The sequence below is a fragment of the Rutidosis leptorrhynchoides genome, chromosome 7 (assembly GCF_046630445.1).
Source record: "Rutidosis leptorrhynchoides isolate AG116_Rl617_1_P2 chromosome 7, CSIRO_AGI_Rlap_v1, whole genome shotgun sequence".
NCBI classification, from domain to species: domain Eukaryota; kingdom Viridiplantae; phylum Streptophyta; class Magnoliopsida; order Asterales; family Asteraceae; genus Rutidosis; species Rutidosis leptorrhynchoides.
This window is the reverse complement of record NC_092339.1, coordinates 100238165-100310253: the sequence shown is the minus strand read 5'-3', so window position 1 is coordinate 100310253 and position 72089 is coordinate 100238165. Positions and strand designations below refer to the sequence as shown.

General features: G+C 35.3%; 1 protein-coding gene across 1 annotated transcript; it reads right to left on the bottom strand.

The window, feature by feature from the left end:
- Positions 1–36505: 36505 nt before the first annotated feature.
- On the bottom strand, positions 36506–36958 carry LOC139859470 (brassinosteroid-responsive RING protein 1-like). The gene has a single exon (XM_071848256.1). The coding sequence runs from the start codon at positions 36956–36958 to the stop codon at positions 36506–36508; it is 453 nt and encodes a 150-aa protein (XP_071704357.1).
- Positions 36959–72089: the final 35131 nt, after the last annotated feature.

The window sequence follows — 72089 nt, the reverse complement described above, 5'->3', positions numbered from 1 at the left end:
GGCTGGCAGGCCGTTTGGCAGGCCGTTTGGCAGGCCGTTTGCAGGGGCCGTTTGCCAAGCCAAGCCGTTTGCAGGGGCCGTTTTTCTAACCCATTTGGCAGGCCGTTTTTGAGCCAGGAAAGCCGTTTGGCTTGACTGGTCAGCTGAATTTCCTGGATCGTAACTCGATTTCTTGTCTTTCACCGTTTTCGCTCTAGATTCTTCATTTTAGCTCCGTTTTACTTGATTTCTTTTTGCATCGCCTTCGTAATTACTTAATCTACAAAATCAACCGAAAAAGCAATAATTTTTCTGACAAATTTTAAATCTTTGTTGTTCTAGGGCTTAATACTGGGTGTAAAAATGTGACTTTTTGGCCGATATCAAATACCCCACATGTAGTGACCCGAACTTTTCCATGTTTATATATATTAATTGAGATTGATATTTACATGATTAAATGTTTCCAACATGTTAAGCAATCAAACTTGTTAAGACTTGATTAATTGAAATATGTTTCATATAGACAATTGACCACCCAAGTTGACCGGTGATTCAAGAACGTTAAAACTTGTAAAAACTATATGATGACATATATATGGATATATATATAGTTAACATGATACTATGATAAGTAAACATATCATTAAGTATATTAACAATGAACTACATATGTAAAAACAAGACTACTAACTTAATGATTTTTAAACGAGACATATATGTAACGATTATCGTTGTAAAGACATTTAATGTATATATATCATATTAAGAGATATTCATACATGATAATATCATGATAATATAATAATTTAAAATCTCATTTGATATTATAAACATTGGGTTAACAACATTTAACAAGATCGTTAACCTAAAGGTTTCAAAACAACACTTACATGTAACGACTAACGATGACTTAACGACTCAGTTAAAATGTATATACATGTAGTGTTTTAATATGTATTTATACACTTTTGAAAGACTTCAATACACTTATCAAAATACTTCTACTTAACAAAAATGCTTACAATTACATCCTCGTTCAGTTTCATCAACAATTCTACTCGTATGCACCCGTATTCGTACTCGTACAATACACAGCTTTTAGATGTATGTACTATTGGTATATACACTCCAATGATCAGCTCTTAGCAGCCCATGTGAGTCACCTAACACATGTGGGAACCATCATTTGGCAACTAGCATGAAATATCTCATAAAATTACAAAAATATGAGTAATCATTCATGACTTATTTGCATGAAAACAAAATTACATATCCTTTATATCTAATCCATACACCAACGACCAAAAACACCTATAAACACTTTCATTCTTCAATTTTCTTCATCTAATTGATCTCTCTCAAGTTCTATCTTCAAGTTCTAAGTGTTCTTCATAAATTCCAAAAGTTCTAGTTTCATAAAATCAAGAATACTTTCAAGTTTGCTAGCTCACTTCCAATCTTGTAAGGTGATCATCCAACCTCAAGAAATCTTTGTTTCTTACAGTAGGTTATCATTCTAATACAAGGTAATAATCATATTCAAACTTTGGTTCAATTTCTATAACTATAACAATCTTATTTCAAGTGATGATCTTACTTGAACTTGTTTTCGTGTCATGATTCTGCTTCAAGAACTTCGAGCCATCCAAGGATCCATTGAAGCTAGATCCATTTTTCTCTTTTCCAGTAGGTTTATCCAAGGAACTTAAGGTAGTAATGATGTTCATAACATCATTCGATTCATACATATAAAGCTATCTTATTCGAAGGTTTAAACTTGTAATCACTAGAACATAGTTTAGTTAATTCTAAACTTGTTCGCAAACAAAAGTTAATCCTTCTAACTTGACTTTTAAAATCAACTAAACACATGTTCTATATCTATATGATATGCTAACTTAATGATTTAAAACCTGGAAACACGAAAAACACCGTAAAACCGGATTTACGCCGTCGTAGTAACACCGCGGGCTGTTTTGGGTTAGTTAATTAAAAACTATGATAAACTTTGATTTAAAAGTTGTTATTCTGAGAAAATGATTTTTATTATGAACATGAAACTATATCCAAAAATTATGGTTAAACTCAAAGTGGAAGTATGTTTTCTAAAATGGTCATCTAGACGTCGTTCTTTCGACTGAAATGACTACCTTTACAAAAATGACTTGTAACTTATTTTTCCGACTAGAAACCTATATTTTTTTTGTTTAGATTCATAAAATAGAGTTCAATATGAAACCATAGCAATTTGATTCACTCAAAACGGATTTAAAATGAAGAAGTTATGGGTAAAACAAGATTGGATAATTTTTCTCATTTTAGCTACGTGAAAATTGGTAACAAATCTATTCCAACCATAACTTAATCAACTTGTATTATATATTATGTAATCTTGAGATACCATAGACACGTATACAATGTTTCGACCTATCATGTCGACACATCTATATATATTTCGGAACAACCATAGACACTCTATATGTGAATGTTGGAGTTAGCTATACAGGGTTGAGGTTGATTCCAAAATATATATAGTTTGAGTTGTGATCAATACTGAGATACGTATACACTGGGTCGTGGATTGATTCAAGATAATATTTATCGATTTATTTCTGTACATCTAACTGTGGACAACTAGTTGTAGGTTACTAACGAGGACAGCTGACTTAATAAACTTAAAACATCAAAATATATTAAAAGTGTTGTAAATATATTTTGAACATACTTTGATATATATGTATATATTGTTATAGGTTCGTGAATCAACCAGTGGCCAAGTCTTACTTCCCGACGAAGTAAAAATCTGTGAAAGTGAGTTATAGTCCCACTTTTAAAATCTAATATTTTTGGGATGAGAATACATGCAGGTTTTATAAATGAATTACAAAATAGACACAAGTACGTGAAACTACATTCTATGGTTGAATTATCGAAATCGAATATGCCCCTTTTTATTAAGTCTGGTAATCTATGAATTAGGGAATAGACACCCTAATTGACGCGAATCCTAAAGATAGATCTATTGGGCCTAACAAACCCCATCCAAAGTACCGGATGCTTTAGTACTTCGAAATTTATATCATATCCGAAGGGTGTCCCGGAATGATGGGGATATTCTTATATATGCATCTTGTTAATGTCGGTTACCAGGTGTTCACCATATGAATGATTTTTATCTCTATGTATGGGATGTGTATTGAAATATGAAATCTTGTGGTCTATTATTATGATTTGATATATATAGGTTAAACCTATAACTCACCAACATTTTTGTTGACGTTTTAAGCATGTTTATTCTCAGGTGATTATTAAGAGCTTCTGCTGTCACATACTTAAATAAGGACGAGATTTGGAGTCCATGCTTGTATGATATTGTGTAAAAACTGCATTCAAGAAACTTATTTTGTTGTAACATATTTGTATTGTAAACCATTATGTAATGGTCGTGTGTAAACAGGATATTTTAGATTATCATTATTTGATAATCTACGTAAAGCTTTTTAAACCTTTATTGATGAAATAAAGGTTATGGTTTGTTTTAAAATGAATGCAGTCTTTGAAAAACGTCTCATATAGAGGTCAAAACCTCGCAACGAAATCAATTAATATGGAACGTTTTTAATCAATAAGAACGGGACATTTCAGTTGGTATCCGAGCGTTGGTCTTAGAGAACCAGAAAATTTGCATTAGTGTGTCTTATCGAGTTTGTTAGGATGCATTAGTGAGTCTGGACTTCGACCGTGTTTTCTTTAAAAATGATTGCTTAACATTTTTGTTGGAAACTATATATTTTTAACATATGAATATTATGTGATATATTAATCTCTTATCGTGTTTGATATTATGTGATAGATGTCTACCTCTAGAACAAGTCCCATTGACTCACCTAATAATAATGAAGAGTTAAATGTAAATTGGAATGATTCGTGGACTGATTCACAAGTTCCCGAAGAGGAACCGAAAGAAGAGTCAGAACCGGAAGAAGAATCGGAACCGGAAGAAGAATCGGAACCGGAAGAAGAAATAGAATCGGTGGGGGAAATAATAAAACGGTTAAGTAAAAGAGAATCCTCAACCAACCGACCAAGGTTAATCATGGTCAATGGTGTTTCCGCCAAGGAAGCAAAATATTGGGAGGATTACCAATTCTCCGATGAATCGGATTCCGACGAGAATTTCGATGATGTTATAGAAATTACCCCAACTGAATTTAAAAAGGCAAAAGAAAATAATAAGGGAAAGGGCATAAAAATAGAGAAATCTAATTCCAACCCCGATGAACTTTATATGTATCGTCAACCCCCGAAGTCCTTAAGTTGTAACAATGACCCGGGAACCTCTAAACCACCAGGTTTTTCTAAACCAATGTGGACAACGACGGCTCGTATTAGGGGAACATCATATATCCCTAGAAACTTGGCAAAACGAACCAAAACCGAAGAAGAAGAAGAAACGAGCGAGTCGGAATAAGATAGTTGTATTCGTGTGGTGTAATATATGTAATATAGTGTTCTTATGCTTTATGATATATGTAAAAATTGCTTGTATTAATAAGTATTTTTTTTATGAAACTAACTCTTGTCTATTTTACAGTTTAAAAACACAAAATGGATAGACAACCCAATATTTTAAGAGACCTACCCGGAGACATGATTGATGAAATCTTGTCTAGAGTCGGCCAGAATTCTTCGGCACAACTATTTAAGGCGAGATCAGTTTGTAAGACATTCGAAGAACGTTCCAAGAATGTCTTGGTTTATAAGAGACTTTCGTTTGAAAGATGGGGGATATCACATTGGGAAACCCATAAGTTACGATGTGTTTACTTTGACGCATATATTGCGGGGAACCCAAATGCTATTTTACGCAACGGGTTAAGAAATTATTTTGACTCAATATATCCGAATATTGGACTTCGTGATTTAGAAAAAGCGGCTAACATGCAACATAAAGAAGCATGTTATGCTTACGGATTAGTAATGTTCGCTTCTCACCAAAGTGAGAACAAGAACATCGGGCTACAACTATTAAACAAAACGTTTCCACAAGTGACGGAGTCGGTAATTGGGGTAAGAAATGAGGTTTTTAGATTATTACGGGACTGTTGGACATTACGTAACCCTCGTCCCTTTGATGACGTTACAACACGCTGTCTTATCAACGGCCATAACGGTTATGTTGCACAAGACCAAGGATGGGAAGTAGTCCTAGTAAAACCAGAATGCATGACTTGTTTCTGGACGTATGAATTACGTGTCTTTATTGACTTTGCTGAACGACTTGTGTACTAGCTAGAATTATCTTCACAACTATCTTGTATCAAAGTTATTGTGTACTATATTTCATGCTTTATGTAAAATAAGCGGTATTGTAAGGTTGTAAAATATTGTATAAAAGTTTGAACGCGAAATATTATTATAATCAGTTTTTCATATAGAATTGTAGTAGTTGAATTGTATATTAGCTACTAAGTATGAACTTAACGGGTAGGTACTACCCGAATTTAAACTTATAAAACGCTAATATGAAGAAAAAGCTTTTATAAATGAGTTCATATTATGCTACGAAATACTATTAACTACTCTTAATATTCTATATGATTAACTTGTTCCATTTGACTATTTTGAAGGAAATGGCACCGACTACTCGACACACCGTGAATATGAATGAAGAGGAATTCCGTACTTTTCTAGCTTCAAACATAGCCGCAGTACAGGCTGCGCTACATACCAACAATAACCTTGGATCTAGCAGTACAGGAAATCGTGTAGGATGCACCTGCAAAGAATTCACTGCCTGCAAACCTTTGGAATTTGATGGAACCGAAGGACCGATCGGATTGAAACGGTGGACCGAGAAGGTCGAATCGGTGTTTGCCATAAGTAAGTGTACTGAAGAGGACAAAGTGAAGTACGCTACGCATACCTTCACAGGTTCTGCGTTAACATGGTGGAATACCTATCTAGAGCAAGTGGGACAAGATGATGCGTACGCACTACCGTGGTCAGCATTCAAGCACTTGATGAACGAGAAGTACCGTCCCAGAACCGAGGTCAATAAGCTCAAGACAGAACTTAGAGGGTTACGAACCCAAGGATTTGATATTACCACGTACGAAAGACGATTCACAGAATTGTGCCTATTGTGTCCGGGAGCATTCGAAGATGAGGAAGAGAAGATCGACGCGTTTGTGAAAGGATTACCGGAAAGAATCCAAGAAGATATAAGTTCACACGAGCCCGCCTCCATACAACAGGCATGTAGAATGGCTCACAAACTAGTGAACCAGATTGAAGAAAGAATTAAAGAACAGACTGCTGAAGAGGCCAATGTGAAGCAAGTCAAAAGAAAGTGGGAGGAAAACGGTGATAAGAATCACCAATACAACAACAACAGCAATTACAACAATAATCGCAACAATTATCCCAACAATCGCAACATCAATCGCAACTACAACAAACGGCCCAACAACAACAACAACAACAACAACAACAACAGCAACTACAACAATCATCCCAACAACAATAATAACCGCAACAACAACAACAATCAGAAGCAGCTATGCCAAAGGTGTGAAAAGAATCACTCGGGGTTCTGCACCAAATTTTGCAACAAGTGTAAAAGAAATGGTCATAGCGCGGCGAAGTGTGAGGTCTACGGACCAGGGGTTAATAGAACGAAAGGAACAAATGGTGTCGGAACGAGTAATGGCGGAGCAAGTAGTGTCGGAGCAAGTTATGCCAATGTAGTTTGTTATAAATGTGGAAAACCAGGCCACATTATTAGAAATTGCCCGAACCAGGAGAACACGAATGGACAAGGCCGTGGAAGAGTTTTCAATATTAATGCGGTAGAGGCACAGGAAGACCCGGAGCTTGTTACGGGTACGTTTCTTACTGACAATAAATCTGCTTACGTTTTATTTGATTCGGGTGCAGATAGAAGCTATATGAGTAGAGATTTTTGTGCTAAATTAAGTTGTCCATTGACGCCTTTGGATAGTAAATTTTTACTCGAATTAGCAAATGGTAAATTAATTTCAGCAGATAATATATGTCGGAATCGAGAAATTAAACTGGTTAGCGAAACATTTAAGATTGATTTGATACCAGTAGAGTTAGGGAGTTTTGATGTGATAATCGGTATGGACTGGTTGAAAGAAGTGAAAGCAGAGATCGTCTGTTACAAAAATGCAATTCGCATTATACGAGAAAAAGGAAAACCCTTAATGGTGTACGGAGAAAAGGGCAACACGAAGCTACATCTTATTAGTAATCTGAAGGCACAAAAACTAATAAGAAAAGGTTGCTATGCTGTTCTAGCACACGTCGAGAAAGTACAAACTGAAGAAAAGAGCATCAATGATGTTCCCATTACAAAAGAATTTCCCGATGTATTTCCGAAAGAATTACCGGGATTACCCCCACATCGATCCGTTGAATTTCAAATAGATCTTGTACCAGGAGCTGCACCAATAGCTCGTGCTCCTTACAGACTCGCACCCAGCGAGATGAAAGAACTGCAAAGCCAATTACAAGAACTTTTAGAGCGTGGTTTCATTCGACCAAGCACATCACCGTGGGGAGCTCCTGTTTTGTTTGTCAAGAAGAAAGATGGTACATTCAGGTTGTGTATCGACTACCTAGAGTTGAACAAACTTACCATCAAGAACCGCTACCCACTACCGAGAATCGATGACTTATTTGATCAACTACAAGGCTCGTCTGTTTATTCAAAGATTGACTTACGTTCCGGGTATCATCAAATGCGGGTGAAAGAAGATGATATTCCAAAGACTGCTTTCAGAACACGTTACGGTCATTACGAGTTTATGGTCATGCCGTTTGGTTTAACTAATGCACCAGCTGTGTTCATGGACCTTATGAACCGAGTGTGTGGACCATACCTTGACAAGTTTGTCATTGTTTTCATTGATGACATACTTATTTACTCAAAGAATGACCAAGAACACGGTGAACATTTGAGAAAGGTGTTAGAAGTATTGAGGAAGAATTGTACGCTAAGTTTTCAAAGTGTGCATTTTGGTTGGAAGAAGTTCAATTCCTCGGTCACATAGTGAACAAAGAAGGTATTAAGGTGGATCCGGCAAAGATAGAAACTGTTGAAAAGTGGGAAACCCCGAAAACTCCGAAACACATACGCCAGTTTTTAGGACTAGCTGGTTACTACAGAAGGTTCATCCAAGACTTTTCCAGAATAGCAAAACCCTTGACTGCATTAACGCATAAAGGGAAGAAATTTGAATGGAATGATGAACAAGAGAAAGCGTTTCAGTTATTGAAGAAAAAGCTAACTACGGCACCTATATTGTCATTGCCTGAAGGGAATGATGATTTTGTGATTTATTGTGATGCATCAAAGCAAGGTCTCGGTTGTGTATTAATGCAACGAACGAAGGTGATTGCTTATGCGTCTAGACAATTGAAGATTCACGAACAAAATTATACGACGCATGATTTGGAATTAGGCGCGGTTGTTTTTGCATTAAAGACTTGGAGGCACTACTTATATGGGGTCAAAAGTATTATATATACCGACCACAAAAGTCTTCAACACATATTTAATCAGAAACAACTGAATATGAGGCAGCGTAGGTGGATTGAATTATTGAATGATTACGACTTTGAGATTCGTTACCACCCGGGAAAGGCAAATGTGGTAGCCGATGCCTTGAGCAGGAAGGACAGAGAACCCATTCGAGTAAAATCTATGAATATAATGATTCATAATAACATTACTACTCAAATAAAGGAGGCGCAACAAGGAGTTTTAAAAGAGGGAAATTTAAAGGATGAAATACCCAAAGGATCGGAGAAGCATCTTAATATTCGGGAAGACGGAACCCGGTATAGGGCTGAAAGGATTTGGGTACCAAAATTTGGAGATATGAGAGAAATGGTACTTAGAGAAGCTCATAAAACCAGATACTCAATACATCCTGGAACGGGGAAGATGTACAAGGATCTCAAGAAACATTTTTGGTGGCCGGGTATGAAAGCCGATGTTGCTAAATACGTAGGAGAATGTTTGACGTGTTCTAAGGTCAAAGCTGAGCATCAGAAACCATCAGGTCTACTTCAACAACCCGAAATCCCGGAATGGAAATGGGAAAACATTACCATGGATTTCATCACTAAATTGCCAAGGACTGCAAGTGGTTTTGATACTATTTGGGTAATAGTTGATCGTCTCACCAAATCGGCACACTTCCTACCAATAAGAGAAGATGACAAGATGGAGAAGTTAGCACGACTGTATTTGAAGGAAGTTGTCTCCAGACATGGAATACCAATCTCTATTATCTCTGATAGGGATGGCAGATTTATTTCAAGATTCTGGCAGACATTACAGCAAGTATTAGGAACTCGTCTAGACATGAGTACTGCCTATCATCCACAAACTGATGGGCAGAGCGAAAGGACGATACAAACGCTTGAAGACATGCTACGAGCATGTGTTATTGATTTCGGAAACAGTTGGGATCGACATCTACCGTTAGCAGAATTTTTCTACAACAACAGCTACCATTCAAGTTGGGATCGACATCTACCGTTAGCAGGTCTCCAATTTGTTGGAGTGAAGTGGGGGATAGACAGATTACGGGTCCGGAGATTATACAAGAAACTACCGAGAAGATCATCCAAATTCAACAACGGTTGAAAACCGCCCAAAGTCGACAAAAGAGCTACGCTGACATTAAAAGAAAAGATATAGAATTTGAAATTGGAGAGATGGTCATGCTTAAAGTTGCACCTTGGAAAGGCGTTGTTCGATTTGGTAAACGAGGGAAATTAAATCCAAGGTATATTGGACCATTCAAGATTATTGATCGTGTCGGACCAGTAGCTTACCGACTTGAGTTACCTCAACAACTCGCGGCTGTACATAACACTTTCCACGTCTCAAATTTGAAGAAATGTTTTGCTAAAGAAGATCTCACTATTCCGTTAGATGAAATCCAAATCAACGAAAAACTTCAATTCATCGAAGAATCCGTCGAAATAATGGATCGTGAGGTTAAAAGACTTAAGCAAAACAAGATACCAATTGTTAAGGTTCGATGGAATGCTCGTAGAGGACCCGAGTTCACCTGGGAGCGGGAAGATCAGATGAAGAAGAAATACCCGCATCTATTTCCAGAAGATTCGTCAACACCTTCAACAGCTTAAAATTTCGGGACGAAATTTATTTAACGGGTAGGTACTGTAGTGACCCGAACTTTTCCATGTTTATATATATTAATTGAGATTGATATTTACATGATTAAATGTTTCCAACATGTTAAGCAATCAAACTTGTTAAGACTTGATTAATTGAAATATGTTTCATATAGACAATTGACCACCCAAGTTGACCGGTGATTCAAGAACGTTAAAACTTGTAAAAACTATATGATGACATATATATGGATATATATATAGTTAACATGATACTATGATAAGTAAACATATCATTAAGTATATTAACAATGAACTACATATGTAAAAACAAGACTACTAACTTAATGATTTTTAAACGAGACATATATGTAACGATTATCGTTGTAAAGACATTTAATGTATATATATCATATTAAGAGATATTCATACATGATAATATCATGATAATATAATAATTTAAAATCTCATTTGATATTATAAACATTGGGTTAACAACATTTAACAAGATCGTTAACCTAAAGGTTTCAAAACAACACTTACATGTAACGACTAACGATGACTTAACGACTCAGTTAAAATGTATATACATGTAGTGTTTTAATATGTATTTATACACTTTTGAAAGACTTCAATACACTTATCAAAATACTTCTAATTAACAAAAATGCTTACAATTACATCCTCGTTCAGTTTCATCAACAATTCTACTCGTATGCACCCGTATTCGTACTCGTACAATACACAGCTTTTAGATGTATGTACTATTGGTATATACACTCCAATGATCAGCTCTTAGAAGCCCATGTGAGTCACCTAACACATGTGGGAACCATCATTTGGCAACTAGCATGAAATATCTCATAAAATTACAAAAATATGAGTAATCATTCATGACTTATTTACATGAAAACAAAATTACATATCCTTTATATCTAATCCATACACCAATGACCAAAAACACCTACAAACACTTTCATTCTTCAATTTTCTTCATCTAATTGATCTCTCTCAAGTTCTATCTTCAAGTTCTAAGTGTTCTTCATAAATTCCAAAAGTTCTAGTTTCATAAAATCAAGAATACTTTCAAGTTTGCTAGCTCACTTCCAATCTTGTAAGGTGATCATCCAACCTCAAGAAATCTTTGTTTCTTACAGTAGGTTATCATTCTAATACAAGGTAATAATCATATTCAAACTTTGGTTCAATTTCTATAACTATAACAATCTTATTTCAAGTGATGATCTTACTTGAACTTGTTTTCGTGTCATGATTCTGCTTCAAGAACTTCGAGCCATCCAAGGATCCATTGAAGCTAGATCCATTTTTCTCTTTTCCAGTAGGTTTATCCAAGGAACTTAAGGTAGTAATGATGTTCATAACATCATTCGATTCATACATATAAAGCTATCTTATTCGAAGGTTTAAACTTGTAATCACTAGAACATAGTTTAGTTAATTCTAAACTTGTTCGCAAACAAAAGTTAATCCTTCTAACTTGACTTTTAAAATCAACTAAACACATGTTCTATATCTATATGATATGCTAACTTAATGATTTAAAACCTGGAAACACGAAAAACACCGTAAAACCGGATTTACGCCGTCGTAGTAACACCGCGGGCTGTTTTGGGTTAGTTAATTAAAAACTATGATAAACTTTGATTTAAAAGTTGTTATTCTGAGAAAATGATTTTTATTATGAACATGAAACTATATCCAAAAATTATGGTTAAACTCAAAGTGGAAGTATGTTTTCTAAAATGGTCATCTAGACGTCGTTCTTTCGACTGAAATGACTACCTTTACAAAAATGACTTGTAACTTATTTTTCCGACTAGAAACCTATATTTTTTTTGTTTAGATTCATAAAATAGAGTTCAATATGAAACCATAGCAATTTGATTCACTCAAAACGGATTTAAAATGAAGAAGTTATGGGTAAAACAAGATTGGATAATTTTTCTCATTTTAGCTACGTGAAAATTGGTAACAAATCTATTCCAACCATAACTTAATCAACTTGTATTATATATTATGTAATCTTGAGATACCATAGACACGTATACAATGTTTCGACCTATCATGTCGACACATCTATATATATTTCGGAACAACCATAGACACTCTATATGTGAATGTTGGAGTTAGCTATACAGGGTTGAGGTTGATTCCAAAATATATATAGTTTGAGTTGTGATCAATACTGAGATACGTATACACTGGGTCGTGGATTGATTCAAGATAATATTTATCGATTTATTTCTGTACATCTAACTGTGGACAACTAGTTGTAGGTTACTAACGAGGACAGCTGACTTAATAAACTTAAAACATCAAAATATATTAAAAGTGTTGTAAATATATTTTGAACATACTTTGATATATATGTATATATTGTTATAGGTTCGTGAATCAACCAGTGGCCAAGTCTTACTTCCCGACGAAGTAAAAATCTGTGAAAGTGAGTTATAGTCCCACTTTTAAAATCTAATATTTTTGGGATGAGAATACATGCAGGTTTTATAAATGAATTACAAAATAGACACAAGTACGTGAAACTACATTCTATGGTTGAATTATCGAAATCGAATATGCCCCTTTTTATTAAGTCTGGTAATCTATGAATTAGGGAATAGACACCCTAATTGACGCGAATCCTAAAGATAGATCTATTGGGCCTAACAAACCCCATCCAAAGTACCGGATGCTTTAGTACTTCGAAATTTATATCATATCCGAAGGGTGTCCCGGAATGATGGGGATATTCTTATATATGCATCTTGTTAATGTCGGTTACCAGGTGTTCACCATATGAATGATTTTTATCTCTATGTATGGGATGTGTATTGAAATATGAAATCTTGTGGTCTATTATTATGATTTGATATATATAGGTTAAACCTATAACTCACCAACATTTTTGTTGACGTTTTAAGCATGTTTATTCTCAGGTGATTATTAAGAGCTTCCGCTGTCGCATACTTAAATAAGGACGAGATTTGGAGTCCATGCTTGTATGATATTGTGTAAAAACTGCATTCAAGAAACTTATTTTGTTGTAACATATTTGTATTGTAAACCATTATGTAATGGTCGTGTGTAAACAGGATATTTTAGATTATCATTATTTGATAATCTACGTAAAGCTTTTTAAACCTTTATTGATGAAATAAAGGTTATGGTTTGTTTTAAAATGAATGCAGTCTTTGAAAAACGTCTCATATAGAGGTCAAAACCTCGCAACGAAATCAATTAATATGGAACGTTTTTAATCAATAAGAACGGGACATTTCAGTTGGTATCCGAGCGTTGGTCTTAGAGAACCAGAAAATTTGCATTAGTGTGTCTTATCGAGTTTGTTAGGATGCATTAGTGAGTCTGGACTTCGACCGTGTTTTCTTTAAAAATGATTGCTTAACATTTTTGTTGGAAACTATATATTTTTAACATATGAATATTATGTGATATATTAATCTCTTATCGTGTTTGATATTATGTGATAGATGTCTACCTCTAGAACAAGTCCCATTGACTCACCTAATAATAATGAAGAGTTAAATGTAAATTGGAATGATTCGTGGACTGATTCACAAGTTCCCGAAGAGGAACCGAAAGAAGAGTCGGAACCGGAAGAAGAATCGGAACCGGAAGAAGAATCGGAACCGGAAGAAGAAATAGAATCGGTGGGGGAAATAATAAAACGGTTAAGTAAAAGAGAATCCTCAACCAACCGACCAAGGTTAATCATGGTCAATGGTGTTTCCGCCAAGGAAGCAAAATATTGGGAGGATTACCAATTCTCCGATGAATCGGATTCCGACGAGAATTTCGATGATGTTATAGAAATTACCCCAACTGAATTTAAAAAGGCAAAAGAAAATAATAAGGGAAAGGGCATAAAAATAGAGAAATCTAATTCCAATCCCGATGAACTTTATATGTATCGTCAACCCCCGAAGTCCTTAAGTTGTAACAATGACCCGGGAACCTCTAAACCACCAGGTTTTTCTAAACCAATGTGGACAACGACGGCTCGTATTAGGGGAACATCATATATCCCTAGAAACTTAGCAAAACGAACCAAAACCGAAGAAGAAGAAGAAACGAGCGAGTCGGAATAAGATAGTTGTATTCGTGTGGTGTAATATATGTAATATAGTGTTCTTATGCTTTATGATATATGTAAAAATTGCTTGTATTAATAAGTATTTTTTTTATGAAACTAACTCTTGTCTATTTTACAGTTTAAAAACACAAAATGGATAGACAACCCAATATTTTAAGAGACCTACCCGGAGACATGATTGATGAAATCTTGTCTAGAGTCGGCCAGAATTCTTCGGCACAACTATTTAAGGCGAGATCAGTTTGTAAGACATTCGAAGAACGTTCCAAGAATGTCTTGGTTTATAAGAGACTTTCGTTTGAAAGATGGGGGATATCACATTGGGAAACCCATAAGTTACGATGTGTTTACTTTGACGCATATATTGCGGGGAACCCAAATGCTATTTTACGCAACGGGTTAAGAAATTATTTTGACTCAATATATCCGAATATTGGACTTCGTGATTTAGAAAAAGCGGCTAACATGCAACATAAAGAAGCATGTTATGCTTACGGATTAGTAATGTTCGCTTCTCACCAAAGTGAGAACAAGAACATCGGGCTACAACTATTAAACAAAACGTTTCCACAAGTGACGGAGTCGGTAATTGGGGTAAGAAATGAGGTTTTTAGATTATTACGGGACTGTTGGACATTACGTAACCCTCGTCCCTTTGATGACGTTACAACACGCTGTCTTATCAACGGCCATAACGGTTATGTTGCACAAGACCAAGGATGGGAAGTAGTCCTAGTAAAACCAGAATGCATGACTTGTTTCTGGACGTATGAATTACGTGTCTTTATTGCCTTTGCTGAACGACTTGTGTACTAGCTAGAATTATCTTCACAACTATCTTGTATCAAAGTTATTGTGTACTATATTTCATGCTTTATGTAAAATAAGCGGTATTGTAAGGTTGTAAAATATTGTATAAAAGTTTGAACGCGAAATATTATTATAATCAGTTTTTCATATAGAATTGTAGTAGTTGAATTGTATATTAGCTACTAAGTATGAACTTAACGGGTAGGTACTACCCGAATTTAAACTTATAAAACGCTAATATGAAGAAAAAGCTTTTATAAATGAGTTCATATTATGCTACGAAATACTATTAACTACTCTTAATATTCTATATGATTAACTTGTTCCATTTGACTATTTTGAAGGAAATGGCACCGACTACTCGACACACCGTGAATATGAATGAAGAGGAATTCCGTACTTTTCTAGCTTCAAACATAGCCGCAGTACAGGCTGCGCTACATACCAACAATAACCTTGGATCTAGCAGTACAGGAAATCGTGTAGGATGCACCTACAAAGAATTCACTGCCTGCAAACCTTTGGAATTTGATGGAACCAAAGGACCGATCGGATTGAAACGGTGGACCGAGAAGGTCGAATCGGTGTTTGCCATAAGTAAGTGTACTGAAGAGGACAAAGTGAAGTACGCTACGCATACCTTCACAGGTTCTGCGTTAACATGGTGGAATACCTATCTAGAGCAAGTGGGACAAGATGATGCGTACGCACTACCGTGGTCAGCATTCAAGCACTTGATGAACGAGAAGTACCGTCCCAGAACCGAGGTCAATAAGCTCAAGACAGAACTTAGAGGGTTACGAACCCAAGGATTTGATATTACCACGTACGAAAGACGATTCACAGAATTGTGCCTATTGTGTCCGGGAGCATTCGAAAATGAGGAAGAGAAGATCGACGCGTTTGTGAAAGGATTACCGGAAAGAATCCAAGAAGATATAAGTTCACACGAGCCCGCCTCCATACAACAGGCATGTAGAATGGCTCACAAACTAGTGAACCAGATTGAAGAAAGAATTAAAGAACAGACTGCTGAAGAGGCCAATGTGAAGCAAGTCAAAAGAAAGTGGGAGGAAAACGGTGATAAGAATCACCAATACAACAACAACAGCAATTACAACAATAATCGCAACAATTATCCCAACAATCGCAACATCAATCGCAACTACAACAAACGGCCCAACAACAACAACAACAACAACAACAACAGCAACTACAACAATCATCCCAACAACAATAATAACCGCAACAACAACAACAATCAGAAGCAGCTATGCCAAAGGTGTGAAAAGAATCACTCGGGGTTCTGCACCAAATTTTGCAACAAGTGTAAAAGAAATGGTCATAGCGCGGCGAAGTGTGAGGTCTACGGACCAGGGGTTAATAGAACGAAAGGAACAAATGGTGTCGGAACGAGTAATGGCGGAGCAAGTAGTGTCGGAGCAAGTTATGCCAATGTAGTTTGTTATAAATGTGGAAAACCAGGCCACATTATTAGAAATTGCCCGAACCAGGAGAACACGAATGGACAAGGCCGTGGAAGAGTTTTCAATATTAATGCGGTAGAGGCACAGGAAGACCCGGAGCTTGTTACGGGTACGTTTCTTATTGACAATAAATCTGCTTACGTTTTATTTGATTCGGGTGCAGATAGAAGCTATATGAGTAGAGATTTTTGTGCTAAATTAAGTTGTCCATTGACGCCTTTGGATAGTAAATTTTTACTCGAATTAGCAAATGGTAAATTAATTTCAGCAGATAATATATGTCGGAATCGAGAAATTAAACTGGTTAGCGAAACATTTAAGATTGATTTGATACCAGTAGAGTTAGGGAGTTTTGATGTGATAATCGGTATGGACTGGTTGAAAGAAGTGAAAGCAGAGATCGTCTGTTACAAAAATGCAATTCGCATTATACGAGAAAAAGGAAAACCCTTAATGGTGTACGGAGAAAAGGGCAACACGAAGCTACATCTTATTAGTAATCTGAAGGCACAAAAACTAATAAGAAAAGGTTGCTATGCTGTTCTAGCACACATCAAGAAAGTACAAACTGAAGAAAAGAGCATCAATGATGTTCCCATTACAAAAGAATTTCCCGATGTATTTCCGAAAGAATTACCGGGATTACCCCCACATCGATCCGTTGAATTTCAAATAGATCTTGTACCAGGAGCTGCACCAATAGCTAGTGCTCCTTACAGACTCGCACCCAGCGAGATGAAAGAACTGCAAAGCCAATTACAAGAACTTTTAGAGCGTGGTTTCATTCGACCAAGCACATCACCGTGGGGAGCTCCTGTTTTGTTTGTCAAGAAGAAAGATGGTACATTCAGGTTGTGTATCGACTACCGAGAGTTGAACAAACTTACCATCAAGAACCGCTACCCACTACCGAGAATCGATGACTTATTTGATCAACTACAAGGCTCGTCTGTTTATTCAAAGATTGACTTACGTTCCGGGTATCATCAAATGCGGGTGAAAGAAGATGATATTCCAAAGACTGCTTTCAGAACACGTTACGGTCATTACGAGTTTATGGTCATGCCGTTTGGTTTAACTAATGCACCAGCTATGTTCATGGACCTTATGAACCGAGTGTGTGGACCATACCTTGACAAGTTTGTCATTGTTTTCATTGATGACATACTTATTTACTCAAAGAATGACCAAGAACACGGTGAACATTTGAGAAAGGTGTTAGAAGTATTGAGGAAGAATTGTACGCTAAGTTTTCAAAGTGTGCATTTTGGTTGGAAGAAGTTCAATTCCTCGGTCACATAGTGAACAAAGAAGGTATTAAGGTGGATCCGGCAAAGATAGAAACTGTTGAAAAGTGGGAAACCCCGAAAACTCCGAAACACATACGCCAGTTTTTAGGACTAGCTGGTTACTACAGAAGGTTCATCCAAGACTTTTCCAGAATAGCAAAACCCTTGACTGCATTAACGCATAAAGGGAAGAAATTTGAATGGAATGATGAACAAGAGAAAGCGTTTCAGTTATTGAAGAAAAAGCTAACTACGGCACCTATATTGTCATTGCCTGAAGGGAATGATGATTTTGTGATTTATTGTGATGCATCAAAGCAAGGTCTCGGTTGTGTATTAATGCAACGAACGAAGGTGATTGCTTATGCGTCTAGACAATTGAAGATTCACGAACAAAATTATACGACGCATGATTTGGAATTAGGCGCGTTGTTTTTGCATTAAAGACTTGGAGGCACTACTTATATGGGGTCAAAAGTATTATATATACCGACCACAAAAGTCTTCAACACATATTTAATCAGAAACAACTGAATATGAGGCAGCGTAGGTGGATTGAATTATTGAATGATTACGACTTTGAGATTCGTTACCACCCGGGAAAGGCAAATGTGGTAGCCGATGCCTTGAGCAGGAAGGACAGAGAACCCATTCGAGTAAAATCTATGAATATAATGATTCATAATAACATTACTACTCAAATAAAGGAGGCGCAACAAGGAGTTTTAAAAGAGGGAAATTTAAAGGATGAAATACCCAAAGGATCGGAGAAGCATCTTAATATTCGGGAAGACGGAACCCGGTATAGGGCTGAAAGGATTTGGGTACCAAAATTTGGAGATATGAGAGAAATGGTACTTAGAGAAGCTCATAAAACCAGATACTCAATACATCCTGGAACGGGGAAGATGTACAAGGATCTCAAGAAACATTTTTGGTGGCCGGGTATGAAAGCCGATGTTGCTAAATACGTAGGAGAATGTTTGACGTGTTCTAAGGTCAAAGCTGAGCATCAGAAACCATCAGGTCTACTTCAACAACCCGAAATCCCGGAATGGAAATGGGAAAACATTACCATGGATTTCATCACTAAATTGCCAAGGACTGCAAGTGGTTTTGATACTATTTGGGTAATAGTTGATCGTCTCACCAAATCGGCACACTTCCTACCAATAAGAGAAGATGACAAGATGGAGAAGTTAGCACGACTGTATTTGAAGGAAGTTGTCTCCAGACATGGAATACCAATCTCTATTATCTCTGATAGGGATGGCAGATTTATTTCAAGATTCTGGCAGACATTACAGCAAGTATTAGGAACTCGTCTAGACATGAGTACTGCCTATCATCCACAAACTGATGGGCAGAGCGAAAGGACGATACAAACGCTTGAAGACATGCTACGAGCATGTGTTATTGATTTCGGAAACAGTTGGGATCGACATCTACCGTTAGCAGAATTTTTCTACAACAACAGCTACCATTCAAGTTGGGATCGACATCTACCGTTAGCAGGTCTCCAATTTGTTGGAGTGAAGTGGGGGATAGACAGATTACGGGTCCGGAGATTATACAAGAAACTACCGAGAAGATCATCCAAATTCAACAACGGTTGAAAACCGCCCAAAGTCGACAAAAGAGCTACGCTGACATTAAAAGAAAAGATATAGAATTTGAAATTGGAGAGATGGTCATGCTTAAAGTTGCACCTTGGAAAGGCGTTGTTCGATTTGGTAAACGAGGGAAATTAAATCCAAGGTATATTGGACCATTCAAGATTATTGATCGTGTCGGACCAGTAGCTTACCGACTTGAGTTACCTCAACAACTCGCGGCTGTACATAACACTTTCCACGTCTCGAATTTGAAGAAATGTTTTGCTAAAGAAGATCTCACTATTCCGTTAGATGAAATCCAAATCAACGAAAAACTTCAATTCATCGAAGAATCCGTCGAAATAATGGATCGTGAGGTTAAAAGACTTAAGCAAAACAAGATACCAATTGTTAAGGTTCGATGGAATGCTCGTAGAGGACCCGAGTTCACCTGGGAGCGGGAAGATCAGATGAAGAAGAAATACCCGCATCTATTTCCAGAAGATTCGTCAACACCTTCAACAGCTTAAAATTTCGGGACGAAATTTATTTAACGGGTAGGTACTGTAGTGACCCGAACTTTTCCATGTTTATATATATTAATTGAGATTGATATTTACATGATTAAATGTTTCCAACATGTTAAGCAATCAAACTTGTTAAGACTTGATTAATTGAAATATGTTTCATATAGACAATTGACCACCCAAGTTGACCGGTGATTCAAGAACGTTAAAACTTGTAAAAACTATATGATGACATATATATGGATATATATATAGTTAACATGATACTATGATAAGTAAACATATCATTAAGTATATTAACAATGAACTACATATGTAAAAACAAGACTACTAACTTAATGATTTTTAAACGAGACATATATGTAACGATTATCGTTGTAAAGACATTTAATGTATATATATCATATTAAGAGATATTCATACATGATAATATCATGATAATATAATAATTTAAAATCTCATTTGATATTATAAACATTGGGTTAACAACATTTAACAAGATCGTTAACCTAAAGGTTTCAAAACAACACTTACATGTAACGACTAACGATGACTTAACGACTCAGTTAAAAGGTATATACATGTAGTGTTTTAATATGTATTTATACACTTTTGAAAGACTTCAATACACTTATCAAAATACTTCTACTTAACAAAAATGCTTACAATTACATCCTCGTTCAGTTTCATCAACAATTCTACTCGTATGCACCCGTATTCGTACTCGTACAATACACAGCTTTTAGATGTATGTACTATTGGTATATACACTCCAATGATCAGCTCTTAGCAGCCCATGTGAGTCACCTAACACATGTGGGAACCATCATTTGGCAACTAGCATGAAATATCTCATAAAATTACAAAAATATGAGTAATCATTCATGACTTATTTACATGAAAACAAAATTACATATCCTTTATATCTAATCCATACACCAACGACCAAAAACACCTACAAATACTTTCATTCTTCAATTTTCTTCATCTAATTGATCTCTCTCAAGTTCTATCTTCAAGTTCTAAGTGTTCTTCATAAATTCCAAAAGTTCTAGTTTCATAAAATCAAGAATACTTTCAAGTTTGCTAGCTCACTTCCAATCTTGTAAGGTGATCATCCAACCTCAAGAAATCTTTGTTTCTTACAGTAGGTTATCATTCTAATACAAGGTAATAATCATATTCAAACTTTGGTTCAATTTCTATAACTATAACAATCTTATTTCAAGTGATGATCTTACTTGAACTTGTTTTCGTGTCATGATTCTGCTTCAAGAACTTCGAGCCATCCAAGGATCCATTGAAGCTAGATCCATTTTTCTCTTTTCCAGTAGGTTTATCCAAGGAACTTAAGGTAGTAATGATGTTCATAACATCATTCGATTCATACATATAAAGCTATCTTATTCGAAGGTTTAAACTTGTAATCACTAGAACATAGTTTAGTTAATTCTAAACTTGTTCGCAAACAAAAGTTAATCCTTCTAACTTGACTTTTAAAATCAACTAAACACATGTTCTATATCTATATGATATGCTAACTTAATGATTTAAAACCTGGAAACACGAAAAACACCGTAAAACCGGATTTACGCCGTCGTAGTAACACCGCGGGCTGTTTTGGGTTAGTTAATTAAAAACTATGATAAACTTTGATTTAAAAGTTGTTATTCTGAGAAAATGATTTTTATTATGAACATGAAACTATATCCAAAAATTATGGTTAAACTCAAAGTGGAAGTATGTTTTCTAAAATGGTCATCTAGACGTCGTTCTTTCGACTGAAATGACTACCTTTACAAAAATGACTTGTAACTTATTTTTCCGACTAGAAACCTATATTTTTTTTGTTTAGATTCATAAAATAGAGTTCAATATGAAACCATAGCAATTTGATTCACTCAAAACGGATTTAAAATGAAGAAGTTATGGGTAAAACAAGATTGGATAATTTTTCTCATTTTAGCTACGTGAAAATTGGTAACAAATCTATTCCAACCATAACTTAATCAACTTGTATTATATATTATGTAATCTTGAGATACCATAGACACGTATACAATGTTTCGACCTATCATGTCGACACATCTATATATATTTCGGAACAACCATAGACACTCTATATGTGAATGTTGGAGTTAGCTATACAGGGTTGAGGTTGATTCCAAAATATATATAGTTTGAGTTGTGATCAATACTGAGATACGTATACACTGGGTCGTGGATTGATTCAAGATAATATTTATCGATTTATTTCTGTACATCTAACTGTGGACAACTAGTTGTAGGTTACTAACGAGGACAGCTGACTTAATAAACTTAAAACATCAAAATATATTAAAAGTGTTGTAAATATATTTTGAACATACTTTGATATATATGTATATATTGTTATAGGTTCGTGAATCAACCAGTGGCCAAGTCTTACTTCCCGACGAAGTAAAAATCTGTGAAAGTGAGTTATAGTCCCACTTTTAAAATCTAATATTTTTGGGATGAGAATACATGCAGGTTTTATAAATGAATTACAAAATAGACACAAGTACGTGAAACTACATTCTATGGTTGAATTATCGAAATCGAATATGCCCCTTTTTATTAAGTCTGGTAATCTATGAATTAGGGAATAGACACCCTAATTGACGCGAATCCTAAAGATAGATCTATTGGGCCTAACAAACCCCATCCAAAGTACCGGATGCTTTAGTACTTCGAAATTTATATCATATCCGAAGGGTGTCCCGGAATGATGGGGATATTCTTATATATGCATCTTGTTAATGTCGGTTACCAGGTGTTCACCATATGAATGATTTTTATCTCTATGTATGGGATGTGTATTGAAATATGAAATCTTGTGGTCTATTATTATGATTTGATATATATCGGTTAAACCTATAACTCACCAACATTTTTGTTGACGTTTTAAGCATGTTTATTCTCAGGTGATTATTAAGAGCTTCCGCTGTCGCATACTTAAATAAGGACGAGATTTGGAGTCCATGCTTGTATGATATTGTGTAAAAACTGCATTCAAGAAACTTATTTTGTTGTAACATATTTGTATTATAAACCATTATGTAATGGTCGTGTGTAAACAGGATATTTTAGATTATCATTATTTGATAATCTACGTAAAGCTTTTTAAACCTTTATTGATGAAATAAAGGTTATGGTTTGTTTTAAAATGAATGCAGTCTTTGAAAAACGTCTCATATAGAGGTCAAAACCTCGCAACGAAATCAATTAATATGGAACGTTTTTAATCAATAAGAACGGGACATTTCACCACACTTGGCTTTGCTTGTCCTCAAGCAAAAAGCAGGAATATATGATTTTTTCTAATAGACTCTCCCTTACCCCACCCGTGAATCTTTTTATTATGCCTTCATCAGAAGTCATCACATCTTTCGAAAGTATTAGAAAATATTTCGAGCTTCGATGATTTGGTCGCTAGATTTCAATTGCGTCCATAGTGAAAAAGGCGTACTTTCCAACTCTCAGATGTAGAGAATACATGATCAGGCTCCTCACTAGCGGATCACTCATATCACTCAAGTGTTTAGGGTGTTCTATTCTAATTATATTGTCGCTCAGAAGCCAGTCGTATAACAGTTCTCTTCATAGGCTTGGTAAAGCATCGATATCTCCACCGGTTAAGTAAGGACGACACTGATCTTCTTCCTAGGCATTCTTTCAAGAGGAAGACGGGTTGTAGGGTTTGGTTGGAAATTTTAATGGATTGGTGAAAGGTATCCAGATCTTTTGATTTTGAGAAAATTGATAGACTTTGATTCTTCAGAGTATCCATTTTTGGATATAGAACGGCTTGAAATCCATAAAAGTTTTCTTTGGAAGAGGCGAATTTTCCTAAGACTTTGTCTAGAATTTTCTTTGGATCCTCTGGTATCCTTCTTTCAGGGCAACTTCTCGGGTTTCTTTTTGCCTTTATCCATAGAGACTTTGCTCTTTCATCAAACATTTTTTTTTCGGCATACCCTTTCTTCATAAGTTTTGTCTTTTGTTCCTGGTGCCCAGAGAGGAAGTGATAATCCACTGAAAATAGGTCTTTGTACTATCAAAAACAATCAGGGGTTCGGAAGCTTTCAACAAGTGCTTTTGAAGTGAATTTGATCGATCTATCTCTTCGTTAATCTCTGGATCTTTTGATGAATGGAAAGGGGAGTGAAGGTGATTGGTGTATTTTGGAAGTGAATTTAGGGTGAATATTTCTGATTCATCAACTCTTTATGTGAGTTGGTCGGTTTAAATTGCGTGGAGTGGAAACGGAAACGGATGACTTTTTGTCTTTTCTATTCAGAATGATTTTGGAAGGAGTATCGCACCTGCACCACGTATGGCGCTTACTAACCATTGGTCTTGAAACGTATGTCAGAACCAAGTTCTAACTTGAACCGTACACAGGCACGCTCATCAATTAAAATGACAAAGTACTGTAGATTTGATGGGTCATACAGATACTTTGGTCCAAGATTCCTTACCTTTTTGGGAGTAGGGGTCGTGCTTGATCATGCGTAGCCTTTTACATATTTTATTAAAAGAAATCTTTTGACACAAAACATAAGTTTCAGCTTAATCATTCCGTTCTAATGAATGTTACGAAAGCCGATTTCTAGCAATTTTATTGGATCTTTTGGGCAAAAACAAGGTAAGAATTTTTCGAAATCACCCAATATCCATTGCTTAATCACTTTTTAGACAAAAGAATTTTTCAAAACTTGACATTTTACGGTTACTGGTCCTTTAAACCTTTACCCATTACCCCACGCTTTGAAGACCATTGTCCCTAATGTTCTCTTGAGAAGAATATTTTAATACTTTATAAAGTAAGGACATTGTCTTCTAAAATTTCCAAGTTAGTTGGGGGTGTTACCCCACACTTAGAGATTTTAGTGCGTAATAATCGAAATAGGTTTTATGAAGGATTACTTCCCTAAGGTCGTGTTACTTTCCTAGTGCTGGGCCTTCATACATCAGTCTCCTAATTGCTGGAAAGGACCAGTCTCTTTTGATAAGATTTCTGCTTGAAGAACAAAAAGAGAAAGACAACATTTCCACTATATATAACTTTTTTAGTATAATACTTCAAAAAGATTAAACTAAAATTAAAATAAAGTAAAGTAGTCTATGGAATACTATCCTGGTCAATGTGCTGAGTCGGTGCTGCGAAGTATCCAAAGAGATCATCATCATCCTCTAGTCCAGCAAATACTCAAGTGGTTGCCCTATATCCAACTCAGGGCCTAGTAGTGAATCCAGACAGAGGTCTGACAGCAACTCCAGGTGTGATAGGCTCGGGAAAGGCTCCTCATCAGGTATGTTCTCGGTGATCTCAGATGCCTGGGCCGTGGGTGGCTCAACTGATATAGGAATAGTGACTAGGTGACAACCCTCAGGTAGCTCAGTGACTAGGACTGGCTCGGTGACTGGAGCAGGCGGCGTGATGGGAATAGGAGTAGCATATGCTGGGATGGCAGCTGAAGCAACTGAGTGAACTGAGGCCAGTGTGGAACGCCTGAGGGTAGCTTGTTGTGTCGGTTGAACACGGCGCGCTAGCCTAAATGACGACGGTCCCAGAGTACTGCACGGCATCCCCTAGCACTGAAGGTATGCTTTAAGAGCTCGATAGAGCCTCTGATGGTCTCTGAGTAATGCCCATGTAACATCAGGGTCATTCAAGGTGGCTCCATAGTGTATCACCGTCTGTGGCTCATGTGTCTCTAGTAGCTGTGTATGCTCAGCAGGTCTCCTGGCTAAACTTCTAGATCATCGAACAGGAGGAGCTGGCGGTGCTGTGCCAATGTCCTCCTCAACACTCTCCAGTATCAATTGCCTTGGGCCTAATTGCCATGTTGATAGCCTGTTCTGATCAGCACTACTTCCGGATGAGTAAACTCTAGGAGTCCTCCTCCTACGAATTGGGATGTAAAGTGAAACTCTTGAACTTGACATTTTTGCCTGAACACATTCAACAAACTTATAAGTACTAAGCGCAAGTATGGCGCTTAGTTGTTAGCACACAGAGAGATAATATTTTTATAAACTAAAAATAATTGAAATAAAAATAAATAAAAATAAAAAGGATAAGCAAGGGGAGCCTCCCAAGAGTGCTTTGTTTATCAAGTCGTTACAGCTCGACTTTTCGTTGTCAGATCTTCAGAATGGATCAAAGGAGAAGAGGTGCTGCTCCTTATCGTGGTCTTCTAGATAAGCTTTTAGCCGGTGGCCGTTGACTTTGAAGTTGCCAGTAGGTCCCTCCAATTCCACGGCTCCGTGTGGAAAAGCATGTACAACTTTGTATGGGCCACTCCATCTTGATCTAAAATTTCCAGTGAACTTCTTGAACCGAGAATTAAAGAGCAGAACTTTATCTCCAGGAGCGAACTTTGTAGGAATCAATTTTGCATCATTTGTAAGCTTTGTTCGTTCCTTGTAGATGTATGACGTTTCGTATGCTTGGTCTCTTAACTTGGCGAGTTCGTTCATCTGCCTCTACAAATGCTTGGCGATAACTGAGGGATCAAGGTTGCAGGTCTTCAGCGCCTAGACAGCTTTATATTCAAGTTCAAGCAGAAGGTGACAAGATTTTCCATAGATCATGCATTAGGGTGTAGTCCCTAGAGGATTCTTGTAAGCAGTCCGGAATGCCCACAGAGCATCGTCTAGTTTCTGGGCCCATTTATTTCCATAATGGCCGACAGTGCATTTTAGGATTCTTTTGAGTGCTCTGTTCTTAACCTCTGCTTGTCCGTTAGTCAGCGGATGACAGGCAGTCGACATTTTGTGGGTAACTTCGTATTGTTGCATCACCTTCATAAATTGAGTATTGCAGAAGTGTGTGCCTCTATCACTTATTATAGCGCGGGGTGCTCCAAATCAGTAGAAAAGTCTCTTCAGGAAGTTGGTGATGACTTTTGCATCATTGGTTGGAAATGCTTGGGCTTCGACCCATCTGGAGACGTAATCTACTGCTACGAGGACATATTCATTCCCATTAGACTTTGGGAATGGCCCCATAAAGTCTAATCCCTATATATCGAAGATCTCACAAGCTTAGATATTAGTCCGAGGCATCTCATTCTTCATAGAGATAATACCTTGCCTTTGGTATGCATCGCAACGCTTTACAAGCTCTTGTGCATTTCGGAATATAGACGGCCAATAAAATCCTGATTCGTAGACTTTTCTTGTGGTTAAGTTTGCTCTATGATGACCTCCAGTTGGTCCGTGGTGACATTGGTGAAGAATTCCTGGTGCTTGTTTTTCATCTACGTACCTCCTAATTATTTGATCAGGGCAAATTCTAAACAGGCATGGATCTTCCCAGTAGTAGTAATTGACATCCCTGAAGAACTTCCTTCTTCGGGAGGTGCTCATTCCCTTCTGTACTACTCCGGTAACTAGGTAGTTGGCTATTTCGGCATACCAAGGAGTATCAATGAATTGTGATCCTATGTAAGTTTGTCCTAAACTCATAAGCTGTTCTTCCGAAAATTTATCTATGATATCTTGTTCAGCAAGTTGTTCCATCGATGGGTTCTCCAAACGACTAAGATGATCTGCTGCGACGTTCTCTGCTCCTTTCTTATATTTAATTTCAATATAGAATTCCTGAAGGATTAAGATCCATCGTAGGAGTCTTGGTTTCGAGTCTTGCTTGGTGAATAGATATTTAAGAGCCGAATGATCTGTATAAACCGTAGTTTTGGACATGATGAGATAGGAATGGAATTTGTCGAAGGCGAATACTACAGCTAGCAGCTCCTTTTCCGTGGTAGTGTAATTCTCTTGAGCTCCGGTTAAGGTTTTGCTGGCGTAATAGATTGGATGAAAGTGCTTATCTGTCTGTTGTCCGAGTACAGATCCAACTAAGAAGTCACTCGCGTCACACATGATTTCGAATGGTAAACTCCAATCAGGAGCTATCATGATGGGTGCATGTGTTAATTGTTCCTTCAGATAGTTGAATGCTTTTCTACATTCTTCATCGAAGACAAACGGAACTTCCTTTCCTAGGAGATGAGTGAGAGGTCATGTGACCTTTGAGAAATCCTTAATGAAGTGTCGGTAAAAACTGGCGTGTCCAAGGAAACTCCTTACCGCTTTTCTTGTGGTAGGTTCTTGAAGTTTAGTAATAGTCTCAATCTTAGCCTTATCAACTTCTATTCCTGCTTTTAAAATCTTATGTCCTAAAACTATCCCTTCTTTAACCATGAAGTGACATTTTTCCCAATTCAGATCTAAATTTGAATCTTCACACCGGGTGAGCATCTTGTCACGGTTTGATAGGCACAAATCAAAGGTACTACCAAAGACTGAGAAGTCGTCCATGAAGACTTCCATACAAAGTTCAATCATGTCGTGGGATATTGCTACCATGCATCGCTGGAATGTAGCTGGTGCATTGCATAACTCAAAGGGCATGCGTTTATAAGCAAATGTTCCATAAGGACAGGTGAAGGTTGTCTTTTCTTGGTCCTTTGGATCGAGGGGGATCTGAAAGTAGCCGAAAAAATCGTCAAGGAAACAATAGTATTTATTTTCCTATTAGACGTTCCAACATTTGATCGATGAAAGGTAATGGAAAATGATGTTTTTAGTTTGCATCGTTCAGTTTACGATAATCTATGCAAACCCTCCAACCGGTGACTTCCCGAGTTGGAATAAGCTCATTATTTTCATTTTGAATTACGATTGTCCCTCCCTTTTTTGGGTACCACTTAAACAGGACTAACCCATGGTGAATCAGAAATGGGATAGATCAGGCCGGCATCCAGAAGTTTGATTACTTCTTTCTTGACGACTTCTTGAATCATAGGGTTGACCCTTCTTTGCCTCTGAACTGAAGGTTTGAAATCATCTTTCATGAAAATCTTGTGGGTGCAATAGTTGGGGCTGATCCCTTTTATGTCGGAGATCTTCCAAGCAATTGCCTTCTTATGTGATTTCAAAACTTGAATCAATTTCGCCTTCTCTTGTGGCGTGAGGTCTTTCGAGATGATTACGGGGAGTTGCGATTCTCCTTCTAAGAATGCATACTCCAGATTGTCGGGTAACTTCTTTAATTTCAATTTCGGAGGTTCCTCGATAGATGGCTTCATCCTAGCTATCTCCTTTCGGTCTAACGAGTCATACTTCTCCTGGAATTCTGATTTTTCAGTAGCGGTCACTGATGCTATCTGTTCTTCATTTCTAAAAATTTTCCTTCTTAATGCTTCCTCCTCAGAAATGTCTTCTTTAGTTTCGAAGGTAGGTTCAGGAATCTCCTCACAGTCCTTCTTTGACTGGGGTTCCTGATACACCGGAATGAAATCTGTTTCTTCATTCGGTCTTCTCCTTAAGAGAGGTAGAGGAATGCATTGTCCTAGCGGTGCTATTTGGATAGTCTTGCCAAGAAAATTACTTTCAGAGAGGGGAGATTTCTTTTGACTAAGGTTTATGGCTGAATGGTTGTCGAGATTTCTTTCAGGAGGTGTAAAGAACAGATCCTTAGAAATTTGATCTTGACTACATATAGCCATGGTTTCTTCCAGGTATTCATTGACGAGTTCTTGAAAAGAATCAGAGAGATTCACATCTTCTTCTCGAGGATGGTTCATGAGACGATCAACATTGAATGTGATTTCTTATCCTCTAACCCGTAATCGTGCACATCAATTACGGCCTTGGCAGTATTCAGGAATGGTCTGCCAAGAATGAGTGGGACCTTTGTGTCTTCCTCAATATTCATAATGACGAAATCAACGAGAAATGTGAACTTATCCACTCTAACTAGGACATCTTCAGCTATTCCTCAAGGAATCTTAACTGATCTGTCCGCGAGTTGGATTGTTATTCTGGTAGGTCTTAAGTCATTTAATCCTAGCTTTTTGAATAACGAATAGGGCATTACGTTCACATTGGATCATAAGTCTGCTAACGCATTGCTAATTTGGACATCTTGCAGGTAGCAAGGTACCATAAATCTTCTTGTATCTCCTAACTTAGGGGGAATTCCATGTTGTAACACTAATGAGCATTCTTCACTTAAGGGAAAGCTAACTATCTCTCTTAATCTCTCTTTGTTTGAAAGCAGTTCTTTGAAAAATTTAGCGCAATTTGGCATTTCTACTAAAGCATATACTAGTCGTACATTCAAATGCAAATTCTTAATAATATCCCAATACTTAGCGAATTGCGCTTCTTGTTTTTCCTTCCTAAGCCTTCTTGGGAAAGGTATGCGGGCGCGTGAAATAATTTTCGGGGCCTTAGGAGAGATAGGTTCCGGTGGATTGACAACTGGGTCAATTGGCACAGGTTCCTTATCGAAAAAATCTTGTATGGGTATATTGACAGTTGTTTCTTTCCCTCCTCTAGTGATTACTAGGGCATCAAACTCACTACACTCTATATCAACTTTAGTGGTTAAACTTTTAAGCGTAAGCTGAAAATTTATGATTAATTCTTCAAAAGTCTTTATCAAAGTGTCGAACTTATTTTGACATTCTATAACTTGAAGGTTTATCATGTATTGCTTTTTCATAAATTCAACTAAAATTTCCTTAGAGTGGAGAGTATGTTTGTGTAACGGGAAGATTATATTATGATCTGAGCTATTTTGCTATTTATGTGCCCATCTAGGGTAAGGATACCTTAGATTGGTTCTAGTAGTATCGGAGTTTCTAGGAATTGGTAAACTTTGAAGAGTGAGGGTGAGATCTTGTAACCTGGTTTCCAGCATTTTTACCGTATGAGCGAAGACGTCATCCTTCTCAGCAGCTTCATTGCTCCAATCTTCCTGCTGTGCAGCTATTGTATCCAAAAGATTCCATGCGTCGTCTGCTGTTCGGGACATGAAATTGCCTTGCAAGGCCATGTCTAGGAGAGACTTATCATCCTTGGCCAAACCATTGTAAAGCGTACAGATTATGTCTGCCTGACTTAACGAATGATAATGACATATTTTAAGCATCATCTTTATTCTATTTCATACTAGACACAATGACTCATTTTCTTTTTGAGAAAAGTTTGTGATGTCATTTCTTAAACAGGTTTGTAGGGAGGGCTGATAAAATTTGTTTAGAAATTTGGTGGCTAGATCCTCCCATGAATGTATTGAATTCGGGTTAAGTTCGTCAAACCATGCCAAAGCGTGTGCAGAAAGTGAATATTGAAAAAGATGAAGTTTTAAAATGTTTTTCTCGTTTTCTTCCTTCTTAAATGAGTAAACCAGACTGATAAATTTGTTTAAATGAAAGTTTGGATCGTCAGTTGGTAATCCTTGAAATTTACAGATCATACTGACTAGTTTAATCATGTGTGAACTAATTTCAGGAATTCCTTCGGTTCTTAAGGTGATTGGTCCTCCTCTTTCCTCTAATCATGACTTATGCATAGAAGCAAGGGTATTTTGTTGTTCCATTTTTAGATTTTCTGTTTAAAAAGACTTAAAAGTAAGTTTAAAAAAATATTAATTTACTAAAAGGATCGATAATTTAATAAAAATAATTATTCTTGAAATTCGGTCGCTAACCAAATCAGATATCTTAACTGATAGGATTTCTTACAGATTACTTGTATCTAGGTGGCCAGGCCGACTACAGAGAGGCAAGATCCTTTTGGTTCCAATATAATTGGAGACTGTTCGGAAAATCTAACAACCAAGTCCGTGTATAATTGTCTTTCTTAGACACCACCAAACAATACTTTTGTCTGTTTAAAATCTTTCTCGACCAAAATATTCGATCCCCGACAGCGATGCCAGAAAAACTTCACTCTGATGTGACTACAACGGACGGTTTTATTCGTGCGGTGTTGTTGGGTCGCAGGACGTCCGGTTCGGTGGAACAAAGTAGCACACAGTGGTTTTGTTTATTTATATTGTGCGGGACCTAAATTTACTTTTACTTTCTAAGGTGCAGAAGGTGTAAGTTAACCTAGTGTCGTGTTTTTTATGGATTAACGAATTGAAGATCAAGTGGCTAATTGTCTTTTAGTTAAATTACCTAGATAAACGATAGTAGTTGGTTTAAGCTAAAAGTCCTAAATGCGGAAAAGTAAATAAGTGGAAGGATATCCGGAGTATGCAGATCAGGTAAATGTTGACCAAAATATCAGTGTTGGGTTGGGGAAAGGTAATTATGCTTATGTTAAGACTATGCTTGAAATGATGTAGATCTGGTTGGATGAGCCAATTACACAGACCTACTTATCTCTGAACTCTCGGAGTTCTCTTTAAGCAGTGAGAAGTATGTCACTTGGTTGTATAATTGAAAGGTAGCTATACCTCGGAGGTTATCCTCAGTAAAGTACTAGGTTTATTAGTGAGTTGAGCTCTAATCCTAACCCTCGTTATCAGTTTAGTCAACTGAATAACAACGTGCCGTGCTGATTGAACACTGATCATAAACGGAAGGAATCTGTCGGTTTAAGTTGGCAAAACTTTAAGTGAAAACTAACAACCATTCCATCATACTAATGAGATCATATCAATTCAAACATTATACAGCATTACAGTTGATATACTGGTAGTAAAGCAGATAGAAACCTAATGAATACCTAAACAGTTGATATGACTAAGTCCTAAGGCAACAATCAAACAAGAACATGCAATAGGCTTGGGTCACACAGTGAAGGTACAAATTAGATCTTAACAGCTCCTAAAAAGTCTCTTCAGAACAGTCAATAGGCATACTAGGTCATTCATGTCTCAATTCCTACGTCCCGTGTCCTAAAAGCGAATTAAATGCCTCTCGAGAACTCCGGCTATACCGAGTTCATAGAATCATCAGATACAGTATAACCAGGGGTCTTAATCCTATGAAGTAGCTAATTTCATATACGTGGACAAGTCCTTATCACAACCTAGGTTGGTCAATCCTTAAGATACTAGCATACAAATCTATCAGACTTCCTAGTTCAGTATTACAACAGTAATCGTACTAAATTAACATAATTACGCTAACCCAAACTTCTATCATGGCAACATACAGATTAATTAAGCTATCATGGTAATTTCGGAATGCATTATTAAACATAAAAAGTAAGAACACATGTTTAATACAAAAGACAAGCGTTTCGGATAAAAACCTGAAAAGGCCGAAGAAATCTGCCCGTGATCGCAGAGACTCGCCGGGATATCCTCCGAAAAATAAAAGCTAAGCTAACTACTACTAAAAACTAACTAAAAGCTTGAAAATATAAAGTGAATTACAAATTGGGTGTGTGTTGAAATGGATGAAGAAAGCCCTTTAAATAGACTTGAATTTTTGCCTGCAAACGGCTGGCAGGCCGTTTGGCAGGCCGTTTGAAGGGGCCATTTGCCAAGCCAAGCTGTTTGCAGGGGCCATTTGTCTAACCCGTTTGGCAGGCCGTTTTTGAGCCAGGCAGGCCGTTTGGCTTGCCTGGTCAGCTGAATTTCCTGGATCGTAACTTGATTTCTCGTCTTTCACCGTTTTCGCTTTAGATTCTTCGTTTTAGCTCCGTTTTACTTGATTCTTTTTGCATCCCCTTCGTAATTACTTAATCTACAAAATCAACCGAAAAAGCGATAATTTTGCCGACAAAGTTAAATGTTTATTGTTCTAGGGCTTAATATTGGGGGTAAAAATATGACTTTTTGGCCGATATCAGTAGTGTTGTTCATTCGATGACTAGCACTATTGGGTATGGTTAATCATATATTCGCGTGTTTGTAGTGTAGCGTGTTATATTATTGTTTCATGCGATTAACATGCTAGATTGTGTTTGGATTGTGTATATATGCGTTAGTGATGCTATCTTGTATGCGGTTATGTGTAAGTTGCGCAAGTAACTGGTTTATGTATGTATGCATATAAGTATTGCACTCACTAAGCATTGTTTCTTACTCCCTCGTTGTTATCTTTTTATAGTTTTCATATTGTTGGTCTTGGGAAGACGCTCTTGGTAATGGTCCCGACGGTCATGCTCACTTTTGGGTCACTTTGGCAAAATGGGTTATGTTAAACAATGGTCAAATTATGGGACTTGAGTTCCCGATGTTTTAAACTCATAACTTAATGTATTTTGAATTATGTTTAATGTATGGGCAGGTTTTGGGGATCAAAGACTTATATCGTTGAGAAATTTGTGTTGTATTTAAATGAAACAAAACAGAATCTGTATTAGTGTGGTGTCGCGACGCGACATACCCATGCCGTGATGCGACCAACATTGTGTTTTGAGTGTCGAGCATTTCAAGGGCTAGGAGCATCTGAATAAGTGTGGTGTCACGACGTGACAACCCTGGGTCGCGACGCGACCGTGTGCTGGTACAGGTGTTCTGGTCAGGCCAGAATGCTCGACATTTAATTTGCACTTGGTACCGCCCCGTGACCATTTTGGTCGGCGATGCGATGGTCGCCCCTATATAAAAAATTAAAAAAATTGCAAGTCTTTTCGATATCCGGATTGGGTTCATTTCACAAATAATCAAATCAACCATTCTCAATTCGCCGATGACACCATCTTCTTGCTCAACCAAACTTGAATGAACTCAACCATATAAAATCGATCTTGCATCTTTTTTCCCAACTCTCCAGGTTACAAATGAAGGCTACTAAAACAACTTTGTATGGTGTGCACGTGTCTAGGGAAGACGTGATAGATTTTCAGCTAATTTTGAATGCAAAGTTGGCATTTTTCCCTTAGAATATCTTAGTATCACAATTGGGTTAAATAGAGAGCGAATATCAATGTGGTCTCCGATTGTGAATAAGTTCAAATGTAAACTAGCCGGATGGAAAGGTAGATGCCTTTCCTTTGGAGGTCGACTTATCATGATTAACGCGGTCATTTTCAACTTGCATCTTTATTATATGTCCATTTACAAAGCTCCCTTGTCCATCATAAAACTACTTGAACGGTTTAGAAGAAATTTCCTTTGGGGTGGAGATTGTCTTAAAAAGAAAACTTGTTTGGTCAAATGGGAATCGGTTTGTTTTCCTAAAGAGTTTGGAGGTTTAGGTATTACTCCTCTTAGGTTAAAAAATTTGACTATGCTTGCAAAGTGGTGGGTCCGATTAAACTCTAACAAAGATAGTCTTTGGAAATCCATTGTTGTTTCTTCTTTCGGTCCATCCTTTCGCGATAAGATTATGAATAATGTCTCTTCATTGCGTACTTCTCAAATATCTCCGATTTTGGGAGATTTGATAAACCTTCAAAAGTGCGATTTTGGTACGATTCTTGGGTAGACGGGCTCATTTTGAAGGATGAATTTCCTTCTTTATTCTTCATTTGCGAACAAAAGTCCGAATGTGTCAAACTGTTTCGGTTCCCTTACCGTCTCAGTTTTCCACAGTTGGGGTGGAATTTTTATCTTGCACTACCTTTGTCACCTTTCAGCTTAATCAAAGTGCAAGAATTGTCCACTATGTTTTCTAGATTCAAATTAAAAGATTCTGTTAAGAATTGTGTTTCATGGGCCACAGGCCCAAATGGCTTCTCGGTGGCGGAAGCTATGAGAATATTGGTCCAATCAAACAATATTGCTCATCTTATTTGGCCCAAAGTAATATGGGGTAATAATGTTTCGTTTAAGATCATGGTTTTTCATTGACTTGCAATCAAAAAGAGCATCATCGTTAAATATGTTTTAGCTAGAAGGTGTATCTTACCTTCTTCTCAATCCACGTTATGTGTTTGGTGTATGGTTGACGTAGAAACTATCGATCATTTGTTACTCCATTGTAAATGGCCCTCGAGTATTTGGTCGGATTTATTTCGATGGTGGAATATCCGATGGGTCATCCTGAGATCTATTGTCGACTTTTCTTTCGATTGGTACTACGGTATGGGTATCAAGGCGTCACTTTTTTGGAAATTGATCGGGCCCGCTACAATTTGGGCCATTTGTACGGCAAGGAACGATATTGTTTTCAATGGAAAATTCACATGTCGATCTATTGTTATTAGGAACATCAAATTTAAGGCCTTCCTTTGAGCGACAAACCTCAAATTCGTGCACGGTCTTCAAGCATAAGTTTGAGAGCATAACCCTTTCTTACTTTCCCAATAGTTTGTTTTTTGCTTGCTATATGTATTTCTCTATGTTTCATTGCTTGTTTGTATTCATCGTTACTTTGTGCTTATTCCGATAAGTTCATTATTTTGATGAAGTTATCGTGTTATTAATATAATCATCTTCTCCGTCGAAAAAAAAAAAAACAAAAAACTATCATTGCATGAAAAATCAACCTTATATTTTATTTTATAATGTAGAGCTTTAAAAAACTAGTAACTACTCGTATTTGACTATCAGGATACTGAATACTGCCAGACAGGGGCGGAGCTTTATTAGGGCAGGAGGGGGCCTCGCCCCTCCGATAGTTCCAGTAAGTAATTTTATTTTGTAGCTCTTTGAGTTACGAATGTTTGGGCTTTTGAATCAACTAAATTGGAGTCCGTATTAAAAAGATATGACGAAAATTGTGAAGGCCCGCAGATTTTGTATGGATTTAGTGTAGTGAAAGATACGATGCAAAAATCAGCAATACACGAAACAGCCAGCCCACAACCTTTCATTAAACGAATCTTGCAACTCTTCCGGAATAAACGGAGTCCGACAAAGTGGGCATGTTATCCGATCATGTTCCATCCACGTGTCAATACAACTCCGATGAAACACGTGTCTACAATTACTCAACCCACGTATCTCATCACTAGCTTTAAACTTATACAAACAAACAACACAACTCTCCGGTTGGTCCACCACCACCAGTTCGGAGAATTTAAGGACAGGAAGTAGCTCTCGCAAAAGAACAGCTAAGAAGGATTGGAAGTTTGATAACGGGTCGGGTTGGGTTGGGTCAAACGGCGATTCAATATCGTTGAAATGGAGAACGGCTGAAATTAGTGTACGGATGAGATTATAAAGTGTTAAGATGTGGTTTATGAGTTTTGGTCGGAAAAAATCTGTGTTGCCAACTATGAAGCCCATAATGATATTTCTAAAAAATTGTGTGTTAATTTGTGATTGGAATTTGGTTGAGTTTAAGAGATAATTGTACATGAGAAAGTTGGTGAAATGGTGATAGTAGTGTTTTTGTTGATGTTAATGATTATGTATTAGAGAATATTCTGAAGAATATATTATTTATTAATTATATTTAATTGATATCTGTCTTTATTAATTTGATTTAGTTTCCTATTTAAGTTTAAATTATGGTGTGAAAGTATACAACATACACTCGACATATGTACCTTGTGGGGTATTTTTTGAGACGCCAACTTGTAAGAATGATGCTGATTCTGTTTCGGGTGTTAAAAGAAATAGTATTAAAAAGCTATTACTTCACAAAAAGGATAAGGGTGATGTGATGGATAACATGGTGGTCGAGAGTGCAAACGACATCCCTATTAGTTCGAGAGCGGCTCCATTGTCTGAGCAAAAACAAAAGAAGAAGGCTAAGGTCAAAAAGGTTCATGGGAAGAGTTGAGGAAGTTTAACGTTGATGGAATTTGACTTGTTTGCAAAGCCCGCTTGTTCTCATACGCTTTATTTCGTATCATGTTGTCTTATTTGGTTTTCAATTAGGGGTTGGTTTTTGTCTGGTGATGATTTTTCGAGTTTTATAAAAGTTCTAGTTTTTTTATATATAAAAAATACCGTGACATATGTCTATGTACACTTATTGTTACGAGAAGTTATTCTTTTGGAACTGATAGTATTAATTACTAGTGAAATGACCCGTGGAATTACGGGTATGTATAAACGAAACAATTTAATAACATGCTTTAGGTATTAAGTGAATTTAATACTAAATTTATTTATTTTAATGACCCGTTCGACAAAGAAACTTGTCGTTGTTTTTACAAATATATAGAAACATGTATTTTCGCATACATATGTAAGTAATTAATTTCGTAAAGAGAATTCATATTTGAATATTAATAATATAATAATAAAAATTATAACTATCATAATAAATTAAGATAAGTAAAAAAATATAAATTAAGATAATAATGAAATAAGATAATAAAAATTATTATTATAAACTATAATTATCGAACATTTGGTATGCATCCAATAAATTAAGATAAGTAAAAAACTATATAAAAAAAAATTTATGATGAAAAACATTTATCCAAATTCAAAAATATCATGAACTAATAAATGGTATGAGTCCTAAATGTAGTGACCCGAACTTTTCCATGTTTATATATATTAATTGAGATTAATATTTACATGATTAAATGTTTCCAACATGTTAAGCAATCAAACTTGTTAAGACTTGATTAATTGAAATATGTTTCATTTAGACAATTGACCACCCAAGTTGACCGGTGATTTACGAACGTTAAAACTTGTAAAAACTATACGATGACATATATATGGTTATATATATAGTTAACATGTTTTTATTATAAGTATGTATCTCATTAGGTATTTTAACAATGAGTTATATACATAAAAATGAGACTATTAATTTAAGAAACTCGAAAATGATATATATAACGATTATCGTTATAACAACGTCTTACTAGGTACATATGAATCATATTAAGATATTGATACACTTGGTTAATTATGTTAAATGATAAGTAAATATATTATTAAGTGTATTAACAATGAAATACATATGTAAAAATAAGACTACTAACTTAATGATTTCGAAACGAGACATATATGTAACGATTATCGTTGTAAACGAAATTTAACTGTATATACATCATACTGAGATATATTATATGAAGAAAAAGCTTTTATAAATGAGTTCATATTATGCTACGAAATACTATTAACTACTCTTAATATTCTGTATGATTAACTTGTTCCATTTAACTATTTTGAAGGAAATGGCACCGACTACTCGACACACCGTGAATATGAATGAAGAGGAATTCCGTACTTTTCTAGCTTCAAACATAGCCGCAGTACAGGCTGCGCTACATACCAACAATAACCTTGGATCTAGCAGTACAGGAAATCGTGTAGGATGCACCTACAAAGAATTCACTGCCTGCAAACCTTTGGAATTTGATGGAACCGAAGGACCGATCGGATTGAAACGGTGGACCGAGAAGGTCGAATCGGTGTTTGCCATAAGTAAGTGTACTGAAGAGGACAAAGTAAAGTACGCTACGCATACCTTCACAGGTTCTGCGTTAACATGGTGGAATACCTATCTAGAGCAAGTGGGACAAGACGATGCGTACGCACTACCGTGGTCAGCATTCAAGCACTTGATGAACGAGAAGTACCGTCCCAGAACCGAGGTCAATAAGCTCAAGACAGAACTTAGAGGGTTACGAACCCAAGGATTTGATATTACCACGTACGAAAGATGATTCACAGAATTGTGCCTATTGTGTCCGGGAGCATTCGAAGATGAGGAAGAGAAGATCGACGCATTTGTGAAAGGATTACCGGAAAGAATCCAAGAAGATATAAGTTCACACGAGCCCGCCTCTATACAACAGGCATGTAGAATGGCTCACAAACTAGTGAACCAGATTGAAGAAAGAATTAAAGAACAGACTGCTGAAGAGGCCAATGTGAAGCAAGTCAAAAGAAAGTGGGAGGAAAACGGTGATAAGAATCACCAATACAACAACAACAGCAATTACAACAATAATCGCAACAATTATCCCAACAATCGCAACATCAATCGCAACTACAACAAACGGCCCAACAACAACAACAACAACAGCAACTACAACAATCATCCCAACAACAATAATAACCGCAACAACAACAACAATCAGAAGCAGCTATGCCAAAGGTGTGAAAAGAATCACTCAGGGTTCTGCACCAAATTTTGCAACAAGTGTAAAAAAAATGGTCATAGCGCGGCGAAGTGTGAGGTCTACGGACCAGGGGTTAATAGAACGAAAGGAACAAATGGTGTCGGAACGAGTAATGGCGGAGCAAGTAGTGTCGGAGCAAGTTATGCCAATGTAGTTTGTTATAAATGTGGAAAACCGGGCCACATTATTAGAAATTGCCCGAACCAGGAGAACACGAATGGACAAGGCCGCGGAAGAGTTTTCAATATTAATGCGGGTACGTTTCTTATTGACAATAAATCTGCTTACGTTTTATTTGATTCGGGTGCGGATAGAAGCTATATGAGTAGAGATTTTTGTGCTAAATTAAGTTGTCCATTGACGCCTTTGGATAGTAAATTTTTACTCGAATTAGCAAATGGTAAATTAATTTCAGCAGATAATATATGTCGGAATCGAGAATTTAAACTGGTTAGCGAAACATTTAAGATTGATTTGATACCAGTAGAGTTAGGGAGTTTTGATGTGATAATCGGTATGGACTGGTTGAAAGAAGTGAAAGCAGAGATCGTCTGTTACAAAAATGCAATTCGCATTATACGAGAAAAAGGAAAACCCTTAATGGTGTACGGAGAAAAGGGCAACACGAAGCTACATCTTATTAGTAATTTGAAGGCACAAAAACTAATAAGAAAAGGTTGCTATGCTGTTCTAGCACACGTCGAGAAAGTACAAACTGAAGAAAAGAGCATCAATGATGTTCCCATTGCAAAAGAATTTCCCGATGTATTTCCGAAAGAATTACCGGGATTACCCCCACATCGATCCGTTGAATTTCAAATAGATCTTGTACCAGGAGCTGCACCAATAGCTCGTGCTCCTTACAGACTCGCACCCAGCGAGATGAAAGAACTGCAAAGCCAATTACAAGAACTTTTAGAGCGTGGTTTCATTCGACCAAGCACATCACCGTGGGGAGCTCCTGTTTTGTTTGTCAAGAAGAAAGATGGTACATTCAGGTTGTGTATCGACTACCGAGAGTTGAACAAACTTACCATCAAGAACCGCTACCCACTACCGAGAATCGACGACTTATTTGATCAACTACAAGGCTCGTCAGTTTATTCAAAGATTGACTTACGTTCCGGGTATCATCAAATGCGGGTGAAAGAAGATGATATTCTAAAGACTGCTTTCAGAACACGTTACGGTCATTACGAGTTTATGGTCATGCCATTTGGTTTAACTAATGCACCAGCTGTGTTCATGGACCTTATGAACCGAGTGTGTGGACCATACCTTGACAAGTTTGTCATTGTTTTCATTGATGACATACTTATTTACTCAAAGAATGACCAAGAACACGGTGAACATTTGAGAAAGGTGTTAGAAGTATTGAGGAAGGAAGAATTGTACGCTAAGTTTTCAAAGTGTGCATTTTGGTTGGAAGAAGTTCAATTCCTCGGTCACATAGTGAACAAAGAAGGTATTAAGGTGGATCCGGCAAAGATAGAAACCGTTGAAAAGTGGGAAACCCCGAAAACTCCGAAACACATACGCCAGTTTTTAGGACTAGCTGGTTACTACAGAAGGTTCATCCAAGACTTTTCCAGAATAGCAAAACCCTTGACTACATTAACGCATAAAGGGAAGAAATTTGAATGGAATGATGAACAAGAGAAAGCGTTTCAGTTATTGAAGAAAAAGCTAACTACGGCACCTATATTGTCATTGCCTGAAGGGAATGATGATTTTGTGATTTATTGTGACGCATCAAAGCAAGGTCTCGGTTGTGTATTAATGCAACGAACGAAGGTGATTGCTTATGCGTCTAGACAATTGAAGATTCACGAACAAAATTATACGACGCATGATTTGGAATTAGGCGCGGTTGTTTTTGCATTAAAGACTTGGAGGCACTACTTATATGGGGTCAAAAGTATTATATATACCGACCACAAAAGTCTTCAACACATATTTAATCAGAAACAACTGAATATGAGGCAGCGTAGGTGGATTGAATTGTTGAATGATTACGACTTTGAGATTCGTTACCACCCGGGGAAGGCAAATGTGGTAGCCGATGCCTTGAGCAGGAAGGACAGAGAACCCATTCGAGTAAAATCTATGAATATAATGATTCATAATAACCTTACTACTCAAATAAAAGAGGCACAACAAGGAGTTTTAAAAGAGGGAAATTTAAAGGATGAAATACCCAAAGGATCGGAGAAGCATCTTAATATTCGGGAAGACGGAACCCGGTATAGGGCTGAAAGGATTTGGGTACCAAAATTTGGAGATATGAGAGAAATGGTACTTAGAGAAGCTCATAAAACCAGATACTCAATACATCCTGGAACGGGGAAGATGTATAAGGATCTCAAGAAACATTTTTGGTGGCCGGGTATGAAAGCCGATGTTGCTAAATACGTAGGAGAATGTTTGACGTGTTCTAAGGTCAAAGCTGAGCATCAGAAACCATCAGGTCTACTTCAACAACCCGAAATCCCAGAATGGAAATGGGAAAACATTACCATGGATTTCATCACTAAATTGCCTAGGACTGCAAGTGGTTTTGATACTATTTGGGTAATAGTTGATCGTCTCACCAAATCAGCACACTTCCTGCCAATAAGAGAAGATGACAAGATGGAGAAGTTAGCACGACTGTATTTGAAGGAAGTCATCTCCAGACATGGAATACCAATCTCTATTATCTCTGATAGGGATGGCAGATTTATTTCAAGATTCTGGCAGACATTACAGCAAGCATTAGGAACTCGTCTAGACATGAGTACTGCCTATCATCCACAAACTGATGGGTAGAGCAAAAGGATGATACAAACGCTTGAAGACATGCTACGAGCATGTGTTATTGATTTCGGAAACAGTTGGGATTGACATCTACCGTTAGCAGAATTTTCCTACAACAACAGCTACCATTCAAGCATTGAGATGGCGCCGTTTGAAACACTTTATGGTAGAAAGTGCAGGTCTCCGATTTGTTGGAGTGAAGTGGGGGATAGACAGATTACGGGTCCGGAGATTATACAAGAAACTACTGAGAAGATCATCCAAATTCAACAACGGTTGAAAACCGCCCAAAGTCGACAAAAGAGCTACGCTGACATTAAAAGAAAAGATATAGAATTTGAAATTGGAGAGATGGTCATGCTTAAAGTTGCACCTTGGAAAGGCGTTGTTCGATTTGGTAAACGAGGGAAATTAAATCCAAGGTATATTGGACCATTCAAGATTATTGATCGTGTCGGACCAGTAGCTTACCGACTTGAGTTACCTCAACAACTTGCGGCTGTACATAACACTTTCCACGTCTCGAATTTGAAGAAATGTTTTGCTAAAGAAGATCTCACTATTCCGTTAGATGAAATCCAAATCAACGAAAAACTTCAATTCATCGAAGAACCCGTCGAAATAATGGATCGTGAGGTTAAAAGACTTAAGCAAAACAAGATACCAATTGTTAAGGTTCGATGAAATGCTCGTAGAGGACCCGAGTTCACCTGGGAGCGTGAAGATCAGATGAAGAAGAAATACCCGCATCTATTTCCAGAAGATTCGTCAATACCTTCAACAGCTTAAAATTTCGGGACGAAATTTATTTAACGGGTAGGTACTGTAGTGACCCGAACTTTTCCATGTTTATATATATTAATTGAGATTAATATTTACATGATTAAATGTTTCCAACATGTTAAGCAATCAAACTTGTTAAGACTTGATTAATTGAAATATGTTTCATATAGACAATTGACCACCCAAGTTGACCGGTGATTCACGAACGTTAAAACTTGTAAAAACTATACGATGACATATATATGGTTATATATATAGTTAACATGTTTTTATTATAAGTATGTATCTCATTAGGTATTTTAACAATGAGTTATATACATAAAAATGAGACTATTAATTTAAGAAACTCGAAAATGATATATATAACGATTATCGTTATAACAACGTCTTACTAGGTACATATGAATCATATTAAGATATTGATACACTTGGTTAATTATGTTAAATGATAAGTAAATATATTATTAAGTGTATTAACAATGAAATACATATGTAAAAATAAGACTACTAACTTAATGATTTCGAAACGAGACATATATGTAACGATTATCGTTGTAAACGAAATTTAACTGTATATACATCATACTGAGATAAATTATATATCATAATATCATGATAATATAACAATTTAACATCTCATTTGTTATAATAAACAATGGGTTAACAACATTCAACAAGATCATTAACCTAAAGGTTTCAAAACAACATTTACATGTAACGACTAACGATGACTTAATGACTCAGTTAAAATGTATATACATGTAGTGTTCTACTTAACAAAAATGTTTACAATTACATCCTCGTTCAGTTTCATCAACAATTCTACTCGTATGCACCCGTATTCGTACTCGTACAATACACAGCTTTATGATGTATGTACTATTGGTATATACACTCCAATGATCAGCTCTTAGCAGCCCATGTGAGTCACCTAACACATGTGGGAACCATCATTTGGCAACTAGCATGAAATATCTCATAAAATTACAAAAATATGAGTAATCATTCATGACTTATTTACATGAAAACAAAATTACATATCCTTTATATCTAATCCATACACCAACGACCAAAAACACCTACAAACACTTTCATTCTTTAATTGTCTTCATCTAATTGATCTCTCTCAAGTTCTATCTTCAAGTTCTAAGTGTTCTTCATAAATTCCAAAAGTTCTAGTTTCATAAAATCAAGAATACTTTCAAGTTTGCTAGCTCACTTCCAACCTTGTAAGGTGATCATCCAACCTCAAGAAATCTTTGTTTCTTACAGTAGGTTATCATTCTAATACAAGGTAATAATCATATTCAAACTTTGGTTCAATTTCTATAACTATAACAATCTTATTTCAAGTGATGATCTTACTTGAACTTGTTTTCGTGTCATGATTCTGCTTCAAGAACTTCGAGCCATCCAAGGATCCGTTGAAGCTAGATCCATTTTTCTCTTTTCCAGTAGGTTTATCCAAGGAACTTAAGGTAGTAATGATGTTCATAACATCATTCGATTCATACATATAAAGCTATCTTATTCGAAGGTTTAAACTTGTAATCACTTGAACATAGTTTAGTTAATTCTAAACTTGTTCGCAAATAAAAGTTAATCCTTCTAACTTGACTTTTAAAATCAACTAAACACATGTTCTATATCTATATGATATGCTAACTTAATGATTTAAAACCTGGAAACACGAAAAACAGCGTAAAACCGGATTTACGCCGTCGTAGTAACACCGCGGGCTGTTTTGGGTTAGTTAATTAAAAACTATGATAAACTTTGATTTAAAAGTTGTTATTCTGGGAAAATGATTTTTATTATGAACATGAAACTATATCCAAAAATTATGGTTAAACTCAAAGTGGAAGTATGTTTTCTAAAATGATCATCTAGACGTCGTTCTTTCGACTGAAATGACTACCTTTACAAAAATGAATTGTAACTTATTTTTCCGACTATAAACCTATACTTTTTCTGTTTAGATTCATAAAATAGAGTTCAATATGAAACCATAGCAATTTGATTCACTCAAAACGGATTTAAAATGAAGAAGTTATGGGTAAAACAAGATTGGATAATTTTTCTCATTTTAGCTACGTGAAAATTGGTAACAAATCTATTCCAACCATAACTTAATCAACTTGTATTGTATATTATGTAATCTTGAGATACCATAGACACGTATACAATGTTTCGACCTATCATGTCGACACATCTATATATATTTCGGAACAACCATAGACACTCTATATGTGAATGTTGGAGTTAGCTATACAGGGTTGAGGTTGATTCCAAAATATATATAGTTTGAGTTGTGATCAATACTGAGATACGTATACACTGGTCGTGGATTGATTCAAGATAATATTTATCGATTTATTTCTGTACATCTAATTGTGGACAACTAGTTGTAGGTTACTAACGAGGACAGCTGACTTAATAAACTTAAAACATCAAAATATATTAAAAGTGTTGTAAATATATTTTGAACATACTTTGATATATATGTATATATTGTTATAGGTTCGTGAATCAACCAGTGGCCAAGTCTTACTTCCCGACGAAGTAAAAAATCTGTGAAAGTGAGTTATAGTCCCACTTTTAAAATCTAATATTTTTGGGATGAGAATACATGCAGGTTTTATAAATGATTTACAAAATAGACACAAGTACGTGAAACTACATTCTATGGTTGAATTATCGAAATCGAATATGCCCCTTTTTATTAAGTCTGGTAATCTAAGAATTAGGGAACAGACACCCTAATTGACGCGAATCCTAAAGATAGATCTATCGGGCCCAACAAGCCCCATCCAAAGTACCGGATGCTTTAGTACTTCGAAATTTATATCATATCCGAAGGGTGTCCCGGAATGATGGGGATATTCTTATATATGCATCTTGTTAATGTCGGTTACCAGGTGTTCACCATATGAATGATTTTTATCTCTATGTATGGGATGTGTATTGAAATATGAAATCTTGTGGTCTATTATTATGATTTGATATATATAGGTTAAACCTATAACTCACCAACATTTTTTTGTTGACGTTTTAAGCATGTTTATTCTCAGGTGATTATTAAGAGCTTCTGCTGTCGCATACTTAAATAAGGACGAGATTTGGAGTCCATGCTTGTATGATATTGTGTAAAAACTGCATTCAAGAAACTTATTTTGTTGTAACATATTTGTATTGTAAACCATTATGTAATGGTCGTGTGTAAACAGGATATTTTAGATTATCATTATTTGATAATCTACGTAAAGCTTTTTAAAACCTTTATCTATGAAATAAAGGTTATGGTTTGTTTTAAAAATGAATGCAGTCTTTGAAAAATGTCTCATATAGAGGTCAAAACCTCGCAACGAAATCAATTAATATGGAACGTTTTTAATCAATAAGAACGGGACATTTCACTAAACTCATAACCAAGAATGAAACAAAGACAATCTAATTGATAAACTCTTTAATCAAAAGATTGATTAACCTGAAAAGACTTATGATGAAGCTTAGAGTAGATGAAAATACCCATTAAAAGATGGTGTAGAAGATGAATGAAACTATTTTTTGAGGAGATAGATTTGAATTCTTTGTAAAAGAGAGTAAGTAAAGGCTTGCAATTCGTTTGAGTTTTCTAGGGTTCTAATTTGATTTGGGAAAAAAGAGATATTTGATGACGGTGATTTGTATCCGTATATGTTTTTTGATTTAACGAATATATTGTGGAGCACATGGGTAATTTTATTTACCATATAAAAAAAATACTCCGTAAATTACAAAAGAAATAAAAGCTGCATCTTTTGTTAATTTATATCCTAATCATAATTAATTGTAAAGATTAAATTTTAATTGTAAATTAAATTGATTATTGATGTCATCTAAGTGAGTTAGATTTTTCTGTATTTTCTTTTTGATTTTTTTAAATAAAGGAAAATGAGTATTTATGATAACATCATTATAGCATTTTAATATTAACTATTAACTATAGATTAGATTATGATTATGATATGATTATGATTATTTATTTATGATTATATCAATTTTGCTATATAAGGTACGGAGTCATTAATAATGAGTATGACTTTATAACATTGTTTAACATACAGTGACTCAACACAATTCTTTTTAATTTATTTATTTTTTATTTATTTATTATTATTATTTTTTTTGGCAAAAAAACATAAATAAAATTAATGTTGTTATAATAATAATAATAATAATAATAATAATAATAATAATAATAATAATAATAATAATAATAATAATAATAATAATAATAATAATAATAATAATAATATAGATATGGATAGTCAATTTTAGTGTATACATATAGTCAATTTTGGTACATAAAGTATGTATTTTTATATTGAGATTTTAGGCTATAAATACTCATGAATGCAAGCATTAAACTTGCACCATTTCTCACACTTACAAAGTGTTTCTTTCTTTCTCTCCATTATCATCTACTTTCTTACACTTCATTATTAGTATTCTTAATCAAGAATCAAACCACTAAAGGTAGTTATAAGCCTACTGAATTATAACATAATCAAACCACTAAAGGTAGTTATAAGCCTACTGAATTATAACACGTTATCAGCATGAAGTGCTCCGTATAATCAAGATTTATCTAAGCAAGCACAAGTCACTAATCAAGGTAATAATAATAAAAAAAAATCTTTAACGATATCTTCTATTATTTATTATTAAGGTAAATATTATTATCATCATAACTAACATTTATATTTATGTTATTTAAGTTATATATGGTCGGTTATACCGTCTGAATTATATTTCTGTAATCTAACTTTTATTAACTTCACTAACATTTATATTTATGTTATATATGGTCGGTTATACCGCCTGAATTATATTTCTGTAATCTAACTATTATTAACTTCACTAACATTTATATTTATGTTATATATGGTCGGTTATACCGCCTGAATTATATTTATGTAATCTAACTTTTATTAACTTCACTAACATTTATATTTATGTTATCTAACATTTATGATTACTTATGCAATTAATCATTATTTATTTCATGCATACTAATATTTATTCTTGAATTTATTATTTATGCATAATATGTTTATTCTATTAACCTTCCTATTTATACTAAACGTATTTATACTAAATATATTTTATAGTAATCATATTTATACTAATAAAATTCTTTTATTAAAATTATTATTAATATAACGAGTACATAACAGTCGTTAACATCAACTAACGACGTTACAACGGTCATATATACATAACGGTTGTTAACATCAACTGACGACGTTACAATTACTATATTTTTTCAAATATAAAATAAACATCTCCGTTTTCACAAATCAATCTTCATTTTCTCAGATTACCACTCTCAAAAGTTTTTTTTTTTTTATAAAGATGATTCACACAAGGATGATTTTTCCTATTGTATTGGTCATACTAACTATCATCATTGTTGCTACTATACCACGGGGTGAACCTATAGTCTATCCTATTCTTGTGGTTTTATCATTTGTAATCATGTCATTATTATGTTGTTTGCTACTTATGAACTTAAAATGATTCTAATTTCATTTTATTATTTGTCTATGAATAGAAGTTGATTATGATTATGATTTATGTTGTTCATCTTTTTGATAATAGAAAATGTCGAATTTGAAAAGGCTTAAATTTGCTCCTTTAGAATCAAGTGGGAACAACTAATTAACATGAGTTATGAATGTAGAAAAACATCTCTAATCAATCGGTATTTTAGAAACCCTAAATGAAAATAACAATTGTTCGAACAAGAGAAAGCAATAGCAAGCATTTTTCTTAGCAAACATATTGATGAGTCCTTAGAATCTACATATTATATGATCGAAGATCCAAGTGTATTATGGAAAATACTCAAAGATAGATACGATATTAATTATCAAGAAATAACGGTGATCCATGAAAGAATAAAATTGAAGATGTTAGTAGACGCTCTTATAAGAATCCCGGAGATTCTTATTAATGATCTGGTAACGTGGATCATCAGTCTAGTATTTCTTGAATACATGAACATCCTGTTTAGCTCTACAAATAAGTCCTAAAAAGAAAAGAAAACGAGAGTGAATCTGTTAAAAAATCTTGATTAAATAAACCCTGAGCTACCTTGAGACTTGAATGGTTTGAATTTTCTAAGATGCCTAGCTTGTTATGTATCACTCATAAATAAATGATTTTAGACCATAACATATATATGTTTGTTAAGTGTTATCTTTTATGTGCTTCAGATTGTAACTTATTTGTAGGTAATATAATTTGATTATCTTGCATAAATATTATTCATTATTTGCTTATCCTATTTGAAGTTTTAGTATGAATTTTGCTGAAATACAACATCAATTAAATGGTAAAGACCTATGTATTGCAGATAGTGGTAACATACACACTATGATCAAATCTAAGAAATATTTCATTGATTTGAAATTAACTAATGGAAGTATAAATACGATATCAAGTATTTCAAACTTGATAAAATAAACGGGAAAGGCAAAATTCATGTTACCAGATGGTATGAAGTTTCTAATAAATAATGTCTTGTTTTCTCTCAAATCAAAAAGAATTTTGTTAAGTTTCTCTGATATATATCATAATGGATATGATTATCAGTCAATGACAACCAGAAATGAGAAATATCTATGTAGCACCGAAAAGCGCATATGATGAAAAGCGCAGCACATATGATTAAAAGCGCATATGATGAAAAGCGCAGCGCATATAATTAAAAGCGCATATGATGAAAAGTGCATATGATGAAAAGCACAACGCATATGATTAAAAGCGAATATGGTGAAAAGGATATATGATTAAAAGCGCATATGATAAAAGTGCATATGATTAAAAGCGCATATGATGAAAAGTTCATATGATGAAAAGCACAGCGCATATGATTAAAATCGCATATGGTGAAAATGATATATGATTAAAAGCGCATATAAAGAAAAGCGCACATGATGGAAAGCACAGCGCATATGATTAAAAGCGCATATGGTGAAAAGTGCATATGATTAAAAGCGCATATGATGAAAAGTGCATATGATGAAAAGCACAGCGCATATGATTAAAAGCGCATATGGTGAAAAGGATATATGATTAAAAACGCATATGATGAAAAGCGCAGCGCATATGATTAAAAGCGCATATGATGAAAAGTGCATATGATGAAAAGCACATCGCATATGATTAAAAGCGCATGTGGTGAAAAGGATATATGATGAAAAGCGCATATGATGGAAAGCGCAACGCATATGATGAAAAGTGCATATGATGAAAAGCATAGCGCATATGATTAAAAGCGCATATGGTGAAAAGGATATATGATGAAAAGCGCATATGGTGATTAATGAAAAGCACATATGGTGATTAATGAAAAGCAAATATGGTGATTAATGAAAAGAATATTGAGAAAGAATCACCAATGTTTCTTGAAAGAATTCAAGGTTATATATATGGACCAATTCATCCATCATGTGGACCATTTTGATATTTCATGGTTCTAATAGACGCATCTAGCGGATGGTCTCATGTTTGTGTGTTATCAAGCCGTAATATGGCATTTGCAAAGTTTCTTGCACAAATTATTAAATTGAGAACACATTATTCTGATTACACCATTAAAAGGATGAGACTTGATAATGCTGGTGAGTAAACATCTCAAACATTTAATGATTATTATATGTCTACAGGAATTGTTGTTGAACATCCAAGTTGCTCATGCGCATACACAAAATTGGTTTAGCTGAATCAATAGATAAACGCTTGCAGCTAATAACTAGACAATTGGTAATGAGTACAAAACTCTCAATATCTATATGGGGACATGTAAATTTACATGATGCGACACTAATTCGCATTAAACCAAGTGCAAGTCATAAATATTCTCCATTACCAACTTAATTTTGGTCGAGACCAAATATTTTCCATCTTAGAATATTTGGTTGTGCAATGTATTTTTAATTGCACCACCACAACAAATGGTTCCTCAAAGAAGGATTGAAATATATGTTGGATATGAAACATCTTCAATCATAAGAAATATTGAACCCATGACGGGTGATGTTTTTACAGCACGTTTTGCTGATTGTCACTTTAATGAAACATTGTTCCCTATATTAGGGGAAAAAATAAAATTTAAATAAAATGATGTTTCATGGTGTGAACATCAATTAAGGTATGTTGATCCTCGCACAAAAGAATGTGAAAAGAAAGTTAAAATATAATGCATATGCAAGAACTTGCAAATTAATTACTTTATGCATTTAAAGATACAAAAATAAGTGACTAAATCATATATACCAGCAGTAAATGCTTCAGCTAGAATTGAAATTACAAAAGCTGGCAATAATGTCACTCATGAGTCTTTGCTACGGCAGAAACATGGGAGACCAATTGGTCCCAATGATAAAAATCCTCGAAAAATAAAATCAGCTGATAATGAGGTAAAAGAAAGTGTTCAAGAAGAACCATAAATCAATATTCTTTCTGCAGAGGATATTGATAAATGTAAATACATAAATTGCGATAAATTATGCAATATTATGGAACCGAAATGAAATGAAAAATCTTGATGAGATATTTTCATATAATATTACAATGACATCATGAATAAAGATGATGATCTAGAACCAAAATCTGTCATTGAATATCAAAATAGACATGATTGAGCTCAATGGAAAGGAGTAATACGAGCTGAATTAGAATCGCTCAATAAAAGAAAAATTTTCGGATCAATCGTTATCACTTTTAAAGATGTGAAACATATGGGATACAAATGAATTTTTTATCCGAAAAAGAAATGTGCAAATGCAGTTACAAGGCAAAACTAGACTTGTAACTCAAGATTTCCCACAAAGACCAGAAATGAATTATGAGGAAAACTTATCCTCCTGTAATGAATACAATTACTTATTAGATACTTAATCAATCTGGTAGTTACTTAAATGCATCTCATGAATGTTGTTACTACTTATCTGTATGGATCACTTGATAGTGATATATATGAATATACCTGAAGGGTTTAAGGTATCATAAACATCTAATGCAAAAACACAAGGAAATGTATTCCATTGAATCACAAAGATTTTTATATGGGTTGAAACAATCGGATCGCATATGGTATACCCGATTAAGTGATTACTTGATAAGAAAAGGGGTATACAAATAATCTTATTTGCACATGTGTTCTTATTAAGAAAACAATGTCCGGATATGTGATTGTAAGTTGTTTATGTCAATGATCATAACATCATATGAACAAATAAAGAGATCAGTATTGAATTGGATTGCAAATTGAGCATATGCCTAATGGTTTACTTGTACATCAAACAACTTATACCGAAAAGATTTTAAAACATTTTTAAAGACAAAACCATTGGTTATTAGATCACTCAATATTGACACTGATTTATTTTATCACTGTGAAGATCATGAAGACCTTAACGGATCAGAAATTCCATATATTAGTGAAATTGAGACTCTTATATATCTTACAAATTATACAAGACCTGGCATTTCTTTTGCAGTTAATTTGTTAGCAAGGTTCAGCTCTGCTCCTACCAAAAGATACTTGAATAGGATCAAACACATATTTCGATACCTTCGAGGAACTACTGATTTAGGATTATTTGATTCTAACGAATCAAAACAAGATTTGATTGGTTATGTAGATGCAGGTTATTTATCTGATCTACATAAAGCTAAATCTCAAACTGGATATGTATTCCTAAATGGAGGTACTGCAATATCATGGCGTTCTAAAAACAAACACTTGTTACTACATCATCAAATCATGCCTAAGTGATTGCATTACATGAAGCTACTCGGGAATGTTTTTGGTTAAGATCAATGACACAACTCATTACTGATTCTTGTGGACTAGAACACGATAAAAATCCAACAACTATCTATGAAGATAATGCAGCTTGTATAGCACAGATGAAAGAAGGGTACATCAAAAGTGACCGAACAAAACACATACCTCCTAGATTCTTCTCATACACTCAAAATCTCATTAAGGAAAACCAAATTGAAATGAGATATGTGCAATCCAGCAAAAAACTCTGCTGATCTTTTCACGAAAGCACTTCCAACTGCTATTTTGAGAACACACGTTCATAACAATGGCATGAGACATGTTCAAAAGATGTAATAGCTGAAGCGATGTCTACTTGAGGGGGAGTCAACTTCATGCTGCACTCTTTTTCCCTTAGCTAAAGTTTTTTCCCACTGGGTTTTCTTTAGCAAGGTTTTTAACGAGGCAGTAATTTATAGTTGATCTCCAACAAAACAAAATTGCTATCCAAGGGGGAGTGTTATAATAATAATAATAATAATAATAATAATAATAATAATAATAATAATAATAATAATAATAATAATAATAATAATAATAATAATAATAATAATAATAATAATAATAATATAGATATGGATAGTCAATTTTGGTGTATACATATAGTCAATTTTAGTACATAAAGTATGTATTTTTATATTAAGATTTTAGGCTATAAATACTCATGAATGCAAGCATTAAACTTGCACCATTTCTCACACTTACAAAGTGTTTCTTTCTTTCTCTCCATTATCATCTACTTTCTTACACTTCATTATTAGTATTCTTAATCAAGAATCAAACCACTAAAGGTAGTTATAAGCCTACTGAATTATAACATAATCAAACCACTAAAGGTAGTTATAAGCCTACTGAATTATAACATAATCAAACCTACTGAATTATAACATAATCAAACCACTAAAGGTAGTTATAAGCCTACTGAATTATAACAAATGTAAATTTTTCACAAAGTAGTGAAAATTTTTCCAGATACAAACTGCATAAGTTGGACTTACATGACATTTTGTCCACTTGTTGAAGCCCACCAAATACAAAAACAAATAACAAATACTACCAATTACATCAACTTGTTCATGCCTAAGAAACACAAGTATACAGTCAACTTATGACAGACATTACACTTCTTGGAGCTTTTACAACAACAACAACCATGGCTATGTCTTCCAAACATAATATTAATGACTTATGCATACCTTTGAATTTACTAACTATTGGAATACTTTCAACTTCATCCGATCAACTATTACTGCCTAACACCTATAAGCCCCATTAAACACCACATCTATCTAGCAAGCCGAATCGACCAATAAATCGCCGGCTCAATTAAACACCAAAACTTTACCGCCATGGTTTCCATCTGTTAGGACACGAAAAATGTATTTAAAATGTATCGATTTGTTGCTAGGACTTTATTGTAAAGGGTGTGGGTATTGTGTCTATAAATACTCACCCACCCTCATTGTCTAGGGTTAATGCTCCTAGTTATTGTTCAAGAGAGCTAGTGGAATTAGTTCATTTAGCACATTCAATTTCTCTATCTAGGTTCATCTCCTCCACCTCACTTTCTCACTCTAGAATTAAACTTCAATTGTAATTGAATCATGTGAATTATGTAATAACACGTGGTATCAGAGCAAAAAGGATCTAATCCCATCGATCTAGCTTCAATTTTTGATTACAGATTCACAGATTCATCATTTTTCTAAGTTTCTAGGGTTCATGTCCTGTTTTGTCAAAATTATCATGATCTGATCATGTTAGTGAGTTTTCATAGAATCTGATCACTTAATTCTGTTCTAGTAATCTCGTTTAAGCTTCGTTCATCTTCATAACAACATCAAAAACAGAAAATCGATCGGAATTTACAAGTTAAAGTTTTTAGAAAAGTCAAACTGTTTAGGCGCGAATTTGATTTAGAGTTTTTCGATCGAAATTGAGGTTATAGATAGATTTATAATCATCACTAGATCGTTTCTGCAAAGTTTCAAGCATTAATTCATTCATTTGATATGATTTTTGTCAAATTTTTTGTTTCAAGCTTATTTTGTCAAAAACAAAATCAAAACACTTGAATCAGCTTGTTTTAGGTTCAAATCATAAACAATAAGTGTAAATCGCAGATGTAGGATCAGTTTACAATCAAAATCAAGCGTTTTACCTTTGTTTTGAGTGATTTTCGAGTTCCACCACCGTAGGACCACCGTAACAACTTTTTCCGGTCACCGGAATCTTCATCGTGTTCTTCATCTTGCTTAGAACACGCTCGACCAACTCTTACTTTCATAAAGCCATTTGTCAAATCCCATCGACCGATTGTCTTTTATCCAAGACAGTTAGTCTCTCATAATTTCCAACACCCACGACCATTTGTCAATTCCATCAACCGATTGTCCAGAACTCCGTCGGCCGATTGTATACTTTACCAAATGATCTAATTACCTCGTTATGCTGCCCAAATTTCATCAGATACTGTCTACCGATGAACACCCTCGACCGATTGTCAACTCCAACGACCGATTGTAATCACACTCGACCGAGTGTCAAGAACTCACACGACCGAAGGTGTATAATACCAAGATCTTCGAATTGAAACGTTATGCTGCCCAATTTTTGTCTGAAATTAGGGTTTTTTGTTTGGTGATTTTGATTTGGGGAAAAAGACAGTGTAAAGAAGATGAAGATATCAAGCATAAATCGATTTGATTGTTTAATCTTAGGGTTCGTTTAATTTAGGGTTCAGATGATTTAATTTAGGATGATTTGAAGGTGAAGATAATAAGGTTTACTGCTTGTTAGTTTTGTGCGAAGAAGAGATACGGTGTGTTTGGTTTTTATATTTTAGGAAGAACACAAAACAGAACAAAGGGTTGTAAAGGTTCAGTTACAATTTTTCTCAGAAAAACAAAAGTGCTCAGGTGGTTTGCACGCTGCTTGTCTTCAGTACTGGCTCAGGTTTGAATCCCAGCTCAAGCATTTATTTTTGAGATTTATTGGTAAACCTCTTACTGTAGCAGTCCATTAGTAGAAGCCCAATATCTAGCTTAATTGTGATCCATTAAGTGTTCTATGATTTAGTAGTAAGCACAAGGCCCATTTAAATTGTTTGATTAAGTACTTTAGGCCCTATAGTGTTTACTAGATTTATTAAGTTTCACAGTTAGTGTTAACATTTGTTAGTTGTCAAGTTATTATTTTAGTTTGAAACTTAACCAATTGTCAGTTTTTCTTGTTATTTTGAATTGAAGAGGACTTATTTGTTCACTTTGATCAAAGTTTGGAATTTAGTGTAACCGCTTGATTAGAAAAACTGAATTGTTATCTGTTTGAGAATAATTTGCGTGTGATATTTGTGAACTAATCCATGATAAGTAACGTATCTTAGTAAGCTTTAGCTAAAGATGACAACCAAGGATCAATTGGCATTGGGTTCCGATACCCGTCCACCTGTTTTGTTCCGAGGTAACTATTACCTATGGAAGGATCGCTTTGAGATGTTCTTGGATCGACAAAAACTTGGCATATACATTAAACAATCTTTAGAAGAAGGTCCTAAAACATACACAAATGCAACAACTGGTGCACCGATTCCTTATGAACAATTGAGTCAAGCACAAAGGGATCATCTTGAGAGTGATGTACTTTCAATATCCCTCATTCTTCAAGCACTTACGGATGATATCTATCTCGGGATCAGTAGCTATAGGTCTGGAAAGGATTTGTGGAATGAACTCGAACAACAAATGGCCGGAGCAAAATTGTCATCTCAAAACAGGATGGACAATGCCATGTCGGAATATGAGGAGTTCAAACAAAAACCAGGAGAGCTTTTGGAGGATACCTATTCTCGCTACAATGCCATCTTGAATGATATGAGGATTAATAACATGAAGAAAGGAAACATGGAAATCAACATGAAATTCCTTAAGAATTTAGAGAAAGATTGGTATCGTCACGCAATGAACATCAGGCAATTCAAGGATCTCGAAACACTCGATATACACAATGTCATGGATATTCTGAGAATGAATCAGTTTGAGGTTCTTGAAATTCAAAATGAACGAAAGAAAGCTGCTGTTGTACCAGTGATAAGTGATCCTCTCGCTTTGGTTGCTGAACGGCCATCACAAAGAGCTTCACGAACTGAGCGTTCAACTTCTCGTTCCTCAAAACGCGTTGTCGTAGTTGAGTCAGACTCTGATAGTCTTAGTGACTCTGAACTAGATGATATTGATCGGGAGTACATGCAAGCTCTGTCTTTGTATACAAAAGCTGCTCAATGGAAGTTTTACGGAAAACCCAAGACTAACAACCAACTTCGTACCTCATCAAGCTTTGCCAAAAACAAAACTCCACAACATACAAAGGAAACCATTGTGATTCAACCAAAAGAGCCTAAAGGTGCAACTAGGAATGATCCAAAACCCGCAAACAAAGTTGCAAGTACGTGCTACAACTGTGGGGAAGCGGGTCATTTTGTCAAAAATTGTACTTTTCCGAGAACCAGGAATTCTGATTATTATAGGAACAAGTCGATTCTGGCTAAGCAGATTGAATTAGGCATGGCTTTGATGGCTGAACAAGAGTCATGGTTTTACTACAAGGATGATGAGGAGGCTAAAGTGGAAGGTTGTTTCATGGCAAATCTCATTTCTCAACAACAAGGAGATGCACATTCTGATGGAGATTCCGAGGAAACTAGCTCATCTGAGGTACAACATTCTAATGAACTTGATGAACAATTGAAATACATGACGAAACATTCTCGACATTTAACAAAAGAGAAAACAATTTTAAAGAAAGAAATTAAATCTTTGAATGAAGAATTTTCATCGAAAATTTCTAATCTCGAATTAGAAAACAAAAATCTTTATGAAAAGAACAATTCTCTAGAAAACTTTTCAAATCAAGTTAAACTCGAGAATGAATCATTGAGAGAAGCATTATATGTCTTTAAGACAAAATCAAATGACGAGCTCGAACTCTTTCAGTCTAAGCTTCACATAAGTGAAAAGATAAGAAGTGAGCTTGAGGAACAATTGACTGAATGTCAAATGTCTATCCGTGCTTTAAATGAAGAGAAATCTGCGGATAAACGGATAGTAGAATGTCTGAAAGATGACTTGTCTGGGGTTCAAAGCAAATACGAAAAAGTGTTAGAGAATCATAGTCCCATTCTTCAAAAACTTGAAAGTCAAATAAATGATTTGAAACATACTGTGTTTTTGAAAGATTGTGAAAGTTTAGAGCTTAAAAAGGAAATTGAATATTTAAAAGAAAAAGCTCTTGACTATGAAAACATTATTTTTAAACAAAACCAATCTAGACAAACTGTTTTCATGTATAAACATAAATCAATTGACACAGTTGGTTCGTATGACAAACCAGGGTTGGGTTATGATAATCCCCAGATACTACAATCCATTACTTCCGAGATTTGTCAATTATATGATGAAGAGTTTATTAGACATGGTCTTCCTGGGCATATTCTTAAGTATAAGACTGGAGAATTTGAGGAAGAAGACAAGAAACGTTTAGAGTCAGCTGATAGAGCGATTGAATTTGAATACGTACGTCTTAACAATTCATAAGATTTGGATAATCGCAATGGAAAAAATATCTATCAAGATTATTTTCAATCAACTGAACATACAAAAGATCTTTCAAAAGAAAATTCGAGTCTTCTTCTGAATAATACTCCAGCTCTTACCGAAAATGTTTCACAACCTACGTTGCTTACCTCTAAGATTGAGACACCGACAACTAAGGATGAGACCAAATCTAAGATTCCTTTGAAGGCTTCCAGTGCTGCTTATATGTTAGTTAGGGTAAATGAGACTATGCCGAATGATAAACCTAAGACTCAAAATGTCAAAGTCAAATTTGAGTTAGGTTCATCAAAACAAAAATCTCATTTTTCTCCGACATCAGTGTATTTTAAACAGAGACATAAGAAGGAAAAATCTCAAAAAGTTTTGAACAAATCTCCAAAGAATAAAATTGTTTTTGTAAAACAAGAAGAATCTTCATCGCCAAAATGTGCTCAATTTACTAAACCAAAGTCCTTTCTAAAGAAAGAAGTTGTCAAAACTTCTTCAAGCAACAAGCGCACAAATGGTGAGTCAAAATTAATTTCGTTTGATGTCAAAAGTCCAATAAATGATAACATCAAAGACGTTTCTGATCCAGTATCGTTGAGGCATACACTACGTTATACAATCGAGGAATTGCTTAGCTAGTATATACCTCCACAGATAGAGACAGGGATTTCATTCAATTCTAAGAAAAAGAATAGGAAGACATCGCAAAAGAAGAAAAAGCACACTCCTAAGTCTTCAAGTACAACTCTCAAGTTTCCACAAGAAAATTCTAATAAAAACGTTTTTCACATGATAGGTATAAAATCGGGGGAGAAATTAAAACAAGTCTGGATTCGAAAGAATGATTTAGTCAAAGCAAATGTTAGTCTTTCTAAGTCTAGGTCTAAGAATTCAGAACTTTCTAAGAATGTTCAATTTGTGGATTTTAAACCTTGTCATTTGGATTGTAATAAATCGAGTGTGGAAACTCGAGATTGTACTGGTTATTCTATGAAGTTTGTTTCATATGCTTTGCATGTTAAATCTGCATTTTATGTGAAATGTATTCCTGCTGATTGGGGACCCACTTTTAAATGGGTTCCTAAATCAATGCATTAATTGTTTTATTTGCAGGGGGTTTCGGCCTGTGTTTGGATTTTAGATTCTGGATGTTCTAAACACATGACTGGAAACAAATCATTGTTGCACAACTACGTCGAACGATTTCTTGGAACAGTGTGTTTTGGTAATGATCATATTGCTGCTATTTTAGGATATGGTGATATCATTCACAATGGTATTACCATAAAACGCGTGTCTTATGTTGAGGGTCTAGGACAGAACTTGTTTAGTGTGGGTCAGTTTTGTGATGGCGATTTACAAGTCTTGTTTTATCGTTACTCGTGTAGATTGCAAACTGAAGAGGGCAAAGATCTCATTGAAGGTGGAAGAACTGATAATCTATACCACATAGATCTAAATGATGCCACTCCATCTCATGCTTATTGTCTTATCTCTAAAGCTTCAGCCCAAAACTCGTGGCTGTGGCACCGGAGATTCTCTAATCTAAACTTCAAAACCTTGAACAATCTTGTTTCTAAAGATTTAGTAGAAGGTCTTCCATTCTTTTGATATAACAAAGACCACGAATGTCCTTCATATGCGGTTGGCAAAATCAAAAGATCATCACACAAGTCGAAGACTACACCAAGCACAGAAGCACCTCTTCATTTAGTACACATGGATCTTTGTGGCCCGATGAGATGTCAATCGATAAATCAAAAGCGTTTCATTCTTGTCATTGTTGATGATTATTCACGTTACACCTGGGTCTTTTTCTTAAGAAGTAAGGATGAAACACCTCAGATTATCATCGACTTCATTAAACAAACCCAAGTTAATCTTCAACTTTCCTTTCGAGTATTACGTACTGACAACGGGACAGAGTTCAAAAACTCTATCTTAGATTCCTATCTTAAGTCAGTAGGTATAACTCATCAGTTCTCTACCGTTCGAACATCACAACAAAATGGTGTTGTAGAACGTCGAAATCGTACGTTAGTGGAAGCAGCGAGGACAATGTTGTCTTATGCTAAGCTACCTCCCTACCTTTGGGCAGAAGCTGTAAGCACCGATTGCTATACACAAAACCCTACTCTCATTAATAAACGTTTTGATAAAACTCCCTATGAAGTTATCAACAAACGTAAACCATCCGTAAATCATTTTCATATCTTTGGATGTACGTGCTACGTGTTGAACGATAGAGATACCCTGGGGAAGTTTGATCTTCATGGAGATGAAGGAATTTTCATTGGCTATGCAAAAGACAAAATGGCATTTCGTGTGTACAACTGACGGACAAAACGGATCATCGAGAGCACCAACGTGAAGTTTGATGAACTATCGGGTATGGTTCTTGAACAAAACGGTTCAAGACCCGCGTCTCAAAGTGATGGAGCTTCATCGTCAAATTCGGCTCAAAATTCTCAACCAATTCATCCTACTCCTGACGATCTCAATATCTTGTTTGAGAACGTCTTTAAAGAGTCATCTTCATCAAATTCATCAGACAATCCCGTGCAATCTATAACAATTGAGGAGCCAAGTGCTATGAATGGTGAATCTTCTTCAAATGTTTCAGGGGAAGTTCCAATAACCAATGATTCCCCATCTGCAAATTCAAACAATACTTCTCATATTCCTCTTGCTATTGAACATTATTTCGAGTTAGAAACTTCACCTCAAGTTTCTGCCACTACTCCACCAAACTCCGAGAATGTACAATCATCATTCGAATCTGTTGAGGATGTCACAACATCCTCGTATGTTGACAACTCTATGAATGATATTCACATTGTACATCCTCCTCATGAGCGTAAATGGACAATCATGAAAAGTCATCCATCATCACTTCTTATCGGTGAACCATCAGCCCCAATGAAGACGAGAAGAGCAACCGCAAACGAATGCTTATTTGCCAACTTCTTAAGTGTGGTGGAACCAAAGAAAGTATCCGATGCTCTTCAGGACCCCGACTGGGCAAATGCGATGCAAGAAGAGTTAAACCAGTTTGAGCGTCTAAAAGTGTGGGAACTAGGACCTGAACCTGAGAATAGAAATGTCATAGATACCAAATGGATTTTCAAGAATAAGCGTGATGAAAATGGAGTCATTGTACGTAATAAAGCTAGACTAGTTGCAAAAGGGTACTCACAACAGGAAGGAATAGATTATGACGAAACGTTTGCCCCCGTAGCTAGGATAGAAGCTATTAGGATGTTCTTAGCTAATGTTGCTTATAAGAATCTTGTTGTTCATCAAATGGACGTTCAGGCTGCTTTTCTTAACGGTCAGTTAAAAGAAGAAGTTTATGTCTATCAACCCAAAGGGTTTGTAGATTACCAACGTCCGAATGATGTTTACTTGTTAAAGAAAGCATTATATGGTCTTAAGCAAGCTCCTAGAGCATGGTATGATGCCCTTACCTCATTTTTGATCAAGTCTGGTTTCCACAAAGGTACGATTGATACTACCTTGTTTATTAAAAGGCATGGTGATGATATAATGTTGATTCAAATTTATGTTGATGACATAATTTTGGCCTCAACAAATCAAAAACATTGCGATCGATTTGCTGCGTTAATGTCAAAACATTTCAAAATGAGTACGATGGGTACATTGAAATTCTTTTTGGGTTTACAAGTTCGACAACTTCCAAGTGGAATTTTCATAAATCAGTCGAAGTACATTTTAGATATTTTAAAGAAATTCGAACTTGAGTCATGTCAATCCATTGGTACTCCAATGGAAACTCATACAAAGTTGAACGCCGATTTAAATGGAAAATCTGTCAATTCAACTAAATATCGCAGCATGATCGGATCGCTAATGTATTTGACTTTAAGTCGTCCTGATATCATGTTTGCCACTTGCTTGTGTGCACGTTATCAGTCCAACCCAAAAGAATCACATTATCAGGCTGTTAAAAGAATTTTCAGATACCTTAAAGGTACTGTGAACTTAGGTCTATGGTACCCAAAAAACACAGGGTTTGACTTAGTTGCCTATTCCGACGCAGACCATGGGGGTTGTAAACTAGACCAAAAAAGTACCTCTGGGAGTGTACAATTGTTGGGAAATAGACTTGTTAGTTGGTCATCCAAGAAGCAACTCTGTGTTTCATTGTCTACAGCTGAAGCTGAATATATAACGGCTGCTAGTTGTTCTCACATTATCAGGCTGTTAAACGAATTTTCAGATACCTTAAAGGTACTGTGAACTTAGGTCTATGGTACCTAAAAGACACAGGGTTTGACTTAGTTGCCTATTCCAACGCAGACCATGGGGGTTGTAAACTAGACCAAAAAAGTACCTCTGGGAGTGTACAATTGTTGGGAAATAGACTTGTTAGTTGGTCATCCAAGAAGCAACTCTGTGTTTCATTGTCTACAGCTGAAGCTGAATATGTAGCGGCTGCTAGTTGTTGCTCTCAAGTTCTTTGGATGAAAACACAACTAACTAATTAAGGGTTTAATTTTGATAAAATCCCAATATATTGTGACTCTAAGAGTGTCATTGCCATTTCATGCAATCCTGTTAAGCACACGAAAACAAAACACATAGATGTTCGCTACCACTTTATAAAGGACCACGTAGAAAAAGGAAACATAGAATTGTATTTCGTTCCTACAGAATATCAACTTGCTGATATATTTACTAAAGCGTTAGATGAGAAACGTCTTGATTTCTTAAAATCAAAAATCGGCATGTTGGACTTACCAGAACAAGAGGAACCATAATGCATAGTATGTCTTTTCTACATGTTGTTTTTCATCTTAGCAGGCGATCATGGTTTGAGGGGGAGCTAATATTCTCAATGTCCGGAAGGTTTTTGCTCAGAATGCATACTTTGAGGAATTGGTGAGAAGTTTCTTAATGATGGCTTCTGTATAATTTTGTACAGAACCCGTTCTTAAAATGTTTTCTAGAATGGAAAAGTTTGTGAATATTTTGGTTTATTTTCGAAAATCAAAACCTAAAAATATGTTTTGTTATTCTTAAATGTTGAAGAGTTGTATTTCTTTGAAACCAAAAATTTGCTTGAAATTCAATGGACCAATCAGAGCGCGACATGTGGCGCGACAATCACATGTGATTGGAAAAAATAAAAAAAAAAATTAAAAAATATTTTTTTTTTAAATTTTTAAAAAAAAAATTTTTTTGAAATTTTTTATTTTTATTTTTTTTTTTAAATTTAGCATGTCAAATTCAATCACATGTGATTGTAAAACCCAATCACATGTGATTGTGGAACTCAATCACATGTGATTCTGCGTATCAAATCCAATCAAATGTGATTAAAAAAAATTACAATTTTTTAAAAAAAAATTCAACTGGAAACATACTTTAATTCGGTGATTTGATCAAGTTTGTTAGCGTTTCGTGATCATATCTTCAAAATTTTAGACGTTAATTCGGTGATTTGATCAAGTTTTGATCCAAAACTTGGTGTTTGAAGGTTTTAGCACAAATTTAGTGAAATTCGTCATTATTCGTCATTTTACTGAATTTTATTTTTCAATCACATGTGATTGGATTTGGCATGCAATAATCACATGTGATTGGGTTTTACAATCACATGTGATTGGCATGCCCAATCACATGTGATTTACTGCATGTCAAATTTAATCACATGTGATTAAAAAAAAAAATTGAAAAAAAAAAATTTCGAAAAAAAGAATTTTTGAAATTTTTTTTTTTTTGAAAAAAAAAAATTTTGAATTTTTTTTTTCCAATCACATGTGATTATCGCGCCACGTGTCGCAATCTGATTGGTCCCTTGAATCTCAACTTAAAACTTGGTCTCATTTGAATATTCCTCTGAACAAACCAAAAATATTTTACTTTATTTTACTATGGCTTTTGTACATATAACAGTACAAAACCCATTCTTTAGTGTTTTTCTCGCAGGCTGAATCGTCAATTCATCAGTTCTCAAGGTTTTACGAAAACAAGAGGATCGACCTTGTTTCAAGGGGGAGTGAAAATGTCAAAATCTACCCTTCTAAACATGCAAATGTTGAGGGGGAGTAGGTTATATTATCTTATCTTCAATATCAACTAATAAAGGTGTAAAGTCACCTCAAAAGGAAGTAAAGTCTTCCGATAAGACATAATTGTCTGGCTTAAATCAGAAGTTGTAGTCCAGAATGGTCGAAGGGGTTTCGAAAAATCTTGAAAAGAAACCCTGCGTGTCGGCTAGAAGTCCTCCTGGTGACACTTATCAAAATGATTGGGTTGAGCCTCTACATCAAACAGGGTCCGGAGGTCAAACTTATCTTGATGAGGGAGATCTGTTTCGTCCAACAGAGAGGCAATATGACACTACTTTGGTAGATTTATCAGACCTCCGGAAGGATGATCTCCTTAAAGATCAGTCAGCTTCTAAGCCTGACTACATACACTCCTTGGAGAGTGCAACAACTGAAAGAGATGTGTCACCTCATGACATATCAATGACTTCGGGACTCGATGTAACATCTTCCTACATTACATCAATTTCTACCGACACCAATGTGGTGTTAGGTACTGTTGGAAGGCTTGGTATAACCAAGAACGGTAAAGTCGCACAAAAGTTCCATGATACTTCAATCATGGGGGCGGATAGCTTGCTAACGCTGACTGAAACTTCGGTGACCAGTCATCCTCACCATCCGCTGAGGTAACTCCCGGACCAACCAATACCGGTGAGGTACACAAATCCTGAAAAGGTTTTGATTTCAGAAAACTTACCCAGTAATTCCACTGGCATGCCATTTTTAAACCTGTCTAGTTTCACAACTAGCTTGAATTTTCAAAAATCAAAAACTTTTCATGCAGATCCTTATTTCCTGGGGATCAAATCTTTTTGACTTCACCGCCTATCATCTTCATTACTTCGCCACTCATAAATATCCCAAAACCCGTCCTCACGATGACTCAAACAATTTCACTGACATCGATAGGTTCTTCACTGCCATCCTCCTCCAGTGTACCACATCTCTCCTTCAAAGACATTGTGAATGTTTTTTCCGTGCTTCACAAAGTTAGCAAATGTTATCATATGACTTCATGTAGTTCAGTGTTACGTCCTCAACGAGATAATCATGACAATTCTGAGTCATGAGGGAGAAAAGTAAGTTGTATGGGGTACTCATTCGAATTGCTTATCATGGGAGAATATAGGTACATCAAAAGTTAAGGAAGATGTTGGTACACCTATGATGTTATGCGAGGTGTATATAAAATAGCTTAAATTTTAGCAGGAAATATTATTAAATACGATACAATTTTACACAAGATATTTATTTATTTATAGAATGGATATACTTAAACCTTGCTACAACACTTATAGGCAGTGTACCTAATCGTACAGTAGTGTAGTTTTTAGTAAGTCCGGTTCGTTCCACAGGGAAAATCTTTTAATCAAAGCTTAACGCTATATTAGTTTAATTTATAAAAATACGAATATATATATAAGTAATATTATTATTTTAAAGGGGGGTTTTTACCGTTTAATGACCGGTTTGTCGATTTTAAAACTTTAGTCGCAGTTAAAACAAAATGTAAAATATTAAATAAATAAAAGACTTAATTTAAAGCGTAAAGTAAATAACGATAATGAAATTGCGATAAATAAAAGTGCGATAAAATAAACTTGCGATAATTAAAAAGTACGATAATTAAAATTTCAATTAAATATAATAACAATAAATAAAAGTGCGATAATTAGAAGTGCAATTAAATATAAAATAAAGGAAATTAAATATGAAATAAAAGAATTATGCTTATTTAAACTTTCCGTAATCATGATGTTTGACGTGTTGATTTTAGTTTTATGCCCATGGGTTAATTGTCCTTTGTCCTGGATTATTTAATATGTTCGTCTGGTTTTTGTCCATAACAGTCCATCAGTCATAAATATAAAGTGCGAGTGTCCTCGTCAAATTATCCTCATACCCGAAGTTTAAATATTCCAACTAATTGGAAACTTAAACTGTAACAAGATTTTAATACTTTGTTTAATAATTACACCAGGATGTCGACTGAGTGTAACCCAAGATTTTAATACTTTGTTATCAATTATGCCAAGTGTCCTTGTACATAATTTCACCCCTGTTTTAATAATTCTAGTGGCAATTAATCCATTCCCGTGTTCGGTTAAATGAATGATTATTCGTACATATAAATACCCCGCCCATCGTGTCCGATCAAGTGTATATGGTTATTTATAGGGACGTCCAATTGTAAATCTTTATATTAACATTAACAAACTATCATTTAGTTAAACAAATATAAAGCCCATTAATAGCCCATAGTCTATTTTCCACAAGTGTCGTTCTTTTGTCCAAACCCCAATTATGGTACAAAGCCCAATTACCCAATTTTAATATTTTTAGCCCAACATCATGATTACTTTGGATTAAATAAGCATAATAATAACTTGGCTACGAGACATTAAATTAAAAAGGTTGAACATAACTTACAATGATTAAAAATAGCGTAGCGTTACACGGACAGAATTTCGACTTACACCCTTACAACATTTGCTAACATACCCTTATTATTAGAAATTAAAATTAAAATTAAAATTAAAATTAATATATAAATATATATATATATTACGTATATATTTAGAGAGGATGGATATATGATATATTACGTTCACCAAACTGCGAATTTATAGGCCTGTGAACTGAAAAAGGAGCTCATGCGATCACATGAGCTTTGCTCTTCATGGCCATGCGATCGCATGGCCAGGTGGGGAGGCTCACATTTGGTTGTTTTCTTCTGCCGACGGTTTTATAATATAATATAATATATATATTAATTTTAAGAATTAATTATATATTATATTATATTCATGTGCATAGTTGGCTTGTAATTTTTAGTCCGTTGCGTCGAGCATTGAGAGTTGACTCTGGTCCCGGTTCCGGATTTTCGAACGTCCTTGCGTACAATTTAATATCTTGTACTTTGCGCTTTGAATCTTGTACTCTTGTAATTTCGAGACGTTTCTTATCAATAATTGGAACCTCTTTGATTATATTTTGTTCTTTTGAGCTTTTTGGTCGTTTGCGTCTTTAATTCGTCGAATCTGTCTTTTGTCTTCACCTTTTATTATTTAAACGAATATCACTTGTAAATAGAACAATTGCAACTAAAAGCTTGTCTTTCTTGAGGGATAATGCTATGAAATATATGTTCATTTTTAGCATTATCAAATATTCCCACACTTGAGCGTTGCTTGTCCTCAAGCAATATAGTCTTGAAATACTAGAATCACTTCTTTATTCTTCACACTTTGTACATCAGTGATTTCAATACGGCGGTATAAACAATGGTAGTAACGATGTGGTTTACAGTCCCACATGACTATAAAATTTAGATCCATTAAGGAAATTGGATCTTTATGAAAACATTTGATCTTTTGAAAATTAAATCTAGTTTTTACCCTAGATAAGTTTTCCGGAATAACCCTTCATCGGTGTTTGCAAAATATTTTTGTGGGCTTGGTGGGTTTCAGATTTGAAAATTTTAGCTCAAAACTTGTGGTTTTGTGTCACCCACTTGCTAACCTTGTATTAGGAAAGCAACACATCCAGTATACTTGCTCCGTATATTACCTTTCGGTAAACTACCGTCCGGTTATAAAGGAAAGCATTGAACAAGCAACTGTTAAGGCAATGTCCCCTGACATGCTTTTAATTATGGTCTATAACGTGTCGGACGCAATTACTATCCTTTGTAGGAGCAATAGTAAAGCTCACCCTTATGATTTTTCGGTCTGGCACAAGGTCCTGTCTTCAACCATGCTATGCAACCACCGTTCTTACGGTTGACACCCGATTTGGTTCAGATGACCTAATGAATTCCAGGTGAATTCCTAGGATTTTACGTTCAATGGTAATGAACGCATTGAAAATGGGTTTTCAGAAAACAAATCGGTTTATAATTTGATCAAAATATTTTCTCGTTCAAGCTCGAGTTTAGATATCATTGAATTCCATGAGTTTGAATTCTCAATTTTTAAGGTCAATCTCTAGGATTGAGTAATATCAGGCTTAAAAGCTGATTTTTGATCTTTTAAGGAGATTATCCTTTCTGGGGATCTGATTTATTAGTCTTATCAAGCTAATTTGCACGGTGCCCCCCATTGTACGAGATAAATCCTTCTCATGGTTAGGATAAATCTGACCACTTGGCGTCCCTGTTTTATGCTGAGGTCCGTGGATTTCCTGCTGATTTTAGAGATGACTTTTCTAGATTTTTCGTCAACCTACAGCTGGTCTGGATGACAACTTCTTGACCTAAATCAAGAAGCGCGTTTCTTTTTCAGAAGACTTTACTTCCTTTTAACGATGGAATTGATTCATCGTGTAGATCCATCTCTTCTTTTCTTTCATCGGGTAAAACAGTTAATTATCGTCCAAAACAAAAGTATTTTCAATTATTTGTACAAAAATATGTGATATGTATTTTGAATAACTCGGTTAAAATTTCCCACACTTGGCTTTTATTTTCCTTTTTATTGTCCTCTATTCCATTTTAAATGAATTTTAACATTTTGGTTTGTTTCTCAATTTATGTCTTTTCCGAGGTAACAATAATTTCGGTGTTAACACCTAGTTTTATCGTTCATAAATATGTATAAACATGATTTTGAGTTCATTTAATTGAAAATTTTGAAAAATTTTACTAGAATTGGGTAGTCAGTATATAAGATTAGGGTTGTTCTTTATTATCAGAGAGCACTAGATTATAATACAACTACTGCTTTACTAGTATTTCTAATGGTAACCAAGTGTTTAAAGTAAAAAATTTAAAAAAATCCGAAAGAATTTAACCCCTTCCCACACTTAAGATCTTGCAATGCCCTCATTTGCAAGAAATCAGTAACAATTTAAATTATTGAGGATGATTAGCGTAGAAATGATTAAATTTTACCAAATTTTCCAAACATATTGGCGTTTGTTTGCTGAATGATAAATGGTACATATCATTTGTCCATTCCGTCTGTTGTTACATCACATTTATCTTGTCGTCAAAATTAGTAGCTTTTGCTGAACTTAATGCCAGTCTTTGAAAATGCGCTGTTTTACCCTGTTTTGTACAATTTACCATATACATACATACAAATATAAACATGCATGGCAATTTGAAATGGGACTTAATATCTCACTTTTAAATCCTAAATGTGAAATATTAGTACACAATAATAATAAAAATGATAAAGATTACATAAGTATATTCAATAACATAAGTTTAAACATGAATAAGTAAAAAGATAAAAACATAAAAATCATATAAATAACCAATTGGAACTAAATCAGTCTGGATAGGGGTTCCAGTTCATCTCATCAGGTGGGTTCCATTGTTGGTTATAGGTGTTTTGATAGGCTTGGTTATAGTCATACCGGTTAAAGGGTGGTCGGATATCGGGGCTGTGTGGCGGAAAATGAGCAGGTCGAGTAGGTACATAGTTATTTGGTACCTGATATAATAGCTGGCTCATGATTTGGTGCTGATGAACTAACCAGCTATCGTGTTGGCATCGCCTATAATCCTCGTATACTCGCTCGGAGTTCCACTGCTCATACATACTATGTCTGGCCGCGTTCGTCATTGCTTCCTCATCTATACGAACGTGGAGGTCAAGAATAGCATCTTGAAAGACATCCCTAATGTCTTCCGCCTCCTCCATTTCCTCGTCTGAGCCTCTCTCTACCTGAGGATGAGATCCCTCATAGGGTACTGCCTGGTTACGTCTACTTTTCAATACCTTAGCACCCACATAAACTTTCAATCCTAAGGGCTCAACCTGTTCTCTACAAAGCTGTAATGGACCCCCTTGGTTCCTATCAACACCTAAATACTCTCCAATGAGAGTAACAAAAATACCTCCTCCTATTATACTCCCGTCCTGCATTCCCTCTACCATTTTAGATAAATAAAAAGCAACACAGTAAGGGATATTGACAAAGCTTCTAGGATCCCGAATACACTTTAGGTAGAATAAATCATGTAAGGTAATTTTTTCTTTATTATGACCTATCTGTGTAATCGAGTTAGCCAAAAATCTATGAATAATACGAAGCTCGGCTCTGTCAATATGTGTATAGGAGTGTCCTCCTGCTCGTGTAAAAACATCAAAATGTGACATACGCCTCCAAATGGCGTCAACGTCAAAATTACTATCTACCCTTTCACCATAATGAATCAAATTTGTACAATCGGGTAATAGCAACTCACCAGGAGTATATATCTGTAAGGCCCTGGCCATGTCCAGCATGGACATTCTGTACATCCTACCGCCAAGGATAAACCTAAGAAATCTTCTATCATCTATTCTAACTATATTTGTATCAAGTGATACAGTACTCATCAACTCAACACACCATTCCTTATATACAGGTCTACGAATGGTGAAAAGACGTTCCCAATCTGTAAAAGAAGAACTGCCATACCTTTGAACTAAAAGCTGTCTAACATGGTCAGCTAGATGGACCGTTTCCAAAGGGGCCCAATCGATTACCCTTGGCACCTCTACATTTTTTGTTACCAATTTGAATTTGTTCCTTTGATATGTCTCGTAATCTCTCCATCTCCTATCAAATCTTAGATTAGGATGCAGAGTGTGCTCAGGAATCGTTGGGAATTCTACTGGCGGCCTCATTGGGAATACTATGAATTCATCAACAAACTGTACCGGATCATAATAAGGTACGTGCTGATCAGGCTGTTGTTGTTGTTCCTGTTGTGGTTCTTGTTCGTGTTGCATTTCTGGTTCTGGTTCTGGTGCTGGTCGTCTAGATGATGATGCTCCTGAACGTCCAGTATCGGCTTTCTGCAAAACACATTAAACACAAAATTTGTGCATCCAAATATGCATTAGTGTTAGCAAAATAACAACTTAAAACAATCACTATAACATGTTAAATCAAAATTAAACTTATACACATTTTCACAATTGTTCACAATTCTACACTTTTCAAATAAGCAAATATGAGAATGTATACAAAGTTCATAAGCTTTTAACTCAAATAACATGTCAAAATATTCATTACTAATAATTAAACAAGTCTCAAATGGCAAATATATCAAATTAATCAAGTTCATGAATTTTGGACTTAAATAGTCCACTTTAATCTCCAAAAATCATGTTTAGGATCAATGTTTGGATCATTTAACTATCTAAACATGTTACACTACTCAATTTAGCAATAATTCATGACAAAAAT

What these genes read in the sequence shown, in the direction of transcription:
- LOC139859470 (XM_071848256.1), bottom strand. Translation starts at nt 36,958, where the DNA reads ATGGGCTTCATAGTTGGCAACACAGATTTTTTCCGACCAAAACTCATA.